This window comes from Ornithorhynchus anatinus, chromosome 2 (assembly GCF_004115215.2).
Source record: "Ornithorhynchus anatinus isolate Pmale09 chromosome 2, mOrnAna1.pri.v4, whole genome shotgun sequence".
Classification (NCBI taxonomy): domain Eukaryota; kingdom Metazoa; phylum Chordata; class Mammalia; order Monotremata; family Ornithorhynchidae; genus Ornithorhynchus; species Ornithorhynchus anatinus.
The window spans coordinates 18,253,510-18,314,457 of NC_041729.1; the positions used below are offsets into that span (position 1 = coordinate 18,253,510).

General features: G+C 50.9%; 2 protein-coding genes across 6 annotated transcripts; one reads left to right on the forward strand and one right to left on the reverse strand.

Annotated features, from left to right (window-relative positions):
• The first annotated feature begins 4,364 nt into the window (after positions 1 to 4,364).
• RHOF (ras homolog family member F, filopodia associated) lies at positions 4,365 to 21,201 on the forward strand. Its single transcript, XM_029083021.1, has 5 exons — positions 4,365 to 4,563; positions 5,330 to 5,417; positions 18,610 to 18,719; positions 19,817 to 19,951; positions 20,455 to 21,201. The coding sequence occupies exons 1-5, from the start codon at positions 4,444 to 4,446 to the stop codon at positions 20,617 to 20,619; spliced, it is 618 nt and encodes a 205-aa protein (XP_028938854.1). The 5' UTR covers positions 4,365 to 4,443; the 3' UTR covers positions 20,620 to 21,201.
• A 1,252-nt stretch (positions 21,202 to 22,453) lies between these two features.
• On the reverse strand, positions 22,454 to 60,556 carry TMEM120B (transmembrane protein 120B). Of its 5 annotated transcripts, none has more exons than XR_003756996.2 (13): positions 60,365 to 60,556; positions 45,789 to 45,907; positions 43,536 to 43,652; positions 42,455 to 42,514; positions 40,813 to 40,908; positions 33,866 to 33,955; positions 27,846 to 27,911; positions 27,476 to 27,537; positions 26,775 to 26,867; positions 26,472 to 26,538; positions 25,890 to 25,954; positions 24,364 to 24,432; positions 23,740 to 23,827 (listed from the first exon to the last, which is right to left on the reverse strand). XR_003756996.2 is itself a non-coding variant. In XM_029058613.2 (12 exons), the coding sequence occupies exons 1-12, from the start codon at positions 60,431 to 60,433 to the stop codon at positions 23,729 to 23,731; spliced, it is 1,005 nt and encodes a 334-aa protein (XP_028914446.1). In that variant the 5' UTR covers positions 60,434 to 60,556; the 3' UTR covers positions 22,454 to 23,728. The 5 variants fall into 5 exon arrangements, 3 of the variants coding, with proteins under 3 accessions (XP_028914446.1, XP_028914445.1, XP_039766369.1); XR_003756995.2 differs by having other exon boundaries at positions 23,806 to 23,891; XM_029058613.2 differs by lacking the exon at positions 26,472 to 26,538 and having other exon boundaries at positions 22,454 to 23,827.
• Positions 60,557 to 60,948: the final 392 nt, after the last annotated feature.

Below are 60,948 nucleotides of genomic sequence, written 5' to 3' on the forward strand. Positions count from 1 at the left end.
AACAATAATTGTGGAATTTGTTGAGCACTTACTATGTATCATTCATTCATTCAATCATATTTATTGAGCACTTACTGTGTGCAGAGCACTGTACTAAGCACTTGGTAAGTACAATTCAGCAATAAAGGAAGACAATCCCTGCCCACCTCAGGCTTACAGTCTACATGGGAGAGACAGGCATCAAAACAAGAAAACAGGCATCAATATAAATAGAATTTTAGCTATATACACAACAAAATAAGTAAATAGGCAATAATATAAATAAATAGAATTATATATATATATATATATATACATAAATGCTGTGGAGCAGGGGCAGGCAGAGGAAAGGGAGAGAGTCGGGTTGATGGGGAGGGAGGGTGCACTGAGGTAGATGCAAGACCATCAGGTTCCTCCTGGGCCTCAGACTAAGTAGGAGGGAGGACAGATATTGAATCCTGTTTTAAAGATAAGGGAATAATAATAATGGTATGTATTAAGCACTTACTCTGTGCCAAGCACTGTCCTAAATACTGGGGTCAATACAAGATAGGTGGTCCCACATGGGGCTCATAGTCTTAAATCCCCATTTTACAGATGAGTTAACTGAGGCACAGAAAAGTGACTGATTTGCCCAAGGTCACACAGCAGACAAGTGGCAGAGGCGAGAGTAGAACCCATGTCCTCTGACTCCCAGGCCCCTGCTCTTTCTACTAAGCCACACTGCTTCGGCTTCCCCTGAGTAGTAGGTAAATCAATTCCCTGCATAATGGCATGGCCTTTATTTGATTTAACGAAGTGGAAGGAGAGGCCACTCAAAGGGGCCCACTTGAAACAGGGCTCTGTGAAAACCCAAGGTTTCCTTTCCTTGGAATCCTTCGGGCAGAGACGTGGCCATTTTCTAGAGGATGAGGAAGAAAAAGTCTTTGTACTAGGAAGGAATGGGCCAAGCATAGGCACTCCAGCTCCCCAGACCCCAGTCACCTGCCCACGTTTCTTACCTGAAATCCAGTATTTCCTTATGAGAACTTGGGGGTCAGGGTGGTCTCCAACTGAGGTGGGTGTCTTAGTCCACAAATCTCTTCTCCCGTAAGCTCCTTGTAAGCCCCTCTAGCTCTGAAAGCTCTCTAAGTGTGAGTAGGGAACATGTCTACCAACTTTCTTCTATTGTACTCTCCAAATTGCTAACTACTGTGTTCTCTGAATAGTTAGAGCTCAGTAAATACCACCAGTTGATTAATTGATTGGTGGTGGGGAGGAAAGGGAAAGGAGACTAAATGGAGGTGTGAGGTACAGAAGACCCGAGCAAAGAGAGCTGCTGTTCATTCAGCGGTATTTATTGAGTGTCTACTGTGTGCTGAGTGCTGCTCTAAGTGCTTGGGAGAGTACAGTGAGTGTACAATTTTACGGGTAGATGAAGAAATTATATACGTGCAGCAGGAACAGCAAAAATAGCATGTAAGTAGCAGCGAGCCTTAGTGGAAAGAGCACGGGCTAGGGAGTCAGAGGTCGTGGGTTCTAATCCCAGCTCTACCGCTCATCAGCTGTGTGACTTTGGACAAGTCACTTAACTTCTCTGTGCCTCGGTTACCTCATCTGTAAAATGGTGATGAAGACTGTGAGCCCTATGTGAGACAACCTGATTACCTTGTATCACCCCCAGAGCTTAGAACAGTGTTTGGCACATAGTAGACACTTAAATACCAGCATTATTATTATTATTATGTATATTAATGGAATGGAGAAGCCAAGCTACACCTAAAGAACCACGGATGGCTAGATGGGCTGCCTCCCTCCAGGGAGGCTGGGCAAACCTCCTTGGGGAGGAGGAGGCGGGTCACATCCGAACTGTTTTTTCCCGGTTGCAAGCGCCAGCAGGGGGACGCAGAAGCTTGCAAGCTAAAAAGCTCGGGGGGTGAGTGGGAGTCCGTGGGCTGGCTGCCCATCACTTTTTCTCTCTCCCTTCTGTGCCTCATCCTCCCCACCGCCAGATGAACCAACGAACCAGATCTTCCTTCGCTGACACAAATTATTGAGGCTCGCTTCCAAGATGCAATTCTATGTTATAATGTGCCCGCGTGTGTGTATGTCTATATCTATATTTATATATATAAATTCATTCACTCATTCATTCAATCGTATTTATTGAACACAGAGCACTGTTCAAGAGCTTGGGAAAGTACAATACAGTATATAGATATAGAGATATAGATCTATAGATTGTGTGTGTATGTACATACACACACATATTCAATTGTATTTATTGAGCATTTAATGTACTAAGCGCTTGAGAAAGTACAATACTGCACTAAAGAGAGACAGTCCCCACCCACCACAAGCTAACAGTCTAGAGACGAGCCTACAATCACATATATAATAATAATGTTGGTATTTGTTAAGCGCTTACTATGTGCCGAGCACTGTTCTAAGTTCATTCATTCATTCAATAGTATTTATTGAGCGCTTACTATGTGCACAGCACTGTACTAAGCGCTTGGAATGTACAATTCAGCAACAGAGACAATCCCTGCCCATCGACGGGCTCACAGTCTAATCGGGGGAGACAGACGGACAAAAACAAGACAACTTAATCGCAATAAATAGAATCAAGGGGATGGACATCTCATTAACAAAATAAATAGGGTAATAAAAAATATATACAAATGAACACAGATATTGCATCTCCACTGTAGAGATGAGGTAACAGACACAGAGAAGATAAAGTGACTTGCCCAAGGTTACACGGCAGGTGCGAGATATAACCAGGATTAGAACATTTTTATTTATTAAATAAATTAATAAAATATTTATCTTACTAATGAAGTGTTTATGTCAATAATTCTAATTATTGATATTGACGCTATCGATGCCCATCTACGTTTTGTTTTCTTGTCTGTCTCCTACATCTTCTAGACTGTGAGCCCGTTATTGGGCAGGGATTGTCTCTATCTCTTGCTGAAGTGTATTCATTCATTCAATAGTATTTATTGAGCGCTGGGGTAGATACAGGGTAATCAGGTTGTCCCAGGTGAGGCTCACAGTCTTAATCCCCAATTTACAGATGAGGTAACTGAGGCACCGAGAAGTGAAGCCCAAAGTCACACAGCTGACAGGTTGCAGAGCTGGGATTAGAACCATGACCTCTGACCCCTAAACCCATGATCTTTCCACTGAGCCACGCTGCTTCTCTATATGGATATAGAGAATATACACATACGTATATTCATATTGTAATGTGTATCAGCGCTTGCTTAGAACAGTGCTCGGCACATAGTAGGTGCTTAACAAAGACCATCATCATTATTATTATATATATGTATGTGTACACCTACACTACACAGATGCCCACACACACTACACAGATACAAACCACACAGACCAAAAGATGCACAGAGACACACAGATACACCCACTACACAGACACAAAGATACACAGCATATAGACACACAGACGCACACACACACATACACTACAGAGATGGACACACACAGACATACACACACTACAGACACAGAGCACATAGACACAGATGCACACACACACACATTACAGACACAGATGGACGCACACACACACACACACACTACAGACACAGAGCACACAGACACACAGTTGCACACACACACTACAGACACAGATGGACGGACACAGACACCCAGCACACACAGATGCACACACACTACAAATGGATGGACGCACACAGCACATAGACACACAGATGCACACACACACACATACTACAGACACAGAGCACATAGACACACAGATGCACACACACACATACTACAGACACAGATGGACGGACACAGACACACAGCACACATAGACACACAGATGCACACACACACTACAGACAGAGATGGACGCACACACAGCACACAGAGACACACAGATGCAGACACACACACACTACAGACAGAGATGGATGCACACACAGAGCACATAGACACACAGGGGCACACACACTACAGACACAGAGCATAAAGACACACAGCACACACTATAGACACAGAGCATACAGACCCACAAGTGCACGGACACACCCAGACTGACCCACGCACCAGCCACAGAGCCAGGCAGCCGTGAGGTTTCTGGCCAGGGCGGCCGGCCGCGTCTGGAGGCGGGCGGGCCCGGTGCGCAGCCAGGCCCCCTCCTCCTTCCTCCTTCTTCCTCCTCCCGCTCCTCCCCCTCCTCCTCCTCCCCCTCCTCCTCCTCCCCCTCCTCCTCCTCCTCCTCCATGGGAGCCCACCTGGCCAGGGGCCTCGCCCGGCCGTTTGTCCGGCCTACCGCTCCTCGCCGGACGGCGCTCCCTGTCCGTCCGTCTGCCTGCCCCGCCCCTTCCCTCCCCTTCCCTTCCCTCCTCCCTCCGTCCCTCTGTCTGCCTCCCTCCTTCGCCCCCTCTCCGGCCTCGCCCCATCCCTGCCTCCCTGCCTCCCTGCCTCCCTGGCCGGCCTCCAGCGCACATGGCGGCGGTCCCCGGGTCCGGCTCCGGCCAGAAGGAGCTGAAGATCGTCATCGTGGGGGACGGAGGCTGCGGCAAGACCTCGCTGCTCATGGTGTTCAGCCAGGGCGCCTTCCCCGAGGTGAGACCACCCCCCGCCCACGGACCCCCGGGGAGGTCGGCTGGGCCACCTGGCAGGGGAGGCCGGCCGCGGGGAACTGTCGAGGGAGGCTGGCCTGGGGGAGGTGTCGAGGGAGGCTGGCAGGGGGCAGCTGTCGAGGGAGGCTGGCTGGGGGGAGCTGTCGAGGGAGGCTGGCTGGGGGAGCTGTCGAGGGAGGCTGGCCGGGGGAACTGCCCCCCGGGGGAGGCTGGCCGGGGAAGCTATCAGGGTATCAGGATGAGGGACCTGCTGGGGGTCTGCTGGGGGAGGCTGGCCAGGTTAAAAGCTGAATGTGCCTGTGGTCAGCCTCTGGGTCAGCTGGGAGAAGGTGGACGGGGATACTCCCAGCCCTCAGAGCTGCCCCTCTCGCCCCCCACCTTGTGAACAGTGTGTGTGCGCGCGTGTCCGTCCCCTCCCGATCCTGCCACACACACCCAGTGGGACCGAGAGGGGAGATGGAGGCCTGGGATCATTGTTCCCTTCCTGGAGGCTTGCTGCAGGCCAGTCCAGCCTTGCCCTGGGTGGAGTTTTTGGGGTGGGATGGGCGACCGAGCCGGACCGGTGCCGGTGGAGCGGTTCTAGGAAGACTAGGGATGCCGGGCTCTCCGTAGACGGACCCTTCTGCCGTGGGAGAACTGGGAGCTATAGCTTTGCCCATCACCGCCCTTTGGGCTCAGATGAATCACCTGGGGATAATGCGCCCTCCCTCCTCCCTGACGGGGCATCTCTTTCATCCGTTCTCCGGCAGCAATACGCCCCTTCGGTGTTCGAGAAATATACCACCAGCCTGTCTGTGGGCAACAAGGAGGTGACCCTGAACCTGTACGACACTGCGGGTAAGCCCAGCTGGGGGGGTTTGTAAGTGATGACTCGCTCCGGGTGGACAAACCGAATCAGCCATTAATCGGCGGCATCTACGAGTGCATATGGTGTGCAGATCATTGTATTAAGCACTTGGGAGAGTACAATAAGTTGGTAGTCATGATCCTTGACCATGTAGAGCTCCCAGTCTAGTGGAATGGAAAATTGTGGTCACTCTGAGCACTAGTTCTGGCCTGGAGCGGGGGCTAAGGGACTTACTGCTTCACTTGCTCAGAGTTGTTATTTCCAGGTCACAGACTCAGTTTTCCCTGTTCTCATAGTCCTGGGAAGATTTTCAGCCTAGTGCTTTGGAAACCCAGGATTCCTCAATAAATTCAAAAAAAGATTCAGTTCTCTTGGAGTGAAGAGTCCTGGGTGGGGAGGGAACCATTAAAGACAAGGAGAAAATCAGCCAACTTTAAAGGGAACACAGTTATTGTCCTAAAAGCATAAAAAATGGAATATAACTTCCTACAATAGTTTCCGTCTCCCAGAATTCATGTAAAGATAATAATAATTGTATTTGTTAAGCACTTACTATGTGCCAGGCACTGTTCTAAGCACTAGAGTTAATCAGGTTGGACACAGTCCCTGTCCCACATAGGGCTCACAATCTTAAATCCCATTTTACAGAGGAGAGTGCTGAGGCCCAGAGAAGTGAAGTGACTTGTCCAAGCACAGCAGACAAGTGGCAAAGCCAGACCTAGAACCCAGGTCCTTCTGACGCCCAGCCCGGTGCTCTATCCACTAGATCATGTAGCTTTAGGAAAATTAAATGGAAAAAGGATTTGGGTTGGGGGAGACATTTGCAAATGTTCATGTTACGATTTTCATTTTTCACTCCCCCAAATTTTTTTGAGGGGTTTTTTGAGCTTTCTTCAGAAAGCAAATCAACCTAACTCAATCCCTGCCCTTAAGGAGTTTACCTTCTGAAACATTCATTCTAGAGTTTGGGAAATCCCAGGGTTTCCAGTGTCCTGCTTCCAGTATAAAGAGTTGTGTCTGCCTGGTCTCAGGCACATCCCGAGGAGGGGAAAGGGAGGGTGGCTCCGTTGGTCCAGGATAGTGTGTTTTGACAGCCCAAGTTCTGCCCCTGTATTCCCATCCCTCCCCTCCATGACTTTCTTGGAGGCGTGACGCTCTGGACAGGCATCTCCCCTCTTCTCCCAAGACTCTGGAGAGTGGCCCACGTGCCGGTTAGCAGGGGTAGTGGGTACCTTTGGACGAGTGCATAGCTGCTCCCTCTAGCTCTCCATATGACAACCGCTCTCTTGAGTTCTGCTTGCTTGGAGGAAATGAGAGCCACAGGGCGTGGGGCCCGGGGCCCTGAGAAATTACCCAGTTAGCCCTTCCCTAAGGGTGGTCCTGCCTAGTCTAACAAGATGGCAGAGCAGGCTGTGGGGTCTGCCACCCTGGCCAATATTGAATGGCAATAACAACTCACTGATGATTCAGCCCTTGGGAAACCAATTCTAGGGTGATGGAGAAGTTAGCAGTCCGAGACCTCCCCAACCCTCTCAGCCCTCTGTTCTGGACTGGCATGGTGTCAGCCTTCAAAAAAAAATGACATATGGTCAGCTGGCTGACATCAGCATCTTAAGGAATAAAATTAGTCTCCATTCTCTCACCAGAGGTTGTGTTGGAAAACGGAGCTGTCCCTGGTAACACTCACCCTTCTCCTCATCCCTAAATGCCTCTTCTCCTTTCCTCGACAGAAAGCCTCAGAGCACATGGCCTGGCTCCCAGAGGGCCTAAACAAGTAGGGAGTCATTGAAATCTCCCCAGATACTTCCCCCACCGCCCCCCCCCCTTGACAGTTGTGCCTAAAGCTCATTGGGATTTATAGCCTTTGGGGAAAGAGTGTCTCTGGAGGCGTCTCCTTGGGGGACAGGGCAGGGACTTTGGTTCTGCTCGCCTCATTATGCCACCCAGAGCTGGGACAATTAATTACCCTCGCAAGCACCTAAAAATAGCTCCCTTTCTACCCGACACACCAAGCAAATTCCCTTCCTTTTTTGGTTCAGCCGGAAAATTGCAGTCGGAACTAGGAGTCATCCTTTCAGGATGTAGTCTTGGTGAACACTTGTAAGTCGATTAGCTTGTTATTGTGTATTGGGGTAGATTATGTCTTTATAGATCAGAGCTAAAGGGCTCTGGAGCATCTGGCTTGTCAGGGCAGGGCAGAGCTATCCAGAAGAGATGACCCAGTAATCCTGCCCCGGGAGCCAATCTCAACATGGAATGTCTCTGAAGACCGGTGGACTTCAGGGTTTGGCTTGTGATATCTGAGCCACTGAAGCTGTGACATCATAACATTGTGATGTCGAGGAGGGGTGGACCTGACCTTTAGGCCTGCTCCTGAGTTCAAGCCTGTGTGTGTTCCATTTTGACCCAGGGATCTCTAAAGAGTTCCCAGAGCTGCAGTCTTGGGCTTTTTTAAGGAATAAAATTTGCTATTTTGAATATCATTGGCAGAAATTTGCATGTTGGGTTGAGCCTCATAACCCTAGGAATTTAAAATGAAATACTTGAAATAATATTCTATTCACCCTCAAATCCCCTCCCCCTTGCTGCTTGGGCTTGGGATTTTCAGCCTGGGAGGACCCTGACCAATACCAGAGCCAGGAAATCTGACATTTAGGAAATGCTACAGATCAAGGCCCCATCTCTCCTCCTCGGCACAGCCAATAGCAGCTGTGGTGGGGAGGTCTTCCAAGTAGCAAATGTGCCTGAAACTATATCATCAGTGGTATTTATTTTGTGCTTACTGTGTTCAAAACACTGTACTAAGTGCTTGACTATATGTCCCTTGGAACAAAACAGTGTTGCAAGGACCCACTTCCTTGGAGACATGGCTGCCGCAGCCAATTTAAGGCTCCCTAATCAGGGCTTTGGACGACGTCCTGGACTACCTTTGGCCAGTTCTGGTCTGACCCTGGCAGAAAAGAGTGCGGACAGGGGCTGGCCCCGCTATGCCCTGCCCTACCGCTCCTAGCTCCCAACTCCAGTCTTAGAATACCTGCTTTATGGGTTCCCTGAGGGCCAGTTGGTGGGACTGGGCCATGGGCTCAAACCACCCCTGGGGATGTTAAGAGGAACATAAGCCCATTGTTTCCCTCTAGGCAGGTTTTGGTCCCTGGGTGGGAATGGTGGAAGTCAGAGGACCTGGGTTCTAGGTCCTTATGTCTGCTGTGTGACTTTGGGCAAGTCACTTAATTTATCTGTGCCTCAGTTACCTCATCTGTAAAATGGGAATTAAGACTGAGCCCCATGAGGGACACGGACTGTGTCCAACCTGATTATCTTGTATCTACCTCGGCATTTAGTACAGTATCTGGTACTTAGTAAGTACTTAACAAATAACGTATTTGTTATATATAATCTTCCCATTTACAGATTGAGATTCTGAGGCCTAGAGAGATTAGTCTTTTTTTTCCAGGGCCAACAGCCCATCAGTGGAAGAGCCAGGTCTGAAACCTAGGCCTTTTTATACCAAGCCCCACACCCTTTCTTGCTGAAGATGGTCCAGCTCTGACAGACATGAGAGAAATGCAGAGATGTCTATTTGTAAAAATAGATCTGGTTTTCCTGTAGAGGTATTATCAAGAGTGGGGTTCCTGTCCCTTCCATACATCACTTGCACAGGTCAGAGGCCTTTATTTCTACCCAGAGGGGTGGCTGCATCTTCACTGTAACCAAACCAGTTTATTCATCCTGGCAGATGGAGAAGATACCTTGGCTGCAGTGAGTTAACTGTTTGTGGTGGGGAGGACCATTGCTATGTTTTACGATTTGTTGCTGTTTGAGTCATCCAGATAACACGCCCACTGTGTGATGAGCTGGTGGGTTCTGAGGAGTTTGAGAAGGAGGGGCGTTAGCCTGGCCTTTCAGGAACTTGTTGTGCATTGAGGGAGGGTCAGAACAGATCCCAATCGACCCTAAAAATATGAGAAGAAGGAACATATAACCGCAGACGACTAGCTGCAGCTAAACAGAGATAGGTGGCATATCTGGGCTAAGAACCTGGACAAAGCTGGGAGTTGTTCCTGAAAGGTTGGAATTGGGGATGGGGGGAGTGACCGGGGGTAGGGGTGGGGGGTTCTGGGAAAGTCTGGAGTAACTGGAGTAGACAACCAGGAAGTGGGTAGCATCAGCAGCAGTGGTCTGAGACGGCCCAATCTAGAAGAACCTGGCCCAATCTAGAAGAACCTGGAACCTCTCATAAACCAGGGCCCTTGAATGGGAATCAGCCACTTCCGCCATTCCCTCCCCCATCCCCTGAATAAACGAAATGATAAAATCTCAGGAGCCCCACACCCAAAAGCTTTATACAACAGGCCCCAAGTCAAGGCAGAAAAATGTGGCAGCATATCAGTCTCACCCAGGCAGGAGTCAGCCCCATGGCCCGAAGATGGGGAAATCCCTGATAGGAGCTCTCCTCCAGATCAGTTAGTCTCAAGCCTGTATCTGTGAGTGGGCTATTGCCACCGCCATACCCCAAGACCCAGAGGCCACTGAGATGAGAAGAGAGGGAAGGTGCCATGGGGTTAGAGAGTTTCGGCTGGCCACAGTCATTCCCCAGGCTCCCAGCCTTGAGCCATAAGACACCCTGGTGGAGTCAGAATTCTTCCATAGTTGAGGGGAGTGAGCAGGGCAGATTGTCACCCCAAAAGGGGTCCCAATTCCAGAGGCATCTTAGACCTGGACACAGATTCACTAGCCGGATGGGTCCGCTTGAGAGGAGGAGAGACAGCAGAGATGAAAGAGCCAGGGATTTGATGATGAGGGCTGGGCAAGACAGAGTCAAGTGTGTGAGACTGTATCAGGAGGGAAGAGCGTTCCGTGGCAGCCAAGGCAGAGGAGAGACATGAGGGGACAGCAACCTTCCCAGACAGAAATAGGGGCCAGGGAGGCCTCACTTGTCAATTAATCAGTCATATTTATTGAGATCTTACTGTATTAAGCACTTGGCAGAGTACAACATAAGAGAGTTGGTAGACATATTCTCTGCCCATGAGGAGCTAACAGTCTAGAGACTATCTTCTCTAAGCCCTCTTCTCCCTCTTTTCTCCCATTCCATTCTGCATCACCCTGACTTGCTCCCTTTATTCATCCTCCCCCACCCAGCCCCACAGCACTTATCTGCATATCTATAATTTATGTAGTTAGCTTACAGCTAGACTGTAAGCTCGTTTTGGGCAGGGAATATGTCTGTTTAGTGTTATATTGTACTTTCCCAAGCGCTTAGAAGAGCGCTTTGCTCACAGTAAGCTTTCAATAAATACAATTGACTGACTGACTGGTCTCCGGAGTATAGAGTTGAGTCTCTGAGCAGAGGGGAGGGGAAGGGCAGTGGGAGGTAGAGAGCAGTGGGGTGAAGGGAAAGAGGACAGAAACCTGTTTCTAGGGACACTGATTCTCAACCCCATAGTTCCTGGAAGTGGTTGGAGGATTGGGCGTGGAGATAGATGATGGGAAGTCCAAGTTCTGGGTCTGATGCCAAGAGACAGATGGGATAAGGGGGTAAAGAGGGTGGGTGTGGAGTTTGGGGTTAGAGAGCCACCAGGCTTCTAGAGGGCTCTCCCCTCCCCAACCAACTTCTGTAAAAATAGGACACCCCAGTTTTGCTCGGCTCAGTTGAGAGGAGAGGGGAAGGGCAGACCCACTTCCTGTCTGGGTGTGAATGTAGCACGAGTCTCACCACAGTCTCATGGGGCCTCTCTCCCCACCCTCCTCTCCCCTCCCCTTCCATCCCCCAAGAACAGGAAGGGCCACGTTAAGTAGGTTTTCAGGCAAGAGGAAGTGGGGAAGTGGTTACATTTCATTGATCGGTCTCAACTCAGTCCCCTGGCCACTCCCCCACAACACCCCTGCTAAAAACAGGGATGCACAAGTTAACCTCCTTTGAAACCTGAGAAAACAGGCCCAGAGAGGCTAAGTGAGTGATCCAGGGTCACATTGCAAGCCTGAGAATCAAAGCCAGGCCTGGGATAGAACCCAGGTTTCCTGTTCAATCAGTCATATTTATTGAGTGGTTACTATATGCAGAGCATTGTACTAAGTGCTGTTTCCTCGTTCCTTAGAGCAGGCTCCCTCCCTTTTCAGCCTAGCCCAGCCTGGGAAGCAAATCTCAACCTTGTCTGTCAAAGCTCTTCAGCCACTCCAGACCAGAGCAGAGCCAAGCAGCCCGGCACAGAGCAGGTTTTATATAGTTGTCTTTCAAATTTGAAGACCCAACTGACGGTGGCACTCACCTAATAGTGCCATTTGTGACTGAGAAGGTCATTGTGGGAGCCACAGTCCTGGTCACATTAGGAACAGAAAAAGGTTTTCTCTTGTATTGTGCAGCAGCTGGAAGCCAGAGAGTCAGAGGCATGGGTCGCTGGGTGGAGTCTCTTATCCCTCCCCAGAACCCACCATCAGGCTGGCATGTGTGAGTCTTTACTGGGCCTGGGATAGCAGCAGGAGAAAGAAGAGGGTTGATGCCCCTAGGAGTGATGGGAAAACTCAGATCTGGTTCTTCCCCTCTCCCCTCCCCCTTCTTCCTCTCTTCGCCATCCCCCTCCCTCGTTGTCTCAGGAGGAAATGTAGTCAAACGAAAGAAAGTTTCTTTTCCTGCGGTTTTTACCGAGAGCAAACCCACTCCCCCCTACCCTATTCCCCCCGCCCCCTCCCGCCCCATGCCAGGCTCAGCCCTGGGCCCCAGCTGGGTCCCTCAGGCTCCCCAGCACCAACTCATGCCAGACTCAGCCCTGGGCCCCAGCTGGATCTCCCGGCTGCCCCTCCACTGACTCATGCCAGGCTCAGCCCTGGGCCTCAGCTGGGTTTCCTGGCTGCACCAGGCTGCTTTAACCACTGAGCAAAATGGGCAGGTGCCCAGGATTTTCCACCAACAGGGCCCACCACCCACCCCTTGATGCTGAATTAACATCTCTTTTCCTCCCCCATCCTCTGCTGTGACCGCTGTCATCCTGCCACATGGGAGGGAGTTGATGGAGCCATGGCCCCTCAATTCTCACTGCTCAGTGTTTACCAGAGCTCTATACTGGCCATGACTCCAGACCCGACCCCCCAGAGGCTGCTGGGCAGATTGGCTCTTGCTTACAGTCGGCCAGCCTTCTTGGCTCTAGAATCCTCGATTCACCCCTCCCCGCTCCCACCCAGCTAGCCAAGGGCAACCTGAGGAAACACAGCTAACCCAAAGGATGGTTTAGGGCTGAAACCAAGGAAACTCCCATTCTGGTGGCAGTCTGATTTCAGCCACAGGAGCACCACCTTCAGCCATCTCTTGGCTGAAGAAACGAGAAGGGGAAGGGTGGGAGGGTGGGGCAGGGGGGAAGTTTATTCAGCTCTGCAGGCTCAAGGCTTTTGTTTGGACAACAGCCAAAGCCCCCAGCTTGAGCTCATTCCCCCATTCCCTTGGAAGAGGTATGTGTTTTTGGCCTCTGGGATGGCTGCCCCGGTCACCCCTTCCTCTGTGCCCTGAACCTACTCTTCTAAGCCCTCTCTTTTTCAGGCATGGTGAAGCCTGGCCACAGAGTAGGCTGAGTAATGAGGCCAAAGGGCAAGAGCCCCGAGTCGAGGTTGGTGAGCCACTGGCAAGGCCCCGCCCCAGCACTTCCAGGGTGTGAGTGTAAGGCACTCTGAGAAGGGTGAAGGGAGAACCAGTACAGTGCGCTGCATGTTGGCTTCAAAGCTCTCCATCACCTTGCCCCCTCCTACCTCACCTTCCTTTTCTCTTTCTACTGCCCACCCCATACACTCCGCTTCTCTGCCGCTCACCTCCTCACGGTTCCCCGTTCGCGCCTGTCTCGCCGTTGACCCCTGGCCCACGTCCTACTGCTATCCTGGAATGCCTCCCTCCTCACATCCGCCAAACTCTCTTCCCCTCTTCAAAGCCCTCCTAAGAGCTCACCTCCTCCAGGAGGCCTTCCCAGACTGAGCCCCCCCTTTCCCTCTGCTCCGCCTCCCCTCCCCCCTCCCGCCCTCTGCTCTTCCCCCTTCCCCTCTCCTCAGCATTGTGCATATTTGTATATATTATTTATTACCCTATTTATTTTGTTAATGAGGTATATATCTACATGATTCTATTTATCTTGATGATGTAGTTTTGTTTTGTTTTGTTCTGTTTTGCTTTGCTGTCCATCTCTCCCCCGTTTAGACTGTGAGCCCGTTACTGGGCAGGGATTGTCTCTATCTGTTGCCAAATTGTAAATTCCAAGTGCTTAGTACAGTGCTCTGCACATAGTAAGCACTCAATAAATACTATTGAATGAATGAATGAAGAGCTCAATAAATACGATTGAATGAATGAATGAGCCTCAAGCTGAGGAGAGCAAAGGGGAAGTAAGGGGCCTGGGAAGAACAAATGTAGGAGGCTGAAGCGAAGATGGCCAAGTGTAAGCTGAGTAAGAGGACTTGGGGGTGTTCTTTGGCATCTGAAGGTCGTCTTCCAACTTGTTCTGGCTCCCACCCCCAGCTTTTGGGAAGGTTCTCCAAGCCCCTTTAATGCCCTTAGTTCAAGACCAAACAGGACTCTGAGGACAGAGAGGTGTAAAACCACCCTCAACCAGACTCCTCCCTCCTGTTTCTTCTTCTGGGGGAACGTTTCCTGTTGCATTATCCCCCTCCACCACAGACTGTGGTAAGGTGAATGAAGCGGGGTAGAACTGGTCAGAGAGGGACTGAAAGGGGCATTTCCAGTCCCAGTTAGGGAGAGGCTTAAATTGGAGCTGAGGGGGGTTACGACGGAGGAGAGATTTGAAAAGGGTGAATCCTATTGCATGTTCACAGCCCAGGTGAAGGGTCAGAAGCAGAGTGGCCTAGTGGAAAGAGCCTGGGCTTGGGAGTCAGAGGACCTGGGTTCTAATCCCAGCTCTTCTACTTGTCTATTCTGTGAGCTTAGGCAAGTCACTTAACTTCTCTGTACCTCAGTTACTTCATCTTTAAAATAGAGATTAAAGTGTGAGCCCTATGTGGGACATACCCCAGTGCTTAGCACAGTGCCTGGCACATAGTCACCACATAACAAATACCATTAAAAAAGTCTTGAAAGTTCCAGAGGGCAAGTCATTAGTCTCTCTGGGCCTCAGTTTCCCCATATGCTCCTCCCTCCTTCCCCAGATTGTATACAAAGTTGTCCATACTCATTACCCATAATCGCAGGGTGACTGAGATGGCTCTCAGGGGTCCCCAGAGGATCGCACCAGGTGAATGTCGGTGAATGACAGCATAGCTTGCGCCTTCCTTGCCACCTCCCTGTTCATAGCAGTGTGGGCTTCCTGTGAGAGCTTCCCGGATGGGTCAGGCTTGGCCCAAGGGCCCTGGCTTTGGGACTGGTCCGGTCAAGACACAGGCAGAGCTGATCAAGTCAGATGAGAAGCAGCGTGGCTCAGTGGAAAGAGCCTGGGCTTTGGAGTCAGAGGTCATGGATTCGACTCCCTGCTCTGCCACTTGTCAGCTGTGTGACTGTGGGCAATCACTTCACTTCTCTGTGCCTCAGTTACCTCATCTGTAAAATGGGGATTAACTGTGAGCCTCACGTGGGACAACCTGATTACCCTGTCTCTCCCCCAGCACTTAGAACAGTGCTCTGCACATAGTAAGCAATTAACAAAATACCAACATTATTATGAGGCTCGTTCAGCTATCTCTTTTCGGGCTCCTCAGCCCCTAACCCCAGTCCAGGACCTTCAGAGAGCTAGAAGCTGCAGCAGGGGCACTACTGCACATGTACAGTTTTTTTTTTACTCCTAGTTGTCTACTGGAACTACAAGTCCCAGCAGCCTAGTGTGTCAACTGCTAAGAGTCACCACCCTGAAGGAAGCTTCATTCTGGATGAAGAATGGACACAGCTGGAACTGGGGCAAGCTGGGTTGGCTTTCTGGCTCAGGCAAGGTTTTACTTTCTGGGCCCAAGCCAGTGGACAGGACACATGGACACCAGCTCAGACCATGTAGGTCAGTTTGTGTCAGGAGCAGGAGGGAGAGAGCCCTGTCTGAGAGGGTGGGGCAAGGAAAGGGGTGCCCTGGGTAGGGCACTCTTATGGCCTTCCTCAGTGATAGTCCTCCTCAGTGATGGCCCCTTCTCAGTGCTCCCTCTCTGACACTGAATCCCATAGAGAAGCAGCGTGGCTCGGTGGAAAGAGCCCAGGCTTGGTAGTTAGAGGTCATGGGTTCTAATCCCCGCTCCGCCGCTTGTCTGCTGTGTGACCTTGGGCAAGTCACTTCACTCCTCTGTGCCTCAGAAACAGGTATTAAAAAATGTGAGCCCCATGTGGGAGAATCTGACTACCCTGTATCGCCCCCAGCGCTTAGAACAGTGCTCTGCACATAGTAAGCGCTTAACAAATACCATAATTATTATTATTATTTGGCTAGAACTCCCAACCTAGTCACCAGCCATAGTTCACCAAGCAGGGGGATAACCGTTTCCCAATAAAGGAAAGCACCTGCAGTTGAGAACTGGTGGAAGCTGGTGTTAGTGGCGGGAGAAAGGTGCATGCCAGACCCTGCCACTGGTACTCCCTTGGATCCCCATTATCCATTATACCTGGGAAGAAAGATTTCCAAGGGTGCCAAGCCAAGCTGGATCTGAACCAGGTGAGCCACATAGCCCGAGCTGGCAGGACAGAGCTCTGGGGGATAGTTGACCACTGATCAGGGGACTGGGGGCAGGGCGTAGCCTGAGCTGGGGGAGGAGAGGCCAAGGGGAGGGCGAGTCTCTACCAGGGAAACTCCCAATAGGCCGACAGAGAGAGCTGGGGGTGGGGGAAAGGGAACTGGTGATGGGGCCGGGGAGGGGGGTTGGGGGATAGATGCGGTGTTGAGGGGTGGAGTTGTTGGGAGGATTTCCTGCTGTTAGGGGATTTTGAGGTAGAAAAAGAAGGCGGTAGTTTTTGTTTTAACCCTTCCCTGCCAGAACAGGAAACTGATGAGCAGAGCAACTGAGAACAGAGTCCCCAAGAGCAGGTGGTTGGGTTTGGGGCGAGGCCTGGTGGGGCCGGGAGGAGCTGCTCTCTAGAGGCTTCAGTTGGTTCCCACCCTCAGGAGAAATCCTTCACCCCGGCCCGTGGCTGATGCAGGTCATAAAGAATGTGTTCATTCATTCAATAGTATTTATTGAGCGCTTACTATGTGCAGAGCACTGTACTAAGCGCTTGGGATGAACAAGTCGGCAACAGATAGAGACAGTCCCTGCCGTTTGACGGGCTTACAGTCTAATCGGGGGAGACGGACAGACAAGAACAATGGCACTAAACAGCGTCAAGGGGAAGAACATCTCGTAAAAACAATGGCAAATAAATAGAATCGAGGCGATGTACAATTCATTAACAAAATAAATAGGGTAACGAAAATATATACAGTTGAGCGGACGAGTACAGTGCTGTGGGGATGGGAAGGGAGAGGTGGAGGAGCAGAGGGAAAAGGGGAAAATGAGGCTTTAGCTGCGGAGAGGTAAAGGGGGGATGGCAGAGGGAGTAGAGGGGGAAGAGGAGCTCAGTCTGGGAACGCCTCTAGGAGGAGGTGATTTTTAAGTAAGGTTTTGAAGAGGGAAAGAGAATCAGTTTGGCGGAGGTGAGGAGGGAGGGCGTTCCAGGACCGCGGGAGGACGTGACCCAGGGGTCGACGGCGGGATAGGCGAGACCGAGGGACGGCGAGGAGGTGGGCGGCAGAGGAGCGGAGCGTGCGGGGTGGGCGGTAGAAAGAGAGAAGGGAGGAGAGGTAGGAAGGGGCAAGGTGATGGAGAGCCTTGAAGCCTAGAGTGAGGAGTTTTTGTTTGGAGTGGAGGTCGATAGGCAACCACTGGAGTTGTTTAAGAAGGGGAGTGACATGTCCAGATCGTTTCTGCAGGAAGATGAGCCGGGCAGCGGAGTGAAGAATAGACCGGAGCGGGGCGAGAGAGGAGGAAGGGAGGTCAGTGTTGGTCACATACCCCCTGCTGTCCCAGTTTCAGACATCCAAACCTGCCTGTAGCCTGAGGTCTGGGGATGGGGGGCGGGGCCTCAGCTCTCTATAATAATAATAATAATTATAGTATTTGTTAAGGACTTACTATGTGCCATGCACTGTTCTAAGCACTGAGATAGATATAAGACAATCAGGTTGTCCCACGTGGGGCTCACAGTCTTAATCCCCATTGGTTAGCCGCAGACTTTGCTGTTTCTCTCTGGACCTGTGTTCATTAACTGAGTACACTTTGTGGTTTGTGAACCTTGGGATAAACTGGATTCATACTGTCGTCGCAGCCCTAGCTTTGCCGTCTTACCCTAGGTTCAGCTTCATCGCTCTACGGTCTGCAGATTTCCATAAAAGGTTCTTTATGGGCATTATTAACTCTAATGTAAGTGATGTAACATGTCTGTTACTTCTTGGTTGGCAAAGGCAAGTCCAATATTTGTGAGTGCCAGCATCGGGGCCATTGTAGAGAATCCCGGCCCCAGGAAGAAATGAAAAGTGAGGCTAGGGGTGTTGGGCAGGAGCACAAGGGGACAGGAGGTGCAAGAGAACAGGCAGAGACAAAAGGTAACCAGCACACACCTTGCGTCCACCCTGCCTCACTCTAGGCAGGGAGCACAGGGGCTGGAACATAGGCCTTCAAAACTGAGTGCCCAACTGCCCGGGGACTGGAGGAGGCTGAGGCAGGAGTAAGGAGGGTTGTCCACACCCGCTGTGTCCACTTCCTCTCCTCGACCCCCTTCAGTCTGGCTTCCACCTCCTTCATCCCATGGAAACTGCCTTCTCAAAGGTCACCAGCAATCTCCTTCATGACAAGTCCAGTGGGCTCTACTCCCATCTTAATCTTCCTCAACCTCTCAGCTGCTTTGGACACTACTGACCACCCCCTTCTCCTGGAAACATTATCCACCCTTGGCTTGGTTGCCACTGGCCTCTTCTCATTCTCCTCTCTCTGGCTGCTCATTCTCAAGACTCTTTCACAGTCTCCTCCAAAAGGATATTCATCTGTTTTAATGTTTGTCTCTCCCTCTATCCTGAAAACTCCTTGTGAGCAGGTAACATGTCTACCAACTGTATTATATTGTACTCCCCCAAGGGCTTAGTCCCACGTTCTGCACACAGTAAGCATCCAATAAGCACGACCGATTGATCGAGAAGCTTGACAGGGCCATTCTGCCTATCCACCTCATCCCCCGACTTTGCCTTGCAGGCCAGGAAGACTACGATCGTCTCCGCCCCCTCTCCTACCAGAACACCCACCTGGTTCTCATCTGCTACGATGTCATGAACCCCACCAGTTATGAAAATGTGCTTATCAAGGTGAGTCTCATCCTGTGGGGCCCAGGGGGGTCTGGTTCAGCAGCTACTCCTAGTCAGGGCCCGAGGGCCTGTTTCTAAAGGGCAGCCTCAGCTGCCCCTCGGGATCTCCCAGGCCCTCGGTGACCTTGGAGATGCACGGTTTTCTTTTTCCTGCAGGAAGTTAGCCTGGATTGAAGGAGTAGTAGCAGCCTTTATTGAGCACCCAGTTGGAAAGGGGCACTGTACTGGATGCTTGAGAAGCACCGGCCTGGAAGTCATTAGGACCCAGGTTCTAATCTGTTGTCTGCTGTGACTTTCATTCATTCAATAGTATTTATTGAGCGCTTACTACGTGCAGAGCACTGTACTAAGCGCTTGGAATGAACAAGTCGGCAACAGATAGAGACAGTCCCTGCCGTTTGACGGGCTTACAGTCTAATTGGGACTTCAGGCAAGTCACTTCACTGGACCTCAATTCCCTCATCTGTAAAATGGGGATTAAGACTGTGTGCCCCATTAGGGATATGGACTGTGTCCAACCTGATTACTTTGTATCTACCCCAGAGCCTGGCAAATAGTAAGCACTTAACCAGTACTATTAAAAAAAAACCCTACAGGATAATGGGGTGATATGTTCCCTACCCTCCAAGAGCTTAGAGTTGAACCAGGGAGCTTGGGACAGCCTGCCCTCAGTCCTAGGAATTCTGCCCTGAATTTCCCATCTCTCCCAGGGATTCCTTCCACATTAGGTTGAGAGGAGAGAGGCTTTCACTGTCTCCCTGATCCCACAACAGGTGGTCCAGGAATCTGTCCCATTCACAGATGAGAACTCTTGGACAGGAAAAGAACTGTCCAAGACCACCCATTAAGTCCAGCCTCCTCCTCAGTGCTGCTTCAACCACCATGGCCTCTTCCCTCATCTCTCTGGCACTGGGGGGGCCTCTTCTTCCTCAATTGGTCCACATTCAGAGGCGGCCCTTCCCCCACCCATAGCCCTGCTGTCTGCCAGTCGACCCCATCCCCGACCTGTGTCCTGGCTCTGAGCCCCAAGCTCCAGGTTCTTCCTCTGGGCATGGGCCCTGCCCACCCCTTACCCCACCCACTCCCTCTCCCTCCAGTGGTTTCCGGAAGTGAGTCACTTCTGCCGGGGAATCCCCACCGTGCTCATCGGCTGCAAGACTGACCTGCGCAAGGACAAAGAGCAGCTGCGCAAGTTGCGGGCTGCCCAACTGGAGCCCATCACTTATAACCAGGTTAGAGAGCCCTCCCTGGGTGGGAGGCCTGGGAAGGGGAGAGGGGGCAGGTCTTCCCTGATGAAGCAACAGGAGAGTCAGAGGAAGAGGGACAAGAGGGGAGGTGCCTGTGGAAGGTGGAGCAGGAGAAGCAGGATTGGGCCGGCACTGGACTCCCAGGGATCTGTCTCTCTACAAAACAGTCCTCTTGTCTCCCCTCCCTACTGCTCTCTGCCTGGCCCTCCCAAATGCGGAGGGCTCTGGACCACACAGACCCACTTTCTGTGTCCCTCACCACCTGCCCCACCACAAACAGCCCTTTATTTTCAATAAACAGCAGCCTGCAGGCCTAGCCTCACTCCAGAGGCCCCTCAGAAGGGAGTGGAGCAGAGGCAGACCCAGGGCCAGTTGGGAGAGGCCCCACTTCCCAGAACACAGGTGCAGTGGGGTGGAAGTCAGGAGTGGCAGGAGCGGGCCCTGCTCCAGTTGCCAGCCCTCATGACTCCTCCCCTTGCCACCCCCAGGGGGAGAGTGCCTGCCAGCAGATGAACGCAGAGCTATACCTGGAATGCTCTGCTAAATTCCGGGAGAACGTGGAAAACGTGTTTCGTGAAGCCACCAAAATCGCGCTGGCTGCCCTCAAGAAAGCCCAGCGGCAGAAGAACCGGCGATCCTGCACACTGTTGTGAGGGGTGGGCACTATCCCACCCCGGACCCCCGATCGTCCGACTGGCTCCTCGTGTGGACTAGACTCCAGCCCACCTCATCAGCGGCTGCCAGCCAGGACCCATTCTGGCTCCAAGGCCCTGTTGCGCTGTGTTTTTGGTGGCGCCAGCAGGCCCCTCCTCCCATCTAAGAAGCCCGGGAGGGTAGAGCCGCTGCTCCCTGGCATATACATCTGCTGCCCCTTCCACCTTCAACGCCAGGGCCTTGGGGGCAAGGGCTCAGGTTGCTGGGCCCCACATACCGTGATGCAGTCACGGCGAAGGGGCCAGCGTGTTGAGCAGCTCAGCCCATTGGATTGGGCTATTCAAAGTGTAACCCTTGGTGTGACTGACCTGATGACTCTGTATCCACCTCAGCACTTAATACAGTGCCTGGCCCATAGTAAGCAGTGAATAAATACCACCGTCATTATTAGTGGTGGGGAAGAGAGCCAGGGCCTGACCCTGCGAGGACTTGCTGGCCTCAGAGTCCTCTGGATTTAGGCTCCTCTTTCTCATCTATTGCTGGGCTCCCTGCACCGCCATGATAAAGACCCATCTCCCCTGCCCAGTCTCCTTCCTTCCTGCTGCCTGGCAACTCAGGGACAGCACCCACAGCTGACCGAGAGCCACCAGAGCCCTTGTGCTATCGGGAGGAAGCAGCAGATACTCCAGTGCCCAGGACTGGTTCCTTTCCCCTCCACAGATACTCCTCAGTCCTCACCCCTTGTCCCCAAGCTCCCAAACCAACCTTCCTATCCCCTTCATCGGCTGCCTTCGGGAGTCCCTGGCTCACAGATGGGAGCCCTTGAAAGGGGCTCCAAGCATCAAAACCGGGGAGAAGCACACAGGCACCCTCCCACTTGGCATCGCCCTTAGTAAGGGGAAACCTTGGGTAGGTTCCTGAGTCACCCTCCAGTGCATCCCCAGTTGGCGAGAAAGACTCATTGAAACGACCGGTCAGCTGTTTGGCTCATTTCGGCTCCTTCTAGGGAGGTCTTTGAGCCAGTAACCCCATCCATTAACTTCATAAATCAGCCTTGCAGATAGCTACAGGCCCAGAGAGAAAAAATAACGTGCTTTATGTGCAATTGACCCTCTATGGAGTGTAGTATTATTATTACTATTCTGTTAAGCACTTACTAGGAACCGAGCACTGTTCTAAGTGCTGGAGTAAGTACAAGTTAATCAGGTCAGACACAGTCCCCGTCCCACAGTCTAAGTAGGAGGGGTAGGAGGAGGAAACTGAGACCCAGAAGTTAATGACTTACCCAAGTTCATACAGCAAGCAAGTGGTGTTATAACCCAGGCCCGTGCTACCTCCACTAGGCCATGCTGCTTCCTTAAGATAGGCCAGAGGGAACCAAAGGAGGGCATGCCGGAGACCCTAGAAGGCAAGTGTTCCTGACAGGTCTCAGCTAGCTCTCTTTTGAACTGGCTGCTGGCTGGCCAAGACCTGAGCCCTCTGGTTTGCTAAGGCTAGGCCCGCCTTTTCCAGGACTGGAGTTTGCAGCTAAAAGCTCTCTACTTCTCCGTCAGCTGCTGGCGGCCTCGGAGGACGAGAGAGAACTGATGGAGACTGGGCCACTGTACTGGGGAGTACAGGGGCACAGACACATTAACGGGCTGCATGGCTCTGGGGTCTGTCCCCAGAGGGGCCTCCACGTCCATCAGCAGATCCAAAGTCGGGCTGCACCCCACCCAAGGAAGCCAGGAGCCCTGGTTTCCAGAATGCTGCTCTCATCACAATTATCGTCCTGGCTCTGCGGCACCCCCACCCGGAACCCAGGCCCCTTAACCTCCAAGAAACCAGGCTGCAGGCAAGTAAGAACTTTTAATAAAAATTGCAAACACGTTGCCCTCCCCTGGAGTCGGTCCTCTGCCTCGTGCTGGTTCCGGCCATCGAGCGCACGGGGGCTGGGAGCCCAGGGAGTGTGGAGGGCAGGCGGGGGTGGAGGGTAGAGAGACCGGGTGGGGCAGGGGAGGTCAAAGTGGGTGGGTTTGGAGCTCTCTCCCCCGCTGACTTCTGCACTTGGAGCTCGGAAGCCCAAGCCAGGTTAAACTTGATGGTCAGGCACAGATATTCAGATACAAAGCTCTGCGCTGGTCACAACTCCAACCGTCCACGTTGTTCTACCGCCCTCTGGTGTTTCAAATGGGAACTTCTCCACCTCTCCGGCCAGTCCAGCCTGACCAAGAAATCCCCTCTGACCGCGGAGACAGCAGGGCGAGGGAGTGGAAGGAGGCCTCCACTGGGACTCCAAAGTGAGTTACTGACCCTGCGCAAAACCTGATGATGCCCCGACCCAGCCCCCGCCGCTCTCCTTCCCGGCTGAGAACAGCACATCGAACCCCAGGTGGGGAAGAAGCCCAGAGGGGCCGGGGAGAGGGCGGGGAGTCGGGGAAGATGGGGAGACGCTGCCTGCTACAGTTTCCTCTCTGTCACTGACAACGAAAGACAGGCCAGCGGAAACTCCCATCCCAAGGGCAAAGCTGGCACAGAGAAAGGAGAAGCTCCTTAGCTTGTAAACGATCCCCAACAGTGGGGCAGGCAGGGACGCGGGTAAGGATTGTACCCCTGGGGAGCAGCAGCCCAGGAGGGTGGCACTCCATGGGCACTGGGGAAACACCCCCCAAAGACACACACACACACACACACACACATGCCCCACCCCCTTCCCACCCCATCCCCGCCCTGCCCTCCCACTTCCAGGCAGACAGGTAAACAACAGGCCTGGGCTGGGGTGACCTGAGCAGCTGAGATTTTGCTGAATTAAAACAAGTAAAAAGTGAATGTTGAACAAGAAACTACTAGCCTGACCACCCCCCACCCCAATTTACAGTGGGGAGATGGGTCCCCAGAGGGCTCCCCCAACAAAAAAGGGGGTTTAGAAAAAGAAATCTCCAACTCCAGGCAAGTGAGGAGAGCCTGGGATTAAATATGCACATAAATAAGAGCCAGCAGCAGGCAGGCGGGGGGAATAATACTGTACAAGGTCCGTGCTGGGACAGTTCACATTCTTCCGTCTGGAGTTGCGGGCTGGGGGCCTCCCCACAGTGGGGCGGCGGCAGTGACGGAAGCCCCAGACTCCCCCTACCCCCTTCCCTGCCGCCGAGGGTCTGAGTCTTCCGGCACCGAGCCCTCACCGCTTCTTCGTCTTGTCTCTGTTTTTCTGGAGTTTCGTGTGCACCACTTTGAGCGTGGTCAGGAAGTTGCCAAGGAAAAGTACCAGGAACGTGAGAGCCAAGACAAAAACCTGGGGAGAAGAGGGAGGGGGAAGAGCAGCATGCATGCACACAACACACACGCACAGATGCACACACCCAAAGAGGGGCCAGAAGAAAAATGGGCACAGAGAGATCATGAGAGACAGACGGACCCACACAGACACTTCCTCCCCAACCACAAGCATCGCCTATCTGAAGTCGGGGCTGGGTTGGTTAACTTCCCTAGCAGCTGACACTCTCCCAATCTCAATCCAAAGTTCTCTGTTCACCCAGATGTGTCACATTCCACCTCGGGGCCCAACTAACAGAAAAAGCGTTTGGGTTTTTGGTGAGTCCTGTCTGATTTCTAAGTTGAGCAAACGCAGAGGGAGCTGAATAAAGGGGCTGGGCTTTACTGGGCTCCCGCAGGCCCGGCCACCACCTTGCCTCTCCCAGAACCCTCGGCTATCGGCTAACGTGAGCCAGCATGAGCACTGTGGGAAGGCCCGGGGCCCGTCATACCTGCCATTCTTTACATTCCTCATGGCTGGAGAGCTCAAACAGGGTGACAGCATTATACAGCTGCCAGAACTGAAGAGGAGGGAGGGGGAAAAAGGGGAGAGAGAGCAGATTAACAAGGATCAAGACTTATTAAACAGCCAGACTTCCATTCCCCCATCTCTGCCCCACCCCTGCCCCTTGCTTTCCAAGTTTGGCACAGGCCGTGAGCGCTGTAGGACGCGCCGGGCATCGGGATGGGAGTGGTGGTGGGGATGGCCCCAAGTTGGGCTTGCAGTCCCAGCAGTCAACAAAGACAAAAACACATTTGGCCCACTGGGATCAATCAATGGCATTTACTGAGTGCTTACTATGTGCAGAACACTGGACTGAGCGCTCGGGAGGGTACAACACAACAGAATCAGCAGACATGTTCTCTGCCCACAATGAGCTGGGGAAACACCTCTGTGCCAAACTCCCTTCTATTTAAACTGTGAGCCCCATGAGGGACAGGGATTGTGTCCAACCTAATTCACTTGGGTCTACTCCAGGACTTAGAACAGTGTCTGGCACATAAGTGTTTAACAAATACCATTAAAAAAAAAAACAAACCCACGGCCTCACCCATGGTCTCGGGGGTTGAGTTGGGGAGCAGAACTTTTGGTTCTGGACAGGTCCCAACAGCTCCAACCCAGTGGCAACACACTAGCTTGAGCGTATCGGAAGGAGCCCTGGGCAGAGAGGGCCAGGTGGCTTATGGCAGGTTCCCTTCCAGCTTCAGGGCCTGGTCCTGCCCACTGAGACCAGAGTCCCAACTCTCCCTAGGGGCTGGGAGCCAGGTGGGGCTGGGAGCCAAGTGGGATATGGTCATCAGAGCCACCTCTGTGGGCCCTGGGCAACCCAGGCTGGGAGTAAGGCAGCCCAGCGTTTTGGGCCCCAGCCCACATCCTGAACCGGAGCTCCTGGCAAGGAGGTGATTTGGAGACCAGTGTCATAATAATAATAATAATGATAATAATAATAGTAATAATTTGCTAAGTGCTTACTATGTGCCAGGCACTGTACTAACCATTGGCATGGATACAAACAAATTGTGTTGGGCACAATTCCTGTCCCACGTGGGGCTCACAGTTTCAATTCCCGTTTTACAGATGAGGTAACTGAGGCCCAGAGAAGTGAAGTGAATTGCCCAAGGCCACATGGCAATCAAGTGGCGGAGTCAGAATTAGAACCCATGACCTTCTGACTCACAGGCCGGCGCTCTATCCACTACACAATGCTGCTTTCCCACGGTCACAGTCATACCCGCTCTGTCCTCACCCTCCAGTAATCGAGCCACTGGCAAACCGGTACGGGGGCGGGCCCAGGGACCACATGATGTCATTGCTCACAAAAGAGGCATGGGCTGGGGGGTGATCCTGCTCCCCTTTAGGGAGCCTAGGTAAGCTGGGGTCCCACTGGGTTCCAACCTGGAGGCACCTGGAATCCAAGGAGCATCTGGGAACCTCCCGCCATCCCTGAGTTCCCGGGGGCTGGGCCGGGCTACTCACATGGCCACAGAAGAGGAATGGCAGGAGGAAGGTGAGGCCCCGCCACATCCAGGACTGGAATCCCTCTGCACGGGAAAAGAACACGGCAGGGCGTGGCGGTGGGCGGTGGGGCAGTAGGGCCGTGGCCAGAGTCAGGCGAGCTTGGCTTTGACGCCTGCCTGCCTGCCTGCCTCCACCGCCAGACCACATACCGAGTGCCGCAACTTGAAAACCACGGCGCAGCCAAGCCTGGGGCCGAAACAGCACAAGGCTGCCGACAGGCATGAATTCAATAAAGATGGGAAAATGCGACAGATGGTGCGACAGAGCTGAGCTACAGAGCTGTGGCTTGCTTGGCTTCCAAGCTGTCCTCGCGCTGCTCTATCGAGGCGCTCTAGGGGAGCAGGGAGATGATGGAAGAAACCTGCCCTCGGCTCACACCACCCATGGCACCCCACAGTCTACCAGCCCCTGGACAAGCACCCCCTCAGTGCACCCAGCTGGCTGGGCCCCTGTTTTGGATACTTGGTTTCTCTGACAGGCGTGTCATAGATGTGAAATCACAGGAGAAGAAAAGAAGCTTCCAGCTTTAACTCTCCCCACCTGGTCTGGCTCCTGCTTTTAGTGCCGGCTGCCCCAGCAGCTGCTCCTCCAAGACCCTTCAGAGTCCCTGGGGTGGGTGGAAGGAGGGGAGAGAGATTTCTCTCTAAGCTAGCAAGGTCGGAGGCAGTGACTAAAGATGCCCACCCCACCACCACAAAAGGCAGGAAGCGCTGGGTTTTCCTGAGGCTCTCATCTCCCAGGAAATCCCTCTTTTTTGGGACGGTTAGGGAGGGAAGGATAGAGAACAGACAAGCAAATCTGTGGCAGAAAGCTGCAGCTGAGGAAGCCACTCCTGTCACTCACCCACTGTGAGGTCTAAGTGGTTTCTCTCGCCGAGGGCCCGTAGTCTGTAGAGGCAGCCGCTCTGGTAATAATATTGCAGGAACTGGACGCAACCTGCAAGTGGGGACCAAGTGTGAGCTTCCCCTGGTAATAATATTGCAGGAACTGGACGCAACCTGCAAGTGGGGACCAAGTGTGAGCTTCCCCTGCCTCCTCAAGCTAGGGGGAGGATGAAAGAGAAACCACCAAACCCACTCCCAATCTCCATCAAAGTCCAACCCAACCATCCAAGGACCCTCTCAAAAGCCAGTTGCCAAAGCGCCCCCAGCTCTGGGTTTGTAGAGTGAAGATTCCCTCAGCCACTTCCCAGAAACCCCAGGTTGACTCTATCTCCCCTGTGACACCACTCTGCTAGGACACCGGGCCCTGGCAGTCAGGCCCCGACCTTCAGACCTGTGACTGAAGGCTGGGCGGCCCCTCCCACCTACCAGGCTGGGGGACTCGAATGAGCTGTGTTACCCTTCACGAGCCTCTCCGTTGCTGCCCCACCACCACCCCATCCCTCCTGGTTGAGACCTGCTTGGCCTACACCTGACATTTAGCTGCCTGGATACCTGAGGAAAGGGCAGAAAACCACTCCCCACAGAAGAATGACCACGGTAGAACTACCCCCATCCACCTCCAACCAGGGGCCGGGGAAGTGATTTAGGGCACAGACTTACTCTGAAAAATCGAAAAGGCTAAAAATTGATTGCGAAACTTCTGATAGATGAGTCCGTTTGGCCTGCAGGGAAGAGCAGAGAGGATGACTGCTGCTGGAGCTCTCTCCCATCTTTCCCAGCAGTATCTCAAGAGGTCTCCCGCCTTCTCTCAAAATCCACCCCCTCCACCCACGCCTCCGACCCCATCCCTGTGCACTTTATCAAAACACTTGCCCTCTCCTTTCTTCCTGCCACCCCTACCACCCACTATCTTCAATTCTTCACTCTCCAATGGCATACTCCCCACTGCCTTCAATCATGCGTATCTCTCTCCTATCCTAAAAAAGATCCTCCCTGGACCACTCCCTGCTGCAGTGCAAGGAAAACTTACCAGGTGAGCATCACTCCAGATAGGAATGTGGACACATAGTGGTGAGACACCCACCAGCCCTTGATCCTTGAAGAGAAAGAGAGTGACAGAGTGACAGGGGATGGAGCGGAGCAGGACTAGAGGGGAAGGAGGAAGGAGGAGCTCCACCCAATTCTGCAGTACAGCAGGAAGCCAGGGCCTCCTGGAGAAAGAAGCTGATTAGTATCAGGTGAACCCTGAACTCTCTGGAATCTGGGGCTCACCTTACTCATTCCCTGGGGCCATTCATTCAATTGTATTTATTGAGCACTTACCAGTGCTTTTCCTCCCTCCTTCTCCTCCTCCCCACCACAGAGGAAGACCCACTCCTCCCCCTCTACACTGTAAGCTTGTTGAGGACAGGGAATGTGTCTACCAACTCTCCCAAACGTTAAATGCTCTGCACACAGTTAGTGCTCAATAAATACGATTAATTCACTTTATCTTGTTTATGGCCCAGGCCCACTGCCACCGCTGTACCCACCTCACAGGCTGCGGGGCCAAATATGCAGCTTCCAAGCTGGCGGCTAGAGGCCCAAGACTGGCTCGGCCCACCTCAGCCTGACACAACCCTGGAGGACCAGCCCCAGGAGGGGGCAGAGCAGGGCAGGCCCCAAGGAGAGCCACACTCCCCTGGGACATGTCACCCTCCCCCGGCCACTAAGACTTCTGGGCTGAAGCTGCATGAAAGCACAGAAAGCCTCCAGGCAGCTCCTGACTTGTCCTCACCTGGTGCCCAGAATCCCCAGCTCTGCCAGGGGACAGTGCGGGTACTGGGGGACTGGAATTCTGCTACTCTCCATGGTGGCCACATGCCAAGAGCTCAGGATAGGGCACTGCACCCAGTGGCCTCCAGGACAGGAGGAAGGGGAGGACCAAATTCCCATCAACTGGCACAGGAAGTTGGGCCCCCACCTACTCATAATAATAATGTTGGTATTTGTTAAGCGCTTACTATGTGCAGAGCACTGTTCTAAGCACTGGGGTAGACACAGGGGAATCAGGTTGTCGCACGTGGGGCTCACAGTCTTAATCCCCATTTTACAGATGAGGTAACTGAGGCACAGAGAAGTTAAGTGACTTGCCCACAGTCACACAGCTGACAAGTGGCAGAGCCGGGATTCAAACGCATGACCTCTGACTCCAAAGCCCATGCTCTTTCCACTGAGCCACGCTGCTTCCCCGCCAACCCCATAGGACTGTCCCAGGGCTTCCTTTATACTAGCCACTTGGAATAAAGAGACACCGGCCTGAGTTCTGTGGGAGTCTCCTGTGAAACACAGACTGTGTCTGATCTTGCTGCATTGTATCTACCTCCATGCCTAAGAAATACCACAGTTAGGATCGTGATTATTATTCAAGATGGGTATCAACTTCCCAGGCCTTTCGGCACCTCCCATAATTCCCCTACCCCATCTCTGGTTCCCACTAGAGGCAGCCCCTGAGGAGCTCTCAGCTGCAGCTCTACTGGCAGAGAAACTTGGGAGTTCTGCTTGTTCAAACCCCAGCTGATGGCTTGGCCCTTCTCCCCAGCTCTTTCCCTCACCTGCTCCTCTTCAGGTCCCCCAGGGGACCCCTCTCTAACCTATTATACTATTTAGGATAGTACAACAGATTTGGAAGACACATTCCCTGCCCATGGCAAGCTTATAGTCTAGAGGGAGAGGTAGATACATGAGTGAATCATTTATAATATCATATATAATTTAGAGATATGTAAAAGATATATACAAGATATATCTAATGTATAACTTAATCACAAACACTCTGGGCTTTTTTTTTTTGGTATTTGTTAAGCACTTACTATGTGCCAGGCACTGTACTAGGTGCTGGGGTAGATACAAGCTAATCAGGTTGGACACAGTCCCTGTCCCACATAAGGCTCACAGTTTTAATCCTCATTTTATAGGTAAGGAAAATGAGGCACAGAGAAGTGAAGTGACTTGTCCAAGGTTACAACAAACCAGTAGTGGAATGGAGATTAGAACCCAGGTCCTTCTCACTCCCAGGCCCATGCTCTATCCATTAGGCTATGCAGCTTCAGTTTCCTTATCTGTAAAATGGGAACATTATAGATAGTGAGTTTTGCTGTCCCCCCCTTCTAGGCTGTAAACCCGTTCTGGGCAGGGATTGTTTCTCTTTATTGCTGTCCTGTACTTACCAGGCACTTAGTACAGTGCTCTGCTCATAGTAAGCACTCAATAAATATGACTGACTGAATGAATATGAGACAGGGACTGTGTTATCTCATTACCTTGCATCTACCCAGCGTTTAGTATAGGGTGAGCTCTTAATAAAGGCTGTTATTATTAGTACTCAAAGCAGCATGGCTCAGTGGAAAGAGTCCGGGCTTGGGAGTCAGAGGTCATGGGTTCGAATCCCGGCTCTGCCATTTGGCAGCTGGGTGACTGTGGGCAAGTCACTTAATTCAATAGTATTTATTGAGCGCTTACTATGTGCAGAGCACTGTACTAAGCGCTTGGGATGAACAAGTCGGCAACAGATAGAGACAGTCCCTGCCGTTTGACGGGCTTACAGTCTAATCGGGGGAGACGGACAGACAAGAACAATGGCAATAAACAGCGTCAAGGGGAAGAACATCTCGTAAAAACAATGGCAACTAAATAGAATCAAGGTGATGTACAATTCATTAACAAAATAAATAGGGTAACGAAAATATATACAGTTGAGCGGACGAGTACAGTGCTGTGGGGATGGGAAGGGAGAGGTGGAGGAGCAGAGGGAAAAGGGGAAAATGAGGCTTTAGCTGCGGAGAGGTAAAGGGGGGATGGCAGAGGGAGTAGAGGGGGAAGAGGAGCTCAGTCTGGGAACGCCTCTTGGAGGAGGTGATTTTTAAGTAGGGTTTTGAAGAGGGAAAGAGAATCAGTTTGGCGGAGGTGAGGAGGGAGGGCGTTCCAGGACCGCGGGAGGACGTGACCCAGGGGTCGACGGCGGGATAGGCGAGACCGAGGGACGGTGAGGAGGTGGGCGGCAGAGGAGTGGAGCGTGCGGGGTGGGCGGTAGAAAGAGAGAAGGGAGGAGAGGTAGGAAGGGGCGAGGTGATGGAGAGCCTCGAAGCCTAGAGTGAGGAGTTTTTGTTTGGAGCGGAGGTCGATAGGCAACCACTGGAGTTGTTTAAGAAGGGGAGTGACATGACCAGATCGTTTCTGCGGGAAGATGAGCCGGGCAGCGGAGTGAAGAATAGACCGGAGCGGGGCGAGAGAGGAGGAAGGGAGGTCAGAGAGAAGGCTGACACAGTAGTCTAGCCGGGATATAACGAGAGCCCGTAATAGTAAGGTAGCCGTTTGGGTGGAGAGGAAAGGGCGGATCTTGGCGATATTGTAGAGGTGAAACCGGCAGGTCTTGGTAACGGATAGGATGTGTGGGGTGAACGAGAGGGACGAGTCAAGGATGACACCGAGATCGCGGGCCCGAGGGACAGGAAGGATGGTCGTGCCATCCACGGTGATAGAGAAGTCTGGGAGAGGACCGGGTTTGGGAGGGAAGATGAGGAGCTCAATCTTGCTCATGTTGAGTTTTAGGTGGCGGGCCGACATCCAGGTGGAGACGTCCCGGAGGCAGGAGGAGATGCGAGCCTAAAGGGAGGGGGAGAGGACAGGGGCGGAGATGTAGATCTGCGTGTCATCTGCGTAGAGATGGTAGTCAAAGCCGTGAGAGCGGATGAGTTCACCGAGGGAGTGAGTGTAAATGGAGAACAGAAGAGGGCCAAGAACTGACCCTTGAGGAACTCCAACAGTTAAAGGATGGGAGGGGGAGGAGGCTCCAGCGAAGGAGACCGAGAATGATCGGCCAGAGAGGTGAGAGGAGAACCAGGAGAGGACAGAGTCCGTGAAGCCAAGGTGAGATAAGGTATGGAGGAGGAGGGGATGGTCGACAGTGTCAAAGGCAGCAGAGAGGTCAAGGAGGATCAGAATGGATCACTTAACTTCTCTGTGCCTCAGTTACCTCATCTGTAAAATGGGGATTAACTGTGAGCCTCACGTGGGTCAACCTGATTACCCTGTATCTACCCCAGCGCTTAGAATAGTGCTCTGCACATAATAAGTGCTTAAATACCAACATCATTATTATTAGTACTCGTTCGTTTTGCTCCGCAGTATCTCTTTGAATGTAAGGAGGTAGAGCTCAGGGTGAAAGGATGGTTTCTGGAGGACCCATGGCTCTCACTGTTCTCCCCATTGTGAGCTGGCTGCCCCACCCTGCCAGGCTGAGCAGGGATACACCACCTGAGAGGAGAGGGCCCCAAGCAGTGGGTGCCCCCCTGGCTGCAGGGGTAGTCCAGTGTGGCCTTGAGGAAAGCACACGGGTCTGGGAGTCAGGACCTGGGTTCTATTCCCGGCTCTACCACTAGTCTTTGGCAAACCTTGGACAAATTACTTAACTTCTCCGTGCCTCAGTTACCTCATCTGTAAAATGAGGATTAAATCCTACTCCCCACATAGCTAGACTGTTGAGCTCCATGTGGGACAGGAATTGTGTCCAACCTGATTAGCTTGTATCTCCACGAGCACTTAGGACAGTGTTGGCTTGGCTTAGAAAGTGCTAACAAGTACTGTTCTTATTGTTAGGAAGGGGACCCAACGCATTGGAGGCTTGGTGGAAGATCAGCTCAGCTTAAATCACTTAGTCAACCAAGTCACAACTTCTCTGTGCCTCAATTTCCTCAACTGTAAAATAGGGATGAAATATCTAATAATAATATAATAATAATGATGGGATTACCATCATTACCATTACCATTTGTTAAGCCCCTTACTATGTGCCAAGCACTGTTTTCTAGATACAAGATAATCAAGTTGTCCCAGGTGGGGCTCGCAGTCTTCATCACCATTTTACAGATGAGGGAACTGAGGCACAGAGAAGTGAAGTGGCTTGCCAAGGTCACACTGCAGACAAGTGGCAGAGCAGGGATTAGAACCCACGTTCTGACTCTCAAGACCGGGCTCTTGCCACTAAGCCATGCTGTTTCTCTATCTGTTCTCCCTCCTACTTAGACTGTGAGTCCCAGGTGGGACAAGGACTGTGTCTGATCTGATTAACTTGTATCTATCCCTGTGTTTAGAACAGTGCTTGACACGTAGTAAGCGCTCAATCCAATAGTAATAATAATAATTCAAGCATCATCTCTGTAGGAGTTTGCAGTTCTATTTTTTTTTACCACTAGGTGCAGATCACTCAATCAAACAGATGCCTCAGAAAGAGGCTGGGCGTCCCCTAGTTGGAATTTTTTAATTCTTAGAGCAGTGCTTGAAAGGAGAGGAAAAGTAGGCTGATTGGAATAGCAATACATCAGAGAACTGGAAAAGGGAATGGTGTCATCCTTGCCCCTGGATCCTCCGTTCACCATGTCATTATCATTGGAAGTGTTTGTTAAATGCCCACTGGGCGTCATGCACTGAGCAAGATACATTCATTCATTCATTCACTCAATCGTATTGAGAGCTTACTATGTGCACTGTACTAAGTGCTACACGATAATCATATTGGACACAGTCCCCGTCCCAAGGCTCACCATCTAATGAGGAAGAGCAGGCATTAATCCCCATTTTACAGATGAGGAAACTGAGGTCCAAACGCCGCACAGCAGAGTCAGGATTAGAATTCAGGTCTTCTGATTCCCAGTCCTGTGCTCTTACCATTTGGGCCAATTACTTCAATCACTCATATTTATCGGGTGCTTACTGTGAAGAGCGCTGTAGTAAGTCCTTGGGAGAGTACAATACAACAGAGCTGGTAGACATGTTTCCTGTCCACAGTTAGCTTACACTCTCTGGTGGCTGGCACCCGCTTCGCCCTCCCAAAGAACCAAAGCTACCTAAAGGAGCTCCCGCCCCCACAGCGTCTGTCTGGGACCAGAGTGGGGCTGAGGGCAAAATCCCGGCCCAATGAACGCTGACCCTCCAGACCAGTCTGACCCTGACCCTTGGCCGTCTAAGGTGCTGTTCTCCACCCATGCTCTGGCTCCCCAAGCCCGCCTGTACCTGGATCCGTTGCTGATGAGAATGCTCTCTCTGATGGTCAAGGTGCAATAATACCAAACCAGCAGGAAGTTGAACACTTCGTCAGTTACTCTAAAACAAAAGGGAAAAATCAGGCTCAAAATCCTCAGCACCTATACTCTTCCTTTCCCGCCCCCAACTAGAGAGAAAACCTTATGGTCCCCTTCCCAGCACCTAGCATGGTGCTAGGCACATAGTAAGCACTTAACAAGACCATTATTATTATTATTATTATTATTATTATGGGAAAAGAGGGGGAAGAGGTCATATCAGGAAAAGGCTCTTCCCTATTTTAAAATCCCAAATCTAAGAATATCTAAAAGGACAAGAGAGCATCTCAAGAGCAAAAGGCAGAATTCAAATGACTATTTCCAGCCAACCAGGGGAAGCAGCAGCCAGTGCACTGGGTCAGGTTGGGAGGCCATGCAGACACATTTGCCATATGCGACCTTGAGGAAGTCGCTTAGTGCACCAACTGCTAGGACACTGACCATGATGCTGGTCACAAGTGGTTAGCTCAGTTCTGTGCTAGCGGGCCACATGAGTCTCCTGGGTCAGCCAGCGCTGCTAAGGGCCTGTAGAGCATGGCTGCAGGGTGCCCCCAGCTGGGGGGGGTCCCACAACATCCTGCGACTCAGGGGCTGATGGACAAAGAGGCTACGATGTTGGGGAAGAACGGCCCCCTCCCCAAAGCCCTGGCTCCAGGTAGGTACCAAGAGGTTTAGGATACTTATTCTATTAAGCCTTTTTCTGCACTTGGATTTGCTTCCTTTATTCACCCCTCCCTCAGCTCCTTGACATTTACATACATATCAGTAATTTATTTATTTCCACTCATTCACTTGTATTTATTGAGCTATCTTACTGGTACAGGCTCTCATAATATCCCAGCTGGATTACTGTGTCAGCCTTCTCTCTGATCTCCCTTCCTCCTGTCTCTCCCCACTCCAGACTATTCTTCATTCCGCTGCCCGGCTCATCTTCCTGCAGAAACGCTCTGGGCATGTCACTCCCCTTCTGAAAACCTCCAGTGGTTGCCTATCAACCTCCGCATGAAACAAAAACTTCTCACTCTAGGCTTCAAGGCTTTCCATCACCTTGCCCCCTTCTACCTCTATTCCCTTCTTTCTACTGCCCACCCCATTGGCTCCACTCCTCTGCCACCCACCTCACCATCCCCCATTCTCGCCTATCCCGCCGTCGACCCTGGCCCACGTCTTCCTGCTGTCCTGGAATGCCCTCCCTCCTCTCCTCTGCCAAACTAACTCTCTTCCCCTCTTCAAAGTCCTACTGAGCTCACCTCCTCCAAGAGGCCTTCCCAGACTGAGCTTCCCCTTTTCCCTCTGCTCCCTCTGTTGCCTCTCTGCCCCCCCTTCACCTCCCCTCAGCTAAGCTCCCTTTCCCCGCTTTCCCTTTGCTCCTCCCCCTCTCCCTTCCCCTCCACTCAGCACTGTGCTCCTCCGCTCATTTGTATATATTACCACCCTATTTATTTTGTTAATGAGATGTACATCCCCTTGATTCTATTTATTGCTATTGTTTTTGTCTGTGTCTCCCACATTAGACTGTAAGCCCATCAATGGGCAGGGATTGTCTCTGTTGCTGAATTGTACATTCCAAGCACTTAGTACAGTGCTCTGCAGATAGTAAGCGCTCAATAAATACTACTGAATGAATGAATGAATATCCCTTCCTCCTGTCTCTCCCCGCTCCAGTGTATTCTTCATTTCCCTGCCCGGATCATCTTCCTGCAGAAACGCTCTGGGCATGTCACTCCCCTCCTTAAAATCCTCCAGTGGTTGCCTATCAACCTCCGCATGAAACAAAAACTCACTCTGGGCTTCAAGGCTTTCCATCACCTTGCCACTCCTACCTCACCTCCCTTCTTTCTACTGCCCACCCTGCACACTCCACTCCTCTGCAGCTCACCTCCTCACCATCCCCCCTTCACACCTATCCCGCCATCAACCCCTGGCCCAAGTCCTCCCGCTGTCCTGGAATGCCCTCCCTCCTCTCCTCTGCCAAACTAATTCTCTTCCCCTCTTCAAAGCCCTACTGAGAGTTCACCTCCTCCAAGAGGCCTTCCCAGACTGAGATTCCCCTTTTCCCTCTGCTCCCTCTGGCCCCCCTTCACCTCCCCTCAGCTAAGCCCCCTTTACCCCCTTTCCCTCTGCTCCTCCCCCTCTCCCTTCCCCTCAGCACTGTGCTCATTTGCATATATTTTTATTACCCTATTTATTTTGTTAATGAGGTATACATCCCCTTGATTCTATTTATTGCAATTAAGTTGTCTTGTTTTTGTCTGTCTGTCTCCCCCAATTAGACTGTACGCCCATCGATGGGCAGGGATTGTCTCTGTTGCCGAATTGTACATTCCAAGCACTTAGTACAGTGCTCTGCACATAGTAAGCACTCAATGACTATTGAATGAATGAATTGAGCACTATACTAAGTGCTTGGGAGAGTACAATACAACAATAAATAGACATTTCCTGCCCACAACAAGCTTACAGTCTTGTCTGTCTCCCGCTCTAGACTGTAAGCTCGTTTTGGGCAGAGAACGTCCCTACCAACTCCAATGTAGAATACTTTCCCCAGTGCTTAGTAGAGTGCTCTGCACTAAGTAAGCGGCTCAATAAAACGAGTGACTGATTGATCGATCATCTAGCCCATTGCCATATGCCTCAGCTCCTCCAAATTTGGGACTGGAGCTCGATCCACAGGCCCTGGACAGACCAGCACAAACCCTGGCAAACATGATGTGCAGATGGGCTTAAAGGAGGGAGCTCACAGAACACAGGGTCCTCCAAAGTGATCCCCTAGTCAATCAGGAATCCATAGCATTTATTGCACACACACTATGCAAACAGAACTGAACAAGCGCATCAACATGATCCCTGCCCTCAAAGAGTTTATAATCTTGATAGTGAGACAGACATTTAGGTAAGCTACAGATAGCAAGAAGTAAAAGGATGCCTAAAATATGTTTGGAGGTGCTCACCCAAGGGGGTTGTGAGAAATTAAGTGCCTTGGGGGTGAGGTTGGGCTGCATTGATATTTTGGGGGAGGAGGGAATAAAAGGAAAGGTTAGAGATGAATGAGTAGGGCCTTATATGTCCTTTTAAAAAGGCTTTAACAATGAGGAGAGCTGCCATTTGGTAGCTATGAAGAGGGAGGGAGGGAATAAGAGGTCAGAAGTGAGAGAGAGGAGAAGAGAAGCACAGTGAATAAAATGGCTTGAAAGGACTAAAGCATGCAAGCTGGGGTCAAGTGTGAGAAGAGTGTGGATAAGGGAAAGAACTGACTGAATGCCTTAAAGCCAGTGGTTAGGAATTTCTGCTTGATGCAGAGGTTTTTGAGAAATGTGTGCAGAATGTTGCTTTAGAAAAATGATCAGGCAGCACAGTGGAAGTTGGACCAGAGAGGCTGGAGGCAGGGAAAGTAATGAGGAGGCTGATTCTGCCCTGTTGGGTTTTTTTGGGGGTGGGGGTGTTAACATTTCAGAAACTTAGGTGTGGCTCCCAGGAAGGTAAGCAAGCCCGCTGCTATGTTGTTAAATTGAGAAGCAGCATGACCTAATGGATAGAAAACGGGCCATGGGAATCAGAAGGACCTGGGTTCTAATCCCAGCTCCAACATTTGTCTCCTATATGATTTAGGGAAACTCACTTAATTTCTCTATACCTCTGTTCCCTCATCTCTAAAATGGGGAGTAAGACTGTGAGCCCCATTTGGGACAGGGATTTTGTCCAAGCTGATTAGCTTGCATCTCTCCCAGGGCTTAGTACAGTGCCTGGCATATATAGTAAGTACAACACCAAATACCTCAAAAAGTGAGGGTGTGTAATAATAACAATGTTGGTATTTGTTAAGCGCTTACTATTTGCAGAGCACTGTTCTAAGCGCTGGGGTAGATATAGGGTAATCAGGTTATCCCTCATGAGGCTCACAGTCTTAATCCCCATTTTACAGACGAGGTAACTGAGGCACAGAGAAGTGAAGTGACTTGCCCAAAGTCACACAGATAAGTGGCAGAGCCAGGATTCGAACCCATGACCTCTAACTCCCAGGCCCGGGCTCTTTCCACTGAGCCACGCTGCTTCTCTGTATGAGAGAGACAGGGAGACAGAGAAGCATGGGGTAACCTGCTTCTCAACTGCCCTATGAAATATTGTCTGCTGTTGCAGTTCTCCGAGGATGCTGAATATGCCAGGCACCCAGAATTTAGGGGGTGGGGGAGAAAAATCACATGGGACGATTTATGCATGGCCTTATTGTATACATCAGCAAGGAAAGTGAATAAGCAAAGAGGGTTGTTGTTCAAGATTATTTTAATTTTTGTTCTACCTCTGAAGAACAAATGCACAGTTGTTATCAGGCAGGATTATCTCAATGGGTGTATTGTCTTCCCACACTGACACCTGCCCCGCCCTTTCCATTGTTATGTTAATCATCTGGCTTCCCACCGAGCCCCTCTCTGTCTTCAGCAGCTAGACAGGTAGGCAGCTCTGAGTCACTGCTGCACTATTTCAGAACCCCCGCCCCATCCCGCCTCCCACCAACCCCTTTCTGGGGGGCTTGGAAACTAATGCAAAATAATTATAAGTAGGTCATAATAGATAACTGATAACAGACTAAGCCCCCGTTTTCTTCTGCTCCTCCTCCCCACCCCACAGGCACTATAAAAAAACAACAACAACCCAGTATTTGTTATGCACTTACTATGCACCAGACACTATACTAAGTGCTGGGATATATACAAGCTAATAAGGATGGGCACAGTCCACATCCTACATGGGGTTCTCGGTCTTAATCCCCACTTTGCAGATGTAACTGAGGCACAGAAGTCAAATGATTGCCCACGGTTACATAGCAATTATTCAACTGTATTTATTGAGCACTTATGTACTAAGCATTTGGGAGAGTAAGCTACAACAGAATTAGCAGTCACATTCCCTTGTCCATGGCGAGATTACAGTCAAGAATGGGAGACAGACATTAATATGAATAAATAAATAAATACACAGCAGACAAGAGGCATAGCCAGGATTAGAACCCAAGTCCCATGAACTCCCAGGTTAGTACTCTATCCACTAGGCCACGCTGCAGTTGTAGGGGAAAGAGGCTATAGAGATGTGAAATTAATTGGGGGAGGAAGTTAATTGGAGATGTGATTTTAGAAAAGGCCCTGAAAATGGTGAGAGCAGCAGTCTACTGGATGTGAAGGGGGATGGATTTCTAGGCAGAGGAAGGGAAGGTTTTAGCAAGAGGAACCAGTAGACTAGTGGCAAGAGCTCAGGGTTGGGAGTCAGAGGACCCAGGTTCTAATCCCAGCTCCACCACTTGTCTGCTGTGTGACTTTGGGCAAGTCACTTAACTTCTCTGTGCTTCAACTATCTAATCTGGAAAAAAGGAATCCAACTTTCTCCTACTTAGACTGTGAGTCCATGGGGGACAGGGACTATGTTCCATCTGATTACCTTGTATCTATCCCAGGACTTTATACAGCCAGGCACAAAGTGCTTAAGTACTATTAATATTATATTATCATTATTATTGTATTTGTTAAGCACTTTTTATGAGTTGAGCACTGTTCTAAGCACTGGGGAAGATGCAAGTTAGGTTGGAAACAATCCCTGTCTCAGATGGGGCTGACAGTCAAAGCACTGATTTAAAAAGAAAAATAGATGGAGAGAGAAAGATGAGTAAGAGGCCCACTGAGTAGGTTGGCATGAGAAGAAAAAGCATGTGAGCTGGGGTGAGTGGGAAAGGAGCAAGGATAGGTAGGTGGGGAGAAAGCTGATTGTGCAATGGTCAGGAGTTTCTGCTTGATGCAGAGAGGAATAGGGAACCACTGGACTTTTTAACAAGTGGAGAGATATGGGAAAAATAAAGTTTTAGGGAAATGATCCTTGCTGCAGAGTGAAGTATGGTCTGGAGAGGAGTGAGGATGGAGGCAGGGAGGTCTGTAAAGAGGCTGATGCAGTAGTTGAGTTGGAATATACAGTGTGCTTGGACAAGTGTGGCTAGGGTTTGGATGTAGAGGAAAGGGCGGAATCTGGAGAGGTTGAGGAGGAGGAAATGACAGAATTTGGTGACAGATTGAATATTGGGGGTGTGGGGGGAGAGAGGAATTGAGGTCATTGCTTAAGGTTTTTGGTTTGAGAGACAAAGAGGTTGGTGGGTGTGATGATTATCACTACAATAGAAGCAGAAAAATGTGATGGAAAACCAATACTATAAATGTATTCATCCTTATTAGCTTGTAAGCTCCTTGAGATCAGGGCTCTAGTCTTCTTCTGTGAGCCAAATGTTCTGCTCATAGAAAGTGCTCAATAAATGCTGCTCAAAGCTCCTTCCAGCTCTCTAGTCAAGGCTCTCTATTCAGCACTTTCTTTGGCCTGCAGTAGCCACAGGGGCTCCCTACATTTACAGAGTCTCTTCCCAGTCAAGGGGTAAAGAAACCACAGTCTTGGGTGAGACCTGCCAAGCCCTTTGGCTTCTTTTCATTCATTCAGTTGTATTTATTGAGCACTTACTGTGTGCAGAGCACTGTATTCAGCACTTGGGAGAGTACAATATAACAATAAACAGACATATTGCCTGCCCACAATGAGCTTGCAGATGTTAATATAAAGATATTAATAAATTAATATAAATTACAAGAAAATGCATATAAGTACTGTGGGACCTGGAAGGGTCTCCCAGGTCTGTGAAGCAGCGTGGCCTAGTGGAAGGAGCACAAACCTGGGAATATGAGGACCTGGATTCTAATTCCAGCTCTGCCACTTGCCTGCTATGTGACCTTTTGGGAGCAGGAGAGAAAAACTGGTTGAGACCTGAAGTTGAGAGGGCAAGATGGTACAGAGCCCCTACATCACTGAACCATCCCTTCTCCTTTACAGCTCAGGAACCAAAGCCCCTCTCACCTGTAGTGAAGAATAAACCTGCAAGCCACAGCACCAAGTAACAAGATGATTGTTAAGTAGAGCTTGAACTTCTCATATTCATCTTTGTAGGCAAACCTGCAAGGGCACCAACCAAGAATAATGAGAAGTTTGGCCACCACAGTCTTTCCACCATTGCAGGTTCTTGTCCAAGGGGGAAGGGCTTGGGCCCAGGTTTCCCAGCTGTTGCCATACCTTGCCCACCCACATCCCACCTTATGGGCATCCTCTCCCAGGAAGCTTTCTCTGATTACCAGACCCACTTCTCCAACTCTCCAGGACAACTGGCAACCCACAGTAATCACTCTTGAAACCAAGGCGGGTCGATTCACGTATTAATGCCCATTCCCCACCTTATCTAAAACCTTAAGCCATCTAGGGGCAGGAGCTGGGTCTAGACTCCAACTTGGGCCCCAACAACAGAATAGCAGCATGACTTAGTGGGCAGAGCACGGGCCTGGGAGTCAGAAGGAGCTGGGTTCTAATTCCGGCTCTGCCACTTGTCTGTTGTGTGTCCTTGGGCAAGTCACTTCACTTCTCTGCTCAGTTACCTCACTTCTTAATTGGGGGTTAAGATTGTGAGTACCATGTGGAACTTAAGTAGGCACTTAAATACTATTTTAAAAAAAGAGTAGAGCATTTGGCATCCTCAGATCCTCCAGAAGATTTGCTGCCAATCAGCCTCAGGACATACATGGGGGAACCATTCAGTGTTGAGTAGCCAAATGGTGTCCTCCTCCTCCTCTGTTTAGAGCAGAAGTTAGATGATAATTATAATAATGGTAATTGTTAAATGCTTACTATGTGCCACACACAGTTCTAAGTGTTGGGGTAGAAACAAAGGAATCAGGTTGTCCCACGTGGGGCTCATAGTCTTAATCCCCATTTAACAGATGAAGTAACTGAGGGGCAGTGAAGTTAAGTGACTTGCCCAAAGTCACACAGCTGATAAGTGGCAGAGCCCGGATTAGAACCCATGACCTGTGACTCCCAAGCCATGCTGCTTCTCATCTAATCTTAAATCTGGGTTACCCAGGAACACAGTAGGGATAGAAAATGATTTTCTGCTCCTTGTGCTAAGAATGTGGAGGGAAATGCTTCAACACAAATACTTAGCCACAAAGATCAAGGGATGGGACACTCAGGCCTCAGAGGATAAACCACTTAAAGGGTCTTAACAACCATAATGATAATGGTGGCATTTGTTAACCACTTACAATGTGCCAAGCACTGTTCTAAGCTCTGTGGTAGATAGAAGATAAGCAGATTGAACACAGTCCCTGTCCCACATGGGGCTCACAATCTAAGGGAGAGGAGAACAGGTATTTAATCCCTATTTTATAGATGAGGAAACTAAGGGCACAGAGAAGTTAAGTGACTTGCCCAAGAACATACAGCAGACCAGTGGGTCAAATAGAGTCAGGACTGTAGTGCCCATCTCCCTCCAAACAAGCTAGCCAGTGCCCATCAATCAATCGTATTTATCAAGAACTTACTGTGTGCAGAGCACTGAACTAAGTGCTCGGGAGAGTACGATATAGGAATATAACAGACATTTTCCCTGCCCATGATCTTCCTCTAAAGACAGGCTGCCCAAGGTTTAGGGCAGAGCTGTCATACTCACTTGGCCTGGTTGCTCAGGAGAGTCACGTTGACATTGCCCAGGACCAGGTTTAAGTACAGCCTGCAAGACAAGTCCCAGAACAGATAAGCATTCAATCAATGGCATTTATTGGGCACTTACTGTGTGCACAGCACTGTACTAAACACTTGGGAGAGTACAACAGAATTAGCTCACATATTCTCTGACCATAGTGAGCTTTCAGTGTAGATATGTTCCTCCTGGACCCAGAGCAGCAGGAGGCAGCAGCTCAATCCTCCAGGAGGAGGCAGAGCCCTCAACCAAGCCCCTGGGTTGGGAGACAGCCCTGGTCGGGAGGCGGGCTAGAGGCAGGCCCAGGGCCTCAGGAGTCAGGGCCCAGCCCAAGGCCTCACACTTTCCAGGTGAAGAGAATCAGGTGGGAAAACCAGCTGGGCAGGTGGCAAGGCTTGGCTGTTTTTCTGCAGAACTGCCCTAATTATGGAAAAAACTCAAGGGACCTGGAAAATCTGGGGATCCACACTTTCCAGATGGAGCTCCACTCTGAGAGCAGCGGGTATGATACATTTAGTCAGTGCCCCGACCCCTAGCCTGACTCTGGAGGACCTACAGTGAAGAATTAATCTGGGGAGGCTAAAGGGAGGGCACTGACCTGATCTTATTCTCCATCTCCACTTGGGGAGCACCCAGGAAATAGGCTTAAACTGTAGCAAACAAGCATCTCATTAGAAGGAAAAACTCCCGCTTGGAGGGTGGCTAAATGGACTACTAAGGGAAAAAGTGCAGTTTCTACCCTGGTGAGTTTGACAAAAGGAAAAAGAAAAACATTCATCCTGGATGGTTTAGGCCTGCCTGGAGGCAGAGGACTAGACCAGGTGACTTCTCAAGCTCCTCTAGCTCTAGGACTGTCTGGCTCTAGGAGAATCTACCCGCACTGCTAGGGAGCCTCCCCCTTTCACAACCCAAAACAGAGATGAAAATACCCAGAAGGCCATGCAGACGAGGACCGAGTGTTTAGGCCCATTCCCTGAGATGGAGGACAAGGCTGCGGGTAAGACCCACATGCAAAGCGCCAAAGCCCCCTCCCCTCCTGGGCCCACCATACCCATTCTTCTTGGGCAGATAAGCTTCCATGTCAAAAAAAACATTCTGCCGCTCCTTGATGTTGGCACTGATCTGCTGGATGAGCTCCGCCTCCTCACAGGTGGCATGGCGCTTGAACCTGCCGGGGAGAGGGCACAGATGGTTCCACTGAAGGTGTCTCATCCTCTCCCTGATCTGCCACACCCAAGGTTATCAAACTTCCTTCTTGCCTGCGGCCCAACAAAATGCCCCCGCCCCCAACCCCGCTCAGTCCTACCTGGGGTCCCGCAATCAGGGAATGGTGTGGAAGAATGGAGGAGGCCACAGGTTGCTCATCCAGCCCATCGTTAGCCAGGGCCAATCATCAGAGATCCAAAAGCCCAAAATGGCACCTGGACCCATTTTAGAGTCCGGGATACCACTGCCCAGACAGGATACTAATAATAATTATAGTGGTATTTATTAAGTGCTTACTAAGTGCCAGGCACTGTACTAAGCTCTGGGGTGATTACGAGCATATCGGATTGGATTCAGTCCCTGTCCCATATGGGGCTCACAGTCTTAATCCCCATTTTACAGATGAAGTAACTGAGGGCCAGAGAAGTGACTTGTCTAAGGTGCGATGACCTTCTGAATCCCAGGCCCGTGCTCTATCCCCTATGCCATGCTGCTTCTCCAGTTAAACAACTCTCCCGAGGTCGCAGAGTGAGTCAGAATCAGAACCAGAACTCTGCTCCCAGGCCCGAGGTCAACAACATCCAGAGGCGGGAATCTGGCTGACAGAAGGTTTATGGTCTGTGAGTATGGGAGATGATCCTGAGTCGAGGGCAAAGGTCTCCAAAGCCCAGTAGGTATGTTGGAAGTCAGTGATGATGGTATTTGTGTGTGTCAAGCACTGTTCTAAGTGCCGGGGTAGAAACAAGCTCACAGCCTTAATCCCCAATTTACAGATGAGGTAACTGATACCCAGAAGTAAAGTGACTTGCTTAAGGTCACACAGCAGACAAGTGGTGGAGCCAGAATTAGACCCTTGGTCCTTCTAGCTCCCAGGCCTGTGCTCTATCCAATAGGCCATGCTGATTCTACGTCAAGTCACCCTGCTTGGCAGGACAGTTTCTGGCTGCAAGTCAGTCACTGTCACTGGATCCTCAATTCCTTGGTCACGTGCACTGGCTGCTTGTGCCACCCCGGGGTCAGAACAGTGGGCTATTCTGGGCTCCGCAGCTGGTACTCCCCTCTCCTACCTGGCACATGCCCCTCCCGCTTCTCCTGAGATCCCACCTTCCCTCAGATGGGCCAAGTGGTGGAAAAACACTGCCTGAGCCAGGCCAACGAAGCCCACCTTCTCTTAACACAGGGTGAATGGCCTTCTGTTAACCTGCCCGGCTCTGCTGGGCTAAGGCTGGGGGCAGGTGATGCCAGAGCCAGGCTGGGCAGAGTAGGCAAACAGACTGGCGTCTGAGTCCCAGAGAACAGTCGGGGACTAAAGCCTTCAATCGAAGGGCCCGCCCACCACCCAAAACCAAGGGAAAGCAACACACAAAATTTATTAAGCGCTTGCTATGTGCCACCTTTCCCATACTTTTCCCTCACAGTGATTCATATCTAAGACAGAGGGAGGGTGGATATTTTAATTCCCAGTTTCCAGACAAGGAAACTGAAGCAGAGAGGTTAAGCCACTTCCCTGAGGTCACCCAGCAGACAAGTGGCCAAGGCAGTACTAGAACCCATGTTTTCTGACTCCAAGTCCCAGTTTCTTCCCAAAAGGTCCAACTGCTTCTCATTCATTCATCCAATCGTATTTATTGAGCACTTACTGTGTGCAGAATATTGTACTGAGCACTTGGGAGAGTACAATACAATAATAAACAGACACATTCCCTGCTCATGATGAGCTTACAATCTAGAGTGGCGAAGACAAATGAGTATAAATAAATTACAGATATGTACATAAGTGCTGTGGGGCTGGGATGGGGGAAGAATCTGGGCCGGACCAAGACCCAGCTTTACCGCCCTCAATTGGCAGAGCGCTGGTCCTTTATACTTCGGTATCGCTGCATGGAAAGTGGGGATAACTCAGTCTCATGAGAGCTGAGGACCAATGAGGTGACACCCCAACAGTATGGAAGAAAGAAGGACTGATCCAGATTATGACATAACCATGATATCTCACCACCTCTTCCAAACACCCTTTCCTCTTCCGCTCTTGACCCCATGCCTCCTTCAATGCCCTGAGCCCACCAACCCCCTGGCCAAGCCAGAGATCCCAGTATACCTCTGGAGGCTGCACTTCAGGTCTCTCAGCCTCTTCTTCTGCTTGTTGATGGAGCTACTGCAAACAGCTTGGACCGTGGTCAGCTCTTCCAGCTTCTGCCTGTAGACCTTGTGAGTTTCCTATATGACATGCAAGAAAGTGGAGAGTGAGCCACCTGGGCTTCTCAGGGTCTAGAACCCAAGAATCCTGGTTTCCCGGCTCTTGGCCCAGGGGTCTCTCTGCATAAATCCTGCCTATCTCATGGGATGGTCCCTCTCTGGAGTCCAGCCCCAGAAGTGCTTAGTAAAGTGTGTTGCACACAGTAAGTACACCAGTGATAAATAATCACTGATTAATTGAACGAAGTGGCAAGAAAAGGAGGATGCATCAGGAACGTGAAGTCCCAGGGGGGCAGGGGGTCCCAAGGCAGGGTCCTAGAGGCTGACTTTCTGACTTCCTGGCAGCTCTCCAAGAACAGACCATGCTGCCAGCCTCTAAGGCACAGGAATGGGAGGTGAGCAAACCTCAAACACCTTAGATTAATCGTTCTTACACTTGGGGGCCAAACCAACTGGGGAAAAGGGAAACCCTGGGTCCTGGCAATAACATCTGTTTCTAGCTGGGAGTGGGGTGGGGAATGGAGCCCACAGGACCAAAGGCCTGGCATGGGCACCAAACCTTCTTGCCATCTTTTGCCTCTCTTTCCCACTTCCATATCGGTATACCTGCTCCCTCCACTTCCAGTTGCCTTCTGCTTTCCTTTTTGCTAAGCCAGGTCCCTTTTCTTCATTAACACTACCAAACCAACTTTCCTCCAGGAAGCCTACCCAGATTAACCCCACCCATCTCCAGATATCTCAATTTTCACTGACCATTTGAGCATAAAAGTCACCATAAAAGCAGTGACTTTTATGCATTCAAGTGGCTCATTTATATTCTTAGGCACTTACTAGGTATTTCTGTCACCTAGAGGGGTGGGACGTAAGGGTATTTTGTGGGGGGGAGGGTGGTGGTGGAGCCCAGTCCCTTTCTCCAGGACTGGCCAACCTCGGCAGTGCCAGGCCCATTGAGAAATGATTCTCAGGAAAGGAAACAATACATTGGCATCTTCCTCCCTGGCAGCTGGGCTGTGGTCTTTTCTAAGCTTTTTCTCTGGGTCAAAGCAGAGTGATAAGCATTAGGGTAGAATCACATCGGTCTCATATCCCTGTCCAATGTCGGGCTCACAATCTAAGAGGCAGAGAGAGCCTTGTTCTACTATCTGTAGGCCCTTGATACACACTTGATGGTGATGAAGTTGCAGACCTTATCTCTAGAAGGCCTGGTTTTATAAACAGGGAAACTACCTCTGTACAGGAAGTTACCTGCCTTTGCTAGAACCAGAAGAGGCCTGAGGAGTGCAACCCTTCCCTCCTCCCCAACTCCGACACACATGCGACAGGATTGAGGTTACTCAGTGGCACCTCTCTCTGCTTCAGCTGGCCGATACGGAGCAGCCTCCGAGGATCATGTATACATTCCAAATCATTTTTCCCCGCATGCCCAGACTCAGTCAGACCCAGAGAGCTCCCTCTGAGGCTCTTAGCCAAATCCATTTGGCACTGCCCACAAAAGCATCTCAAAAAAACATCAATTTCATGCTTATAGAACCCCTTTCTTCCGAAGAGTTCAAAGCACTTTCACATCCACGAGCTCGATTGCCCTTATGAACCCTCTGCAAGATGGGTGAAGGGGAAAGCAGGTATCATTATTCCCATATTACAGATGGGAAACTGAGGCCCAGAGGAGTTTAGTGATTTGCTTAAGGTCACAAAGTCAATAATCTTGGAACCCAAGATTCCCCAGCCAGTGCTCTTCCTATTGGAAGATGCAGTCTCCTGAAAGGGGTGAAATCGTGCGACAGGAAATGGCAGAGGGGTAGGAAGGGGCCAAGGAGCCACCGGGCTGTCATAGGGAGTGGCAGGGGGGTGGAACAGGAGACAGGAGCCACCCAGCTGTATAGGGAGTGGCAGAAGGCCAGGGACAAGGGAGAGGAATCACCTAGCAGCAATGGTGGTGTTCTGGGCCAGGAGTCAGCCTAACCTCCTGGATGTCCGGCAGGAGGGATTGAGGGGAGCAAGGAGAGCTAAATGGCAGACGCTGCACAGGGCCAAACTGGTCTTCAGTAACTAGAACTCAGTGGTTCTACTCAACGCACCTACTCCGTGAGCAGGAACTTGGAGAAAATCACGCCAGGTGGCAGGAAGGAAGGTGAGAGAGGTTATTCCTAAAGAGTGGTCAGAACCCTACAGACACCACCTCACCCCCACCCTCTACAAAACCAATGTTCAGGCGCGCTTAGACCGAACCCTTCTAAGGGACCAAACCACTGGCCTGAGGCCCTGAAGTAGGAAGAGCTCCTGGCCCTTGATAAAGTCAAGGTGCAGCTTCAGTGAGAGCTGAGTTAGGGGTGGGGAGATGGCCAAATGTCCACTCGGGTCTCCCAGCCCCGAGACTCACGCCTTCCTGTCTCTCTTCTCTTCCGAGGTGTCCCTCCCTCAAGCAAACTGGGGAAGGGCAAAGGTTCGTCCTCCATTCCCAATGTCGAGGGGGGCGTTTTGGTGGGTCCGCTCTTGCAGGCTGCCAATCTCGGCCAGAGGGAGAGAGTTGAGATGGCTAAGCAGCAAGCCAGGACCTCTCACCCCAGCAGGGCCCAGCCTAGGACACAAGTCCCTGCAGCATGGATGGGTGCCCACGGTCCCCCCGTGAAGGTCACTTGCTTTTCTAGTTTGTTTTAAATTGCCACTGCTCAGTTTGGCAGCAGAGGCGGCAGCGGCGGGGGGGAAAAAGGGGGAAGAACGTGTTCATGGGAAGAGGGGGACTGAGCATGGGTCACCACCACCACCCCTTTCCCTCCCAGGTGAGTCCCGGCCCCAGTAAGAACATCTGCATGTGACCCTTCTTCACCTTCAATGGCATCCCACATCGATACTCCCGCAGCACTTAGGTACAGGTGCTTCTATCTGGGGGCCTCCTCTAACTGTAATTTATAATTCCTATCTCCCCTCCTAACAGGTAACCTCCTGGTACTCAACTCTACTGTACCCTTCCAAACACTGATGTTAGTGCTCTGCACACAGGAGTGCTCAACGAATATCACTGATTAATAGTAACAAATACAAGAACTTTATCAGAGTTCTTTACCATAGCCCCCTAGAGGGGTGTCAACTTTTCAAGGGGTGGGGGTCTGGGGATGGGGAGAAGCAGCATGGCAGAGTGGACAGAGCACAGACCTGGGAGTCAGTAAGATCTGCCACTTGTCGGCTGTGTGACTGTGGGCAAGTCACTTAACTTCTCTGTGCCTCAGTTCCCTCATCTGTAAAATGGGGATTAAGACTGTGAGCCCCACGTGGGACAACCTGATTCCCCTATGTCTACCCCAGCGCTTAGAACAGTGCTCGGCACATAGTAAGCGTTTAACAAATACCAACATTATTATTATTATTATTATTATTATTATCTGGGTTCTAATCCGGGCTCCGCCACTTGTTCATTGTATGACCTTTGGCAAGGCACTAACTTCTCCGGGCCTCAGTTCCCTCATTGGTAAAATGGGACTAAGATGGGATGCCCCATGTGGGACAGGGACTGTGTCCAACCCGATTAGCTTGTATCAACCCCTGTGCTTAGAACAATGCCTGGCACATAGTAAGCACTTAACAAGTACCATTAAAAAAAAAGATGAGGCAGAGACAGGCAAGGATTTTAGGAGGGATGAGATGGGGACGGGCAGGGATTTTGGGAGAGATGGAGAGCTCAGAGGCCCAAAAGCCCCCATTTTGGATCAATTAAGGCCTGACTGGAAACTCTGAAACTTTTTTGGAGACCCAAAGTGAGCAAGTCTGGAAGTCTAGCTGAAAGAGCTGTGGGGGCCACCACCGCCACCCCCACCATCCCCATTTGGTGGGGTCCTATGGCCCCTATATCCTGGTGACAGGAATTGCTGGAATCTGTCAGTTGAAAGATCAAGGCCAAAGGGCTGCTACAGGATACAGTATCCAGGCATTTGGAAAACTCCTTGCCTTTGGTTTTGAGCCCTTTCACCAATCCATTCCAGGCAACCTGGCCTTTTTCATCTCCGCTCTGCTGCCTCTTTCCACACAGTCCTGTGGCAGACTACCTCTTTTTATCACCACTCCAGCTCCTCGCTCCTGCTCCTCCCTCCAAACCGCATTCCCACCTCCAGTTCTACATCCCTCCAAGGGAGACTCCAGGGCGGCACACTTCCCCTAGGAAGACCTCTCTGACTGCAAAGGAGAAGCGTGAGATCCCTGCCTCAGCCTGCCCAACCAGTATGCCACTCCCCTGGCTCCAAAGGCAGGCCACAACAACAGCAAGAGCTAAAACTGAAATTGATGATCTGTGCCCGTCCTGCCCCCATTAGACTCTCAGCAGTTGGAGGATGGGGTCTTAGTCTCCTCTGCAGAATGTAGAGGGCCCAGAATAAGAACCTTGATACATATTCATTATGGCAACGAAGGGCTCTGGAGTTCATGCTGTCTCAGCTTGCTTAATGAGAAGCTATTAGCTCCAGAATCAACCACCACCAACCTGAAATCGCTTTCTAGAAAAACAACTTCTGAGAACTGGAAAAGAAGACTATCACCATTTGGAGGCAATAGGGAGGTTGGGGGTGGGGGGCAGGGGGGAGGGTCCTGTCAGTCACCCACAAAGAGTTGGATTCAGAGTATCTGAGAGAAAGTCTTCTTTGGAGTATCTTGAAACTGAAATAATCAAGATTTGCCTCCTGAGACTAATTCCGAGGACAAAGAAGCAATATCCTCATGGGCAAATTCTCCGGGTGGCAAAGGCCAAACAATAACAATAATAATGTTGGTATTTGTTAAGTGCTTACTATGTGCAGAGCACTGTTCTAAGTGCTGGGGTAAATACAGGGTAATCAGGTTGTGCCACGTGAGGCTCACAGTCTTAATCATTTCCCGAATGAGGATACTGAGGCACAGAGAAGTTAAGTGACTTGCCCACAGTCACATAGCTGACAAGTGGTGGAGCCGGGATTCGAACCCATGACCTCTGACTCCCCAGCCTGTGCTCTTTCCAATGAGCCATGCTGTACACTTTGGCCTCAATTATCTGAATGCTTGGAGCCAAACTATAACTTTTCAGTAAAACAACTTCACCTCCTTTTCATCCTCCTCCTCACTACCAACCCAGTCTCCTGGACCTCCCAACTCTCCTACCCAAGCCCAGCTCCCTGAGGACGAGCCAGCTCCTCTACCTTCCATAAGGAGTGAGTGTCCTGCAGACACTTCATTTGGCAAAGAGTAGCACCTCTTCCAGGAAGGCTTTCCTCAGTAAATTTATCATCTCCGCTTCCTGTATCTCCTACCCCCAGCTGCTACCTCAGCACTTCCACATCACCTAAGCACTTGGGAGCTTACACACATAAGTCATATCTTTGTACTCCTCCTTTATGCAGTCTATTTCAGCGTTTGCCTCCTCTCTTGATGGCAGGGATCGTGCCTAATTCTACTGTGCTCTCCCAAGTGGTTAGTACAATGTTCTGGCCCCCATAGGTATTCAATAGATGCCCCTGATTCTTAACATTGCAAGGACGGCAGCTTACAAGGAACCTCTCTCTGGTCAAATTCTTGGAAGAGGGAGGGAGGGAGGGTCCTAAAGGACTCAACCACTTTTTTCCCCTATCCCGTTCCACAGGCAGCCCAGGTAATGCCTGGAGGAGTACACTCTGAGTTTGACTTTGCAGTTGGAAGGACTTGGTGGCCAGCACAGGTGGAGGGCCCAGGTGGCCTGCAGTGCAGGAAAAGAGAAAACTAGGTCACTGGGCAGGTGTGCTCCTGCTTGGGGCAGGGAGATGCATACTGGACCCCTGGGCCTCGTCCAGCTCTGGCCGGGCATTCAGAACAGGCAGCAGCCGGGTGAATGGGCAGGAGGCCAGAACTGGGGCCAGCCCACCCACTCCCTCTGTTGCTCCAGGCTGACAGGATTGTCTGCCCTTCTCTTCCTTGACCAAAGGCAGGCTTCCTGGCTCCCTTGGAATGGAAGGGCATAGGCTACGAGCACACATGGTAAGGCAGGAGATTTAATTACCCATGGTGGCAATTAGTGACCTTCGGGGTCACCCTGCACACCATGGAAATCTGTGCATTTTGCATTCGGCTTTGGGCTGAAACATAACAGTCTAGTCCTGTCCAGATGACAAGAGGGCCCCAGCACAGGCCATTACCCAGAAAACACCTAATGATCCAGACAAGTCATTTTGAAAGAAGGCAAGCTTCTCAGCAAACAGGCCTTGACATTGTGGGAAGAGAGGATTTAGGGAAGCTGAATATAACTGTGGAATTCCCCCCCCACACCCCTCCCAACTGCCTACCTAAAAATAAGAAAAAAATCCCCTTTCCTTCCTGTTTGGGTGTCCCTGAAGCCAGAGTTCCCAAGGTGAAAACATCACCCCAAAAATGGAAGAGAACAGAGGGCAAGCATGGAATTTATCTTGACTCACATGGGTCTCAGAAGGAAAGGGAGCCACTGAGACATTATTATGGGTGTAACCAGGGCTTTAATGGTTAAAAAGGTACCTCTCTACCCCAAACCTTAATGCCAGTACTGAATGGTGCTCAAAACTCTTACTCTACCAAGAGGAGGGAAGCAGACAGAGTACTGTCATAGTAAATATTCAGTAGTAATAACATTAAGTGCTTACTGGATGCGGAGTACTGTACTACAGGCTGGAAGAAAAGACACAGGTGGGAATCAGACATGGTCCCTGTCCTTGGGGGATGCTCATAAATATTATTGTTATGCACCAAGCACTATGCTAAACCCTGGACCAAATACAAGAGAATCTTGGAAAGAGCACAAGGCAGGAAATCTAGGTTCTATTACTGGTCCATCTATTTGTTTGCTGCATGACCTTGGGCAAGTTAACTTCTCTGGGCCAGTTTTCTATCTCTGAAATAGGGATAAAATACCCATTCTCTCTCTTTGTAAGCCCCTTGTGGAGCAGGAACTGTCAGATCTGGTTGTCTTGTATCTATCAGAGTACTATCAGCATAATGCTTAGCATACAGTAAACACTCAGTCGAAGCACACAGGACTCACAGTTGAGAAGACAGGGAGAGCAGGTATCTACTCCCCATTTTACAGACAAGGAAACTGAAGTTCAGAGAGGTTAAGTGACTTGCCTAGGGCCACACAGCAGGCAAAAGGTAGAACTGGGTTTAGAACCTGCATTTCCTGAATCTCAGCCCCTTGCCCATTCCACTAACACACAGTCTACCCCACCCACCATCTTAAGATACGGGTCTGGGAGAGGGCAAATAGCCCATTTCTGAAGGATCAGGGTCTCATCATAGAGAGGTCTGGAGAAGGGACTCCAGTTTCTTCAAGAATCCCTTCTTGGGGATGTAGAAAAAGCATCCAGAAGTCCAAACATCTAATTTAGCTCTCCTCTCAACCAAACATCCAACACTTAACAGTGCTTCCGATCACTACATCACCAACCACGTGCCCAGGAACACAACAACTCCTAAATTACTCCTCACAGGCTCGGCCTGCCAAGACTTGCTCTCTAATTGCCGTTAATTGCATTAATTGCAGAGAGCAGAAGTGTCAAAACTGCTCCTCCATAACCTCTTGTCTTTGGAGTGAGGGAAGTCAGGGAGTTGAGAGGGGACAAGGAGACCTGGAATGATAAACCTCCTTCCTCCAGCCCCAGCCTGGGCCCAGGCATCTGCACTACAAGGGCACCAGCTGCTGCTCTCACTGCCCCACATACTCCTTGATTTCAGGGTGGAGAGCAGGGAAGGATCCCTACATCTCCCCCAATCAGTCAATGGTATTTATTGAGCATTTACTATGTGCACAGCACTGTACTAAGTGTTTGGGAGAGTACAACAGAGTTATTTGACACTTTCCCTGTCCACAGTGAGCTTACAGTCTACAGTGGGAGACAGACAATATAAATGTCCCTGGAGGTGTAGGGGATTTGGTGGGAATGAAGGAGGGAGGAAATAGGAGGCAAGAAAAGTTCTTTGGCTCCATCAGCCTGACAGAGGTCCCCTGCTTCAACTCACAGCTTAAACAAGAAGGCTTATTCATTCATTCATTCAATAGTATTTACTGAGCGCTTACTATGTGCAGAGCACTGTACTAAGAGCTTGGAATGTACAATTCGGCAACAGATAGTCCCTGCCCATTGACGGGCTTACAGTCTAATCGGGGGAGACAGACAAAAACAATAGCAATAAACAGAATCAAAGGGATGCCCATCTCATTAAAACAATAGCAATAAATAGAATCAAGGTGATGTACATCTCATTAACAAAATAAATAGGGTAATAAAAATATATACAAATGAGATGAGCACAGTGCTGAGGGGAGGGAAGGTGGGGGGGAAGGGGGCTTAGCTGAGGGGAGGTGCAGGGGGGGCAGAGAAGCAGCAGAGGGAGCAGAGGGAAGAGGGTTAGAGAAGCAGCATGGCTTAGTGGAAAGAGCATGGGCTTGGGAGTCATAGGACATGGGTTCTAATACCGGCTCCGCCACTTGTCTGCTGTTTGACCCTGGACATGCCACTTAAACTTCTCTGTCCTTCGGTTACCTCATCTGTAAAATGGGGATTAAGACCATCAGCCCCACGTAGGACAATCTGATTACCTTGTAACTACCCTAGCGCTTAGAACAGTGCTTGGCACATAGTAAGTGCTTAAATACCATCATTTTTATTAATTATTATTATTAAAGGGGGAGCTGAGGTGCGGTCATGGTCCAGTGCTTAGAACAGTGCTTGGCACATATAAGCACTTAAATACTATCATTATAATTATAATATAATATTAATGATTGTATTTGTTAAGCACTTACTACATGCCAGCACTGCTCTAAGCACTGGGGTAGATACAAGCAAATCAGCACATAGTTCCTGTCTCACATGGGCTCACACCCTCAATCCCCATTTTACAGATGAGGGAACTGAGGTCCAGAGAAGTGAAGTGACTTGCCCAAGGTCACATAGACAAGTGGCAGAGCTGGGATTAGTACCCAGGGCCTTCTGAACTACTTCTACCACCTTACTACCTTAGTTACCACCTCGTCTCCCCCAGTTTACACTTCCTCACCTGCCTCATTCCTTCCTTTCCTAACCCCCATAATCACACACACCCCTGGGCCTGGAACAAACCACCACCACTCTGCACTTCTCTCCCAACATTTGGAAGCCCCTCTGGTAGTCCTTCAGAGAAAGAGGAGGGAGTGAGGATTGAGGGGCAGGAGGGGAAACCCATCCATCTTAAGTCAAATAACCAGAAGCCTAGCTACCTCTGGCATTCTACTAAAACACGAGAGCTACACTGCAAGCTTGGACTCTGAGAGGGAAACCATTCTAGAACTGTGCACTGTGCAATTCCTTTTTCTGAATTGACTCTTCCAGAAAGAAGCCCAGACAAGAAAGGCCCTGCTCCAAAAGAGTAATAATAATACCACCAACATCTGTGGTATTTGTCAAGCACTTACTATATGCCAGGCACTGTACTAAGTGCTGGGGCAGATACAAGAGAAATCAAGTTCCTCACTCAACTCACCTCCTAAGTAGGAGGGAGAACAGGTACTGAATCTTCATTTTGAAGATGAGGGAACTGAGGCACAGAGAAGTGACTTGCCCAAATTCACACAGCAGGTAAGTGGCAGAGCAAGGATCAGAACCCAGGTCCTCAACTCCCAGGCCCATTCTTTTTTTGGCCATGCTGCTTCTCATACCAATAGGGGTGATCTCCCTAAAACTTCACTTGTCTCTTCTGCAACTCTCCCATCTATCCCAGCAGTATCTCAAGAGGAGATCTCCTGCCTTCTCTCAAAACCCACCCCCTCCACCTGCACATCCAACCCCTTTGCACTGTATCAAAACACTTGCCCTCTTCCTTCTTCCCTCCTTAAATGCCATCTTCAACTGTGTGCTCTTCAATGGCTTCTTCCTCACTGCTTTTAAACATTCCCATGTTTCCCCAGCCTAAAAAAAACCTCCCTTGACCCTCACGGCTCCATCCAGTTCTCACCCATCACCCTCCTACCATTCCCTCTCCAAACTTCTTGAATGAGTTGTCTACACCAGCTGTTTCAAATTCCTCTTCTCCAATTCTCTCCTGACCCCCTCAAATCTGGATTCTGTCCCCTTCACTCCACAGAAACCTATGATCTCCTCCCTGCCAAATCCAATGGCCTCTACTCCATCCTAACCCTCCACGACTTTTCAGCTGTCTTCGACATGGTCGACCACTCCTTTTTCTCCTGGAAACATTATCCAATCTCGGCTTCACTCACACTGTCCTCTCTTGGTTCTCCTATTCTCTGGCCCCTCATTCTCGGTCTCTTTCGAAGGTCCTCCTCTGCCTCCCACCCCCTACCTGTGGGTGTCCCTCAAAGTTCAGTTCTGGGTCTCCTTTTCTCCCTCTACACCCACTCCTTTGGAGAACTCATTTGTTCCCATGGCTTCAACTGCCACCTCTATGCAGATGACTAGAAGCAGCGTGACTTAGTGGAAAGAGCACCAGCTTAGGAGTCAGAGGTCATGGATTCTATTTCCAGCTCTGCCTCTTGTCAGCTGTGTTACTTTGGACAAGTCACTTAACTTCTCTGTGCCTCAGTTACCTCATCTGTAAAATGGAGGTTGTCTGTAAGCCCCAGGTGGGACAACCTAATAACCTTGTATTTACCCCAGGCTTTGAACAGCACTTGGCCCATTGTAAGCGCTTAACAATTATCATCATCATCAGCATGATTCCCCTATCTAAACTCCAGCCTTGATCTTTCTCCCTTCTCTGCAGTGCCACATTTCCGCCTGCCTTCAAGACATCTCTACTTGGATGTTCTCCGGTCACCTCAAACTTAGCATTTCTAAAAGAAAACCGAACTCCATTTCTTTCCACCTAAACCCGATGCTTCTTCTGACTTTCCCATCATTGCAGACGGCAACACCATCCTTCCTGTCTCACAAGTCTGTCACCTCGGTATTATCCTTGATTCCTCTCTCATTCAACCCACATATTTAATTCATCACTAGATCCTGTCCATTCGAACTTCACAACATAGCTAAAATGCCCTTTCCTCTCCATCCAAACTACCACCTTAACCCAGGCACTTATCTTATCCCACCCTGATTACTGTATCAGCCTTCTTACTGACCTCCCTGCCTCCTGTCTCTCCCCACTCCAAATGATACTTCATTCTCCTGCCTGGATCATTTTTTCTACAAAAACATTCAATCCATGTTTCCCTGTTCAAGAACCTCCATTGGTTGCCCATCCACCACCGCATCAAACAAACACTTTACCATCAGCATTAAAGCAATCACCTTGCCACTCCTACCTCACCTTGCTACTCTCCTACTACAACCCAGCCCGCACACTTTGCTCCTCTAATGCCAACCTACTCACCATACCTCAATCTCATCTACCTTGCCCACATCCTGCCTCTGATCTGGAATGCCCTCCCTTTTCTTATCCAACAATTATTCTCCCCCACCTTCAAAGCCTTACTGAAAGCACATCTCCTCCAAGAAGTCTTCCCTAAGCCCTCTTTTCCTCTTTCTTCTACTCTCTTTTGCGTTGCCCTGACTTGCTTCCTTTATCCATCCCCCCTCCCAGTCCCACAACATTTATGTACATATTTGTAATTTATTTGTATTGATGTCTGTCTCCCTTCTAGACTGTAAACTTGCTGTGGAAGAGAATGTGTCTGTTATAGTGTACTCTCCCAAGTGCTTAGTACTGTGCTCTGCAAACAGTAAATGTTCAACAAATAAGATTGACTGACTAATCAATACAATCAACAAAATGGCATTTACTGAGTGCTTAGATGCTGTAGTATTTGGGAGACTATGGCAGAGTAAACTGACACGATCCCTGTCCTCAAGGAGTTTGCAAATCTAGCAAGGAAGATGGGGATTAAAATAAGGTACACATAAGGGAATCAATCAGTGGAATTTACTGTGTGCTGAGCACTGTATTAAACACTTGGGAGAGCACAACATAAAGACTTGGCAGAGAAGTTCCCTACCCAGGGGGAGTTTATAGTCTAGAGGGCGTGACAGATACTAAAAAAATTACAGATGTGGATAGAAGTGCTGAGGGTGGGGTGAATATCAAGTGCTCAAAGGTTACAGATCAAAATGCAAGGGTGATGCAGAAGGGAGAGGGAACTGAGGAAAGGAGGGCTTAGTGGGAGAAAGCCTCTTGGAGACCTGAGGGTGAACCTAAGTGCTGGGTGATAGTTGGACTGGGAGAAGGGAGGAAGAAAGTCAGGCCCCAGGCTCTGCCCAATTTGTCCTTTGTCTCGCTATCCATTTGTACCCCTTTTTGCCCTAACAAGTGTGTACCCTGAGAGAAGGGCTAAGTCTCCTTCAGTTCCCCCATTATGGGTGGAGGCCTTTCCCTAATAATAACTTGGTGCCACCTCCGAGGCTTGGGGGTTGCAGGGTGACTCCTCCCCACCTGGAGAGCCCCAGGCTGCGCAAAGATGACAGCTACCATGTGAGGGGGAGGAGAAGGAGCTGGAGAAACGAATCTAGGAGACAAGTCTGGGTGTCACTGTCAGTGAGGACTCTGGGGGCTGACACATGCAACCAGTAACGCCAAGGCTCACACTGCAGCAGTGCCCGGATGAGCCGGAGCGGCCTGATGGCCTGGGCGAGGCAAGAGTGGGGAAGGTGGGCAAAGAGGGCACTGCCCAGGCTCCAACATTCTAAAAACTACACCCTAAAGAGCAATCAGGACCCAAAGTCACTTGCAGAAAGAGCAGCTGTGCCTCTCTGAAGGGTGCAGGGAGCACTGGGAACCCTTCCTGAGCTGAGGAGTCCCAGGGCAACAGATGAGGGAGACAGCTGGTGGGAAGCTGGTGGAGGCTTTCCACCTCCACTGGAAAGCCCGCCTCGGCCCCTCCCCCCACTCTGCCCCTTTCTTGCCAGCCACTGTTGCCCATCAGCCCCCCTTTAGGCCCTCCCTAATGCCCTGCAGCCACCTCCTTGGGGCAGGGGGCATATTCTCTAGATTATAAACTTGTGGGTACGGAATGCCGCTACCAACTCAGTTATATTATTATACCGTACTCATCTTAGTGCAGTCTAGTGCAGTGATCTAGACTGTGAGCTCATTGTGGGCAGGGACAATCACTCTTTATTGCTGTGTTGTACTTTCTCAAGCGCTTAGTCCAGCGCTCTGCACATAGTAAGCTCTTAATAGGATTGAATGAATGCTCTGCCCAACAGAAACCACTCAATAAATACAACTGACCGATGGATCTGGGATCATGGACTCCAGGAGGGTGAGGGCGAAGGGGTGTTGGTGGCTTTTGTCGTGATCCAAAGGAATGAATTAAGGCAGAGGTCTAAATGGGATGGCTCCTCGGGCCCCTCCGACCGCCTTTGCCCTCCAGCTCCTGGGCACGGGAGGAGAGGAGGTCCTCCCCCAGCTACTGGCTCTGACCATCTCTGGAGGCTATCAACTAACTTTCCGCAGAGGCGGAGGGTACGGTGGAAGGAAGGGAAGTGGCAGAGGGCACGGAGGTGGGCAGGGTACCCCCTTGCAGCCGGCTTCTACGGGGGAGGGGGTCGTAAGAAATGTTGCAGGGGGGTGGAGAGGAGCTTTTGTCCTGTGGTAGGGAAGTCCTGGCTCCGCGGGGACCCCCTGGGCCCGCACCCCGGCAACCCTCGAAGCAGCGTGGCTCGGTGGAAAGATCCCGGGCTGGGGAGTCAGGGGTCGTGGGTTCTAATCCCGGCTCCACCACTTGTCATCTATGTGACCTTGGGTAAGTCGCTTCACTTCTCTGTGCCTCAGTGACCTCATCTGGAAAATGGGGATTGAGACTGGGAGCCCCACGTGGGAATACCTTATTACTTTCTATCCTCCCCAGCGCTTCTGCTTTGCACATAGTAAGCGCTTAACAAATGCCATTATTATTCAAGAGCTTAGTCCAGTGCTTTCCACAGAGTAAGCCCTTAACAAATGTCATCATTATTATTCAAGCGCTTAGTCCAGTCCTCTGCACATAGTAAGAAGAGCAGCGTGGCTCAGTGGAAAGAGCCAGGGCTTGGGAGTCAGAGGTCATGGGTTCTAATCCCGTCTCCGCCGCATGTCAGCTGTGTGACTTTGGGCAAGCCACTTCGCTTCTCTGTGCCTCAGTTTCCTCATCTGCAAAATGGGGAGGAAGACTGTGAGCCCCACGTGGGACAACCTGATCACCTTGTATCCTCCCCCAGCGCTTGGCGCATAGTAAGCGCTTAACAAATACCATCATTAGTATTACAGTAAGCGTTCAATAAACACTATTGAATGCAACCCCGCCTGCGGGCCCGGGAGCCATGCCCGCCCCATCAGTCGCAGCCCGGTCGGCGGGAGACGGACCTCGCCCCGATCTCCAGCGAGCAGGAGGGGGCGCGGAGATGCAGCCCCAAGGTGCATCCCTTCAATCGTATTTGCTGAGCTGGTACTCCGGGCAGAGCATTCTGCTGGGCGCTCGGAATGGACAGTCGGGGGTGGGGAGGAAGGAGGGGGCGAGGGGTGCACGGGCTCCCTCTGCCCCGGCCTTACCTGCAGCTCCTGGAATTCCTCCTCCAGCTCGTGCCACTCGCCCTCGCACCGCTCCAGCTGGGCGAACATGGTGCAAGGAGGAGGAGGAAGAGGAGGAGGAGGTAGAGGTGGCTGCTTGGTGCAGCGCGGGCAGCCCGGCTCTTCTCCCACCTCCCCCTCCTCCCTCCGCTCCCCGCCACCAGCTGTTCCTGCGCGGCCCCGAGCCACGCGCACACCTGACGTCATCGCCCCCTCCCACCCCCCCCGCCCCCGATCTGCGCATGCGCCCGCCACCGCTCCACCCCCCCCCACCTGAGGCGGCCTTCCCTCCTGCTGCGCCCTGAGGCGATGGCCGTCGGCCCTTCCCTCCCCTAGCTGCACTTTTCTCATCCTTATTCTACACTATCTCATACAATTCATAAAAATAATAATAATGACAGTATCAGTTAAGCGCCGACTATGCGCAAAGCACTATTCTAAACGCTGGGGAGATTCGATTAGACGACCAGCCCGTCAGTGGGCAGGGATGGTCTCCATCCGTTGCCCTATTGTCCCTTCCCAGCGCTCAGTCCAGTGCTCTGCACAGAGTAAGGGCTCAATAAATA

Excerpts from the sequence above, each read along its gene's own strand:
- TMEM120B (XM_029058612.2), bottom strand. The coding sequence starts at position 60,433 with ATGTTCGCCCAGCTGGAGCGGTGCGAGGGCGAGTGGCACGAGCTGGAG. Across the intron at positions 43,653-45,788 it reads CTGAAGTGCAGCCTCCAGAG|GTTCAAGCGCCATGCCACCT; the intron begins GTATACTGGGAT and ends TCTCCCCGGCAG. Across the intron at positions 25,955-26,774 it reads CCACTTAGACCTCACAGTGG|AGGGATTCCAGTCCTGGATG; the intron begins GTGAGTGACAGG and ends TTTCCCGTGCAG.
- RHOF (XM_029083021.1), top strand. The coding sequence starts at position 4,444 with ATGGCGGCGGTCCCCGGGTCCGGCTCCGGCCAGAAGGAGCTGAAGATC. Across the intron at positions 18,720-19,816 it reads ATGAAAATGTGCTTATCAAG|TGGTTTCCGGAAGTGAGTCA; the intron begins GTGAGTCTCATC and ends CTCTCCCTCCAG. Across the intron at positions 19,952-20,454 it reads AGCCCATCACTTATAACCAG|GGGGAGAGTGCCTGCCAGCA; the intron begins GTTAGAGAGCCC and ends TGCCACCCCCAG.